Raw genomic sequence first — 72,089 nt, forward strand, 5'->3', positions numbered from 1 at the left:
AGGCAGAAGTTATCTAGAGTCAACAAAGCGGCAGCAGAGCCTCTCCTGTCTAACGTTTCCAAATCCTAAATACCCCAGTGACATTTCCTCAAATTTTTTATTAATCATTTCAATAACAGGGCATCTTAAAAATCCTGTATTGTTATTTATCGTCACTACCTCCCCGAGTTGGGAGTGGGTTATTGCCGCATGCCCCCTCCTTTCTTTTGATTCTTCAGTTTTAATAGCTTTCTCCCACATTTCCGCTCGATCACAATTAAATTTCATCCTTTGATCTCTCTTGGATGTGGTCTCTCTTTCTGACGCTCCCTCTCCGACGTGGAACCATGATTCTCTGCTAACCGTGATCAACATGGTAGGCGCAGAAAAGAACATCGAAAGTTGATAGAGCAGATATCCAATTGGATTGTGAACATCACGGTGATGTGTGACATGGTGGGGCAGTATGTGTGCACACGCCTACACAAACTTCAACTTCTGGGTCTCCAAATTGGACACATGGCCTGAGCTTGCCCTTTACACCTTGGAGGTGCTGGCCTGCCCTGCAGCCAGTGTATTGTCTGAACGTGTGTTTAGCACGACTGGCGGGGGTTATCACATGTTATATTTCCCAATGTTTTGGAATGTACCCTAAAAAAAATAAAAAAATTTAAAACCAAAAACCACTGTAGGCTACCTCCTCCACCGCCACTTCCACCTACACCGCCACATCCACTGCCTCCTCAACCTCCTACTACATATGGACCTCGTCCTCCTAGATCAAGATTATTATTTTTTATTTTTACGTATTTTATGTTATTTAAATCATTTCCCTATCCACATTTGTTTGCAGAGTACTTGCCATGCCCTTAACCACATTTTGCTGGTATTTGCAGTCCTTTAGCTCTTTCCATAACCTATTATTAGAGCTATTTCAATGCACAAAAGTTCGGTTCCCCGTTGACTTCAATGGGGTTCGGGGTCAAGTTTGAGTCCCGAACTCGAACTTTATTGTGAAGTTCGGTCGAACCCGAACATCCAGGTGTCCGCTCAACTCTAGTAATGGCCTCAATCGATTTGAGGGATGCTCATTACCATATCCCGATACACCAAACATCGAGAAAATTCCTAAGATTTTCAGTCCAGTCGAGGGGTCACATTCAACATTATCAATTTGTATGTCTCCCTTTCGGATTTTCGTCAGTGCCAAGAGTCTTCACCAAGATCATGGCGGAGGTGGTAGATGCTCTAAGACAAAAATCAATCAGCATCATCCCCTATCTGGATGATCTAGTGATAGCGGACAACAAAGGTCTACTACAAATTAACTTACAGAAAGTTGTTAACCACCTCCAATTGTTAGGGTGAATCATCAATTGGGAGAAATCAGATCTTTCCCCAAGCAGCCAGAAAACGTTTCTAGGGATGTCTTTGGATTCGGTTTCTCAGAGATCATTCCTGCCTTTTCCTAAAATAGAGAAATTGAAAAAACTGATAAAAGAATTCAAAAAGAGCAGAACCTCCTCTTTCAGGGTGGCAATGAAGATTCTAGGCAGTCTCTCATCATGTATCCCAGCAGTCGCTTGGGCTCAATTCCATTTAAGACCCCTTCAGAAACTCATTCTATCCAGGTGGAACCGGTCACCAGTCAACCTAGACAAACAAATATTTCTAGAGGGAAACGTAAAAAACTCCCTATGGTGGTGGCTCATAGACAACAACTTAGAAAAGGGAATATACAGGAAACCTACTAGGGCAAACGGCCACTCCTCATAAGACAACAATCCTTTTTAGAGAATTACAAGCAATTTTGGAAGCTCTGAAGAAAACATTGCATTTATCAAAAAACTGTCATGTTTTAATTTATTTGGACAATTCAACGGCAGTATCCTTCATTCAGCATCAGGGAGGGACAAGACTTTGAACTAAGTATCATGCCATTTACAGCGGCGCCCAGGGATCTCACTGCACTTACTATTATCCCTGGGCGCTGCTCCGTTCTCCCGTATGTCCTCCAGTATGTTCGGGGACTTGGTTATATTAGGAGGAGACTGCCCTTGTTCTGCTGGGCGTCTCCTCCTAGGCTGTAGCGCTTAGTTCAGTTCACAATGTTTGGACCGATGAAAGGTCCTCTTTAAATACAAAGGCAGATTATCTGAGCAGTCATGTTCTGGACCCGGGGGAATGGACATTATGCTCAGAAGTATTTTAACTGATAATAAGAAAGTGGGGCAAACCATCAATAGATCTTGTCGCCTCCCGGAAAAATCGCCAAATAGATAAAAAAATTTCCCTCAACCCGAGAGATCTCCTGACTGCGGTGGATACCTTCAATCAGGACTGGACATCTCGCCTAGTATACGCATTCCCGCCCATTCCTTTTATTCCCAGGGTCCTACAGAAATTTCAAAGAGAAAAATGTACCTTGATATTGGTAGCTCCCTTTTGGCCCAAGAGGAGCTGGTTTGCACTTCTAAAGTCACTCAGCATAGAAGCCCCCCTTCTGCTACCCCTGAGATCAGACCTGTTGTCCCATTCTCCACCAAAATTTAAAAATTCTAAAGTTGTCGGCCTGGATTCTGAAGACTCCATCCTCTTAAAATTGGGGTTACCATTTCAGGTGACTACCTCTTGAAGCCCATCAAGAGAATGCCAAGAGTGTGCAAAGCAGTAATCAAAGCAAAAGGTGGCTACTTTGAAGAACCTAGAATATGACATATTTTCAGTTGTTTCACACTTTTTTGTTATGTATATAATTCCACATGTGTTAATTCATAGTTTTGATGCCTTCAGTGTGAATCTACAATTTTCATAGTCATAAAAATAAAGAAAACTCCTCGAATGAGAAGGTGTGTCCAAACTTTTGGTCTGTACTGTGTGTGTGTGTGTATGTATGTGTATATATATATATATATATATATATATATATATATATATATATATATATATATATATATATATATATATATATATATATATATATACTTGATGTCATGTATATCCCACTAAAAGAAAATGTATTCTTAGGATATATGGAAAGCATTTACGTTGGTTTTCTGCTAATGGGATTTACTCAGAGGAGCTAATGTTATTCTAACCATAATGAATCAGTCGTTTGGACAGTTAGAATATTCAAGAGTGTGGGAAACTCATGATGGTCCCACTAAGTCTGGGAAAATAGTTTCAGGGTGTCAAAGAAGTATTCCTCCTCATTTATATAGGTTGCAAAGGTCAAAGGTATAATGTGTAGCATAATTCTGATGTTAATGTTACACAACAGTGCAATGACACCATTCACAACAATATTGCATTCTGGGTAAATATGATCTCATAGGATTATTACCATATGAGCACACCCATCCAATGTGATTGGAAAACTCTAATCTGGGTCTATCAAGATGAAAGCCATGGTGAGATGCGCTATGATGGACCAACCAGCTTTCCTTTGAGCAGAAGTGAGATTCCTACTAGGACTTGGTAAGAGACACAAAGAATGATATTTCATTTTATTAAGGCCAATTGGATAATGTAAGAGAAATTTTACCATCTAGATTGGCAAATAAATAAATAAATAATCTTTATATTGAGATGTAGTCTTAGGATATTGTGAGGCTTCATTCTACCTGCAGAACAATCAAGACTCATAATTTATCAGATCATTAAATAATTGCCTATATATATTGATAGTAATATTCTTCGCCAAGCTAAGTGATGGATTCCCACAGGAAAGACTTGTTTCAAGTCCTTACCATTTAAGATATGGTCTAGCAAAGATCCTAGATCCCTGTCATTTGTCTTAATGGTCTTACCAAAGTTATATGTGTGAAAATAGTCCAGGATGGGGCGGAAGGATACAGTTATCTCTTCTAAGTTATATCCTTGATTGGATTTGCCCATCTTGAAGTCACGTGATGTGGAGTTGGTTAGAAGGGGGTGGAATGTATTTAGCATTCTATATTGATGTCTAGGATTAGACATGCCCATCCTGATATCATGAGGTTTCCTCTGAACAGAAGTGATGCATATAAACTTATATTTATTTTGATATCCTAACCTAGTAATAGCTGGGTTATAATGTGACACGTTATTTCCACTCACATGTATTGTTAAGCTTGTAATGCTTTATATCAATGCTATACAGTGGCGTAGGGATCGCCATAGCAGCGGCTATGGGGCCCTACGCCACTGGGGGCCCGCCGCCGACTGAGGTTTAAAAAAATAAATACAATTTATTGCCGGGCGTGGCGCTGTGATAGGGGGCAGTCGGAGGCAGTCTGGGCGGCGGTTCATCTAACTAGTCCTAGCCGGAAGTGGAGGAGGCGGAGTCGTGGACTCGGAGCGGGAAGTACAATGAAGGCAAAGCTGCGAGGCGAGCTGCTGGAGTCGGTCAGTTCAAGTGGCTGAGGACTGAGGTGAGGGCTCAGGGCTGGCTCTGGTCTGGCTGGGGAGTGGGACTGACTGAGTCTGTCACTGTAGTCTGTATCGGTGTGTGTCCGACCGAAGCAGCAGCGTCAGTCAGTGGAGTACTGGAGACTAGTGTAGTGGACAAGTGGAGACTGGAGTAAAAGTTATTTCATCTGTGTGTGTGAGGTACAGCCGGATCAAAGCATCTTCCCTAATCCCTATTCACACATATACCTGCTGAAGCCTGGCAGACGCAGCTGCATTATTTAATAGTGTGGTGTGGTAATGGTTAATGGCATTTTGGCGAAGACACAGCCACCTAATCCTATCTGAGGGGTCCAGACCCCTCAGATAGGATTAGGTGGCTGTGTCTTTGCCAAAATGCCATTAACCATTACCACACCACACTATTAAATAATGCAGCTGCGCCTGCTGACTTCAGCAGGTATATGTGTGAATAGGGAAGATGCTGAGATCCGGCTGTACCTTACAGTGAGGTACAGCCGGATCTCAGCATCTTCCCTAATCCCTATTACACAGCCACCTAATTCTATCTGAGGGGTCTGTAGCACAAGAAGGTGAAAGTACATATCGTGGGGTGTGTATGTGTATTAGACAGAAAGTAGGGATATGTATCTTGTGTTGTTTGGGTATTAGGGAGAGTAAGGGGTATATATCTAGTGCTGATACAGAGCCGCTCTTCACCTACACGTGTATCAGCACTAGATATATACACCTTACTCTCCCTAATACCCAAACTACACAAGATACATATCCCTGCCTTCTGTCTAATACACATACACACCCCACGATATGTACTTTCACCTTCTTGTGTTACAGACCCCTGTACAACTTAACAATCTTCTTTAATACACAGATATTTATTCATACATTCCTACACTGGCACAAATGCGTTGCAAGTGACCAACACGTAACCGTTGCAAGTGCATGAGGAGCTGCGGATGTGGCGGCGAGGTCCGAGGGGTATGTGAGGGTGGGAGATAATTTTTTTTTTGCTATGGGGCCCAGTCATTTCTAGCTACGCCCCTGATGCTATATATTCATTTGCATGTATCATTGTGTTTATTTACTTATATATGTTTATAACCTTGTAACTAATAAATCTGCATATTTTTATAATACCTGTGTATTATTGTATAATGCAGAACTACATGTTTTATCATTAATGTCATCTCACGTCAAAAGAACTTATCTGAGGAAATAGTCGGACTCAGATGTGAATTGTATCAATTAGGTTGTCCACAATTCACCGGTCATGAGTTTAAGAATTTATGACAAATTTTATAAATTTTATTTTTTCATGGTTAATTATTTTATGACCATAATTAAATATTCTTAATTGAATTATTACCTCCCGATAATCAGGAGTCTGTAACGCGGGAACAGGACAAACAAACATACAGAGGTGCTGCACTTTACTGATAATGAGCGTGCAGCGATGCGTAGCCTCCGGCACTAAGACAGACGTAGCGCGGCCGCCGCTTGCCACTAGTTAAATAAAGATGGCTACATGTCCCCATGGGTGTTGACAGTCCGTCCTCTTCAATATTTATCAGCTCATTATGTGGCACTGTATCAAAGGCTTTTCTAAAATCCAGGTGGGCAATATCCACAGCACCTTCTTCATCCAACACTTTTGGGACCTAGTCAAGAACAGGATTGGTCCCTCAGTAAAGCCATGCTGTTTGGGGTTCAATAAGTTATTGGTTTTTAGGTGGGCAATCATCTTTTTTTGAGGAGGTTTCTATTATTTTTACTACTACATATGTAAAGCTCACTGTGGTGACCTCAAGGATCCGTCCTGGGTCCTGTTCTTTTTTAATATTTTAGTAGGTGACATAGGAGTAGGATCGGTAGGTAAGGTTTGCAGTGTGTAATAGGGTTGATATTCCAGCTTCTCTGGATAAATGGTCCAAACAATGGAAACTGCAGTTCAATGTGTATATGTTATATTATTGCATTGTACTCATTCTAAGCTAAAAATAATTTTTTAAATTGGTCTTTATTAAAAATATGGGGTACCAGTCACACAGCTAGAAAAGCAGTTAAACCTTTGTGACAGAAAAGCTCAATATTTTTAATAAAGGCCAATTGAAAATATGATTGTTAGCTAAAAATGAGCAAAATGCAGTCGTAAACAAAAAATTGACTCCAAAGATGTATATAGTCTTTAAGGATGAACTGAACAGTAAATTTGCCATTTCTAGGATAAACATACAGGGGTCATTTATTAAGAAATATATGCCACTTTTTGGCGTATTTAAGGCGCAGATTTTGACTCAAAGGGGTTTGCGGCTTTTGGCCACTCAAGCCACTTTTCCAAGGTCAATATCAGATCAAGCACGCACAGCTTTCATCAGCTGACGAAGAGAGCAATGATGTCCCCTTCATCGCTCCCATGGTGTAGGTGAGTGAAAGGGGCTGTAATGCCAAGCATGGCTGCTATCCAATGGACGGTGCTGTGTTTGGTAAGCGAGGAGGAGACCTGGTGAGTGCCGCAGCCTCCTCAAACAGGTGTTGGACCCTGCCGATCTGATATTGATGACCGATTCTAAGGATCAGAATATCGGAAAACCCCTTTAAACTGATGGTATTGTATTGGCTGTCCTTGATTGCCCGATTGGGGGCATTATTGCTTCTAGTTATTTACATCATATATTGAGTTATCATATATTTTTTTTTTGGTTTTTTTTCAACATTGCTGTATGATGCTTTTTTTTTTGTGTGGCATGCGTTACAGTTGATTTTTCTATAATTTGGGATACATACAACTTGTTGATTGCTTTTTTGGGGGGGAAATCGAAATGACAAAAAAAATAATCTGAAATTTTTCATTTTCTTTTGCAGATTTCCTTGTGTGCAACTGCAGTTGGTCCCGGAGCTAAACACCTTCTTCTGTTACCGACGTACATCCATGTCATTTCCATCATCCACCACTAGTGGGAGAGCAGTGCAAGAAGATTTTACAGTTTCTGTTGATTTCTATGGTAGCAGTATAAATTCCTCTGCACTGTGCTCTCCCTAGTGGTGGCTGCAGGCACACAGTTTTATCATGTACTATAGGGAAGCAGGAGAAATAGAGATGTATGATGGAGATTTGTCAGTGTATTCATGCCAATTGCCTGGGGTAAATACATTGAGAAATGTGGTGTTTAAAACAAGCTCCATATTTACTATGCACCACTCCACTTTTTCCAACTTTTGTTAAAATTTCCACCACCTCCAAATCTCGCTGGGGGAGACCCATGCTAAGTTTTACTATAGGGCCCTATGAGTTCTTTGTATGGCGTGACAGAGGCAGCCAAAAAGAAAAACAAAGTGAAAAATATATAAAGTATATCTTCTTGCTATCCTTATTTCCAGAGGCTGAAAATCGGCCTGACCTGGTCCTGCTCACACAGCTGATCTGCTTGTTACTTAGGCTTCGTTCACATCTCCGTTTTCACAGACTGCACACTCACACACACACAGGTAGGTCAGTGAAAAAACACGGAGGCAAGCACTACTTTGGTCTGTAATGCAGACTGAACACGCCCATTGAAGTCTATGGGTCTGTGAAAATCACTGACCCAACACGGGTGGCATCCTTTTTTTAACTGACCGCTGATAGGACGTACTCTTGAAATGAATTTTCGGCTGACCAGCGTCTGTAGAATATGGATGACAGATAGAGGGTAAAAAACGGACACACTGATGCTTCATGGATGTAACACGGACTGATTTTTTTCACGGATGAGAAACAGGCATGGAAATGTGAACGAGGCCTTAGTAGGATGAGAATTCAACCTATGGATGTAAATAATGATTTTTTTTTTACATTGCCTGACAGCAATCGGAGATCTAGAAAATGTTGAGGAATAGGGTGAACTAGCTTGTTTTATTGAACACAATTAACATCTTAAAGGTTTTGTCTATGTGATACATTTTCTTTAAAGAGCACTTGTCTGTTTTACGTATTCATATGGCCGGTCTGAATATCTCAGTGCAGGTCCTATTCTTTTTCATATTTTCATTAATCTGATGCACCCATAAATTCACATATATTCACATGCTCCTCTGGACATCTGGTGGCATTAGAGGCGGAGCTTGATAAGAGTTCATTTGCATCCCTTTTTTCCCAGAATTCCAGAGTAGCCTGTATGGCCTATAAGTCTCCTCACGCCCATTAAGGCGCTCTCTCCCCAAGGAGAGATAGTACCCCCAAATCCTGACTTGGCCTCTCACACAGTTAAGCCAGTATTCTCTGCTCCGCACTGATGAGGGGCAATCACCCCGAAATAGCTGTCTGCAGATGGGATGCTGGCTTATTTAATATCCAAGTCATGTCTCAAGGCTTATTTAATGGGTTGAACATTGACTTAAAGGATAGCTGCCTTGCATCTGGTGGCATTATCGCTTGTTACAGGCGGTGGGAACATAACCCTCAGAATCCATACCAGAAATCCACCACAAAGTACAATATAAAGTGAGCAAAGGAGGATTTATATCATTAGAAGATGCAGCAATACCACAAGACATAATAGTGCACATCATCATCTTATTATTACAGGAAGATGGCGGAGAGCCGCAGCAGATCCCGAACCTCATCCACACTGGATTCACCCTAGAAGGCATAAGCTCCTAAGATATTCTGACACATGACGGCTGAGCCGTCGCCATCACTTTACGTTAATACTTGGAAATTTTTTCAAGTTTTTTTTCTAGTGTCTTTTTTCGTCATATTTTCTGGATTTTATTTCTCATTCTCTTCCATGGTCTGCGGCTGAACAGCGGGCTATCAGTTGCACGCATGACGATACTCAGCGCATATCTCGGCTTCTCTCATGTAGTAATACTTGCGTTGATTTAGATATTTCCAGTCCCGTCGTGGTTCCCCTGGGGGCATTTTGAAGGTGAAGTTCTGGACCATAGCAGCAAAGACGATGAAGAGTTGCATGCGGGCCAGCCACTGTCCAGGACACCCACGCTTCCCTAGAGGGAGAACACAACTGTGTGTAATAAGCAGGACACTATTACTTTTTTGTTTCACCTTTTCACCGTTTTAAGACCTCTGCTGGTTTTCAGTGAATTTAAATAGCCCCTCTCAACGCTCCTGACGTGTGTTTTAATAGCTCTATGCATTCCCCATGTAATAACAATTTTGAAGCATCTATTCTTATGACTCCATGTTGTGCCATTGCTTTATTATTTCTACTAGAATGTATGACTGAATTGCTAGCAGTCTGCAGTAAGGGTACAGAGGGGTGTTAATAAGTTGGGGGGGGGGGGGTACCTGCACAGTCTGAAAATGGCAACACTGATTAGATAGAGTGAGACTGTGCAGGTACACCCCCCCCAACTGGTTACCACCCTTCTGACCTAGCCAGATCCAGCTTGATCCCTATTCCCAGGATCTGGGAGGCTTCCATCCTAAATGCTAGAACTCTGCCAGATACCGCTGCATGCAGTAGATGAGGATTTGTCAATGTCTAGCTATGCCAGATACAGTAACTTTAGCTGTGTTCTCCTCTGCTGGAACAGACTCCAGGAGTTTCATGCAGCAGATGAGAACCTACCAGCCAATACAATAGTATAAAGTTAGACAAAAGGCCTTGCACCTCATTTCTCATCAAGCCTGAACCACTGTGATAAATCTGTTGCAGGTCTAGACCACCGGTCTGAAGTTTACGCCGTCTCTAGGATTATCTGCCTCTTTGTCCGTTCTGCTATAAAACATCCCAGATACTTCTCCATCTTTTCTTTGCCTCTGCTTTGCATCTCCAGTTCTTACCTGCGGAGAAAGGTAGGAATGCCGGCCTGGGGCGGAACTGTCCGTCCTCTGTCAAGAAATGCCCGGGATTGAACTCTTCCGGAGTCTCCCACTGAGTTGGGTCTCTGAGAACGGATGTGAGGAAGGGGATCAAGGTAGACCCCTGACAAAGAGAAAGGACATGCGTTATATAAATGTGTCTTGTTCATGAGTATTGCAGTATGCTAATGACTCCATTAGGTGTTATACATGAGTTATATAACTTTATGGAGCTCAAGTACAGGTCAGCTTATGGGCTCCCAGAGTTTTTATGATTTTACAAAGATGTGCATGCGGGCACAGGTATAAGTAGAACGTTTACTTCTTGGGAGGTGTTGTGCGTCTCAGGCTCTGCTCAGATATTTAATCACAAACAATCAATTCCTTATAAATATTTCCAAAATGTTTATCTTTGCTCCAATGTTGCCTGAAGGCGTCTACCAGTATAAAGGTGCTTGGTGGCATTCTCACATTGTGCCTAATGTCCACCTTCAGAAGATATACAGTGGGATGCGAAAGTTTGGCCAACCTTGTTAATCGTCATGATTTTCCTGTATAAATCATTGGTTGTTACGATAAAAAATGTCAGTTAAATATATCATATAGGAGACACACAGTGATATTTGAGAAGGGAAATGAAGTTTATTGATTCCAAAACCTTTAAAACTAATTATTGGAACTCAAATTGGCTTGGTAAGCTCAGTGACCCCTGACCTACATACACAGGTGAATCCAATTATGAGAAAGAGTATTTAAGGGGGTCAATTGTAAGTTTCCCTCTTCCTTAAATTTTCTCTGTAGAGTAGCAACATGGGGGTCTCAAAACAACTCTGAAATGACCTGAAGACACAGATTGTTCCCCATCATGGTTTAGGGGAAGGATACAGAAAGCTGTCTCAGAGATTTCCGCCGTCTGTTTCCACAGTTAGGAACATATTGAGGAAATGGACGACCACAGGCTCAGCTCAAGTTAAGGCTCGAAGTGGCAGACCAAGAAAAATCTCGGATAGACAGAAGCGACGAATGGTGATAACAGTCAGTCAACCCACAGACCAGCACCAAAGACCTACAACATCATCTTGCTGCAGATGGAGTCACTGTGCATCGTTCAACCATTCGGCGCACTTTACACAAGGAGATGCTGTATGCGAGAGGGATGCAGAGGAAGCCTTTTCTCTGCCCACAGCACAAAAAGTGCCGCTTGAGGTGGGCTAAAGCACATTTGGACAAGCCAGCTTCATTTTGGAAAAAGGTGCTGTGGACTGATGAAACTAAAATTGAGTTATTTGGCCATAACAAGGGGCGTTATGCATGGAGGAAAAAGAACACAGCATTCCAAGAAAAACACCTGCTACCTACAGTAAAATATGGTGGTGGTTCCATCATGGTGTGGGGCTCTGTGGCCAGTGCAGGGATTGGGAATCTTGTCAAAGTTGAGGGACGCATGTATTCCACTCAGTATCAGCAGATTCTGGAGACCAATGTCCAGGAATCAGTGACAAAGCTGAAGCTGCGCCGGGACTGGATCTTTCAACAAGACAACGACCCTAAACACTGCTCAAAATCCACTAAGGCATTTATGCAGAGGAACAAGTACAACGTTCTGGAATGGCCATCTCAGTCCCCAGACCTGAATATAATGGAAAATCTGTGGTGTGACTTAAAGAGAGCTGTCCATGCTAGGAAGCCATCAAACCTGAATGAACTAAAGATGTTTTGTAAAGAGGAATGGTCCAAAATACCTTCAACCAGAATCGAGACTCTCATTGGAACCTACAGGAAGCGTTTAGAGGCTGTAATTTCTGCAAAAGGAGGATCTATTAAATATTGATTTCATTTCTTTGTGGTGCCCAAATTTATGCACCTGCCTAATTCTGTCTAAACAATTATAGCACTTTCTGTAAATCCAATAAACTTCATTTCACTTCTCAAATATCACTGTGTGCGTCTCCTATATGATATATTTAACTGACATTTTTTTATTGTAACAACCAACGATTTATACCGGAAAATCATGACGATTAACAAGGTTGCCCAAACTTTTGCATCCCACTGTATGGGAATGGTCCTCTAGCCAGCTTTGCCTCCTCCAGCCGACAGAGAGATAAGCTGTCAACAGGAGGCAGACCTCCCTGCTAATGCAGGACTTTCTATGCCTTTTTATTTTATTATTTTTATCACCTTTTCAGGAGGGAATCAGGGATAACTGTGTCTCTCTGTTGGGCAAACTATGTAAGCTTCCACACCATTCCACCCTTTTACCCCAAGAAAGCAAAGTGGAACAGAGCAACCATGGGATCCACAGCTGGATGCCAGTCACCGAATGGGTGACCCTGCTGTTGGTTCCCATGGGGGAGAAGAAATGAAAAGGATGAAGATGGGGTGAGCATTTTGGGATTAGGTATTCTCACCTACCCGACTATACAGATTCAACTTACCAGCTTCATGGCAATAATGCAGTTTCCTCAAAGCTTGCATAGTAGACATCCTAGTGCTATGACGGCTAACCTCCGGCACTCCTGCTATGATAAAACTACAACTCCCAAGATGCTTGGCTGTTCTCAGAACTACATATAAATGAATGGAGCTTGCTGGGAGTCATAGTTTCACCACAGCTGGAGTGCTGGAGGTTAGTCATCGCTGTCCTCGTGTCTCTATGGAACCAGTTTGCATCTTCTGTACATATTTCTCAAACTCCCTCTCCTTCCTAAGATCCTCCAGAGGAGAAAGCCAAAGGGCATTCCATCAATACTAATTGCTTTAGAATGACTCTGCCGATTGTGGTGCTCCAACAGTATTCCACCCCTGGCTGATGTTCCCTGATGTGTTCCGCTCAGAGATTACCTTCTCTCTCATGGGCCAGTCATCCATCATCATTTAGAGTCAGTATGTTTCATGGTTGTTGAATTCTCAGTTGTAAAATTCCATGGTGTGCCTAACAGCAAGGGCGGGCTGGGAACTTAAAGTTGCCATGGAAAAAACCCTAAAGGTGGTACCATGTTGTAGGTGGGTCCAAATTGACAGAAGGCAGAGCAACACAAGTAGATGGGGTCAGCAATACCTCTTTATATTTACGTCCCTGATGTCTTCCTTTTACTCTTCTGATGTGTTGTTTTTTCTTATTTTTTTTTAAAAATCCCAGATGATGGCATCCAAGGCTACAGCCAACCAATGGATCAGATTGGCAATTGGTAAGTCGAACTGTACCAAGAGCAGGACATCTCTTTTTTGGATCACAGCTCATTCTACAAGGATGATAGGCGTTCCTTTGGGTATTTGCTCTTCAGATGTGCAATGTCACTAAATGGTCTTTGGTCCACATTTTCACCAAATTTTACAGGGTGATACCATCAACAACCAAGGAATCAAAAGTACTGCAGACAGCAGTCCTTTTAGGTGATCAGTTGGACTTATTTCTTTGTTTTCTGGGACTGCTTTTGGACAGTTCTGTGGCCCCAAAGGACGAGAGCGAGAAGATAATTTGTTTGTTACTATCTGGGAAAATCTTTTGCTGCGTTCATTGGGGGATGGAGTTTCCACCTAGGTCTAGTTTACCTGTATTTTTTCTAGGTTGCATAATTTGTTCTCTTCATGGGCTCCTCTAATCCTAGGTTCTCACGTGCCTTAAAGTGGCCATACACATTATTCTAAAGTTTATCACAAAGGAGGATTTCAAGCAAAATAAACGTTTATCGGGTAAAATTTAACAACAAATGATCATTTTAGCCAACAGATTGGTATCATCTGAAAAAAAGTTGTCCATGGTTAATATTTTTGGTCCAGTGGTAGCACCAAAGATTTTTCAATCAAGGAAAGATGGTTCATGGATAAAAGATCTTTCTTTTAAAGAACATTCCCAATTTGAACAACTGTAATGGTCAACAAAGACTAAAGCGTGCATGGCTGTGTCTAGGGGCTCATGCACACGACTGCGCCGTGTTTTGCAGTCCGCAAATTGTGGATACGCAAAACACGGATGCCGCCCGTATGTATTCCACAATTTGCAGAACGGCCGCCCATAATATAAATGCCTGTTCTTGTCGGCAAAACGGACAAGAATAGTACATGTTCTATTTTTTTTTGCGGGGCTACGGAACGGAGCAACACGGAGTGCTGTCCGCATCTTTTGCAGCCCAATTTACGTGAATTGGTCCACAAAAAATGTGGTTCGGATGCGGACCCAAACAACGGTTGTGTGCATGAGCCCTAAGAAACAAACCTTCATCAGATATTTGTTTGTTCAACTGCTGGTCAACCATCAACCTACTTCTCTCTAATGTTTACGGCCCGCTTTAGTTAATGTTGGCTTCTGCTTCTATACAAACTCATCAAAGGCGATGTATCTGGTAGGCGATGCTGTTTAGTGTCGCCTCCTACTGGCAGCAGCTATAACCACAGCTCTGTGTACTCCAATGAACTCAGCAAGAATGAGATTTTGCCGGTGGGTAGCACAAAAAATATAGTTTAATAAAATCTGTCAATGAAGAGAATTACTAGGTGCCTGGAGTCCAGGGGCAGAGAGGAATTTGTGCTGCTTTTGTGTTTATCTCACAGAGGAGAAGCTACACTGGTACATTGTAACAAGACTGTCAGCTGTGTGAGCAGGACTAGAGCCGCCCATTCACATAACTGTCAGATATGTACTCATTCCGCATACAGCCATTGCTCCCCATTTCCCATGTACATTTATTCCTGGCTTGCCCCAGCATGCATGTGTTGTGAATGGGAGAGAAGAGAAAGCTGCTGTCAGATACCTTTGTCGGGCGGCTTATCTCCCTAACAAAAGTACTGGGCATGTTAAAACCCAGCTTTCCTGACCCTACCTTCCCCTAACATCTGCCGTCAGGGGAGACTCAGGAGGCCCAGCCCCAAAACACATTAGACTGTTGATCAATCCAGACAAAATTGGTGGGTTTGGATGGCATGCATCCAATGTATATGGCCAGGTTAGAACAGGTTTTCAGAGAAGAACTAGGTCAAATTCTTGTAGTCAGATCTACAATATATATGTTTTGTGTAATGTGAAAGACGTACCTTTGGGATGGTATAATCCTTGATTTTAATCTCTTCAACATTGGTATGGAAAAGTGCAGTTGGTGCTACATCAAGAATTCTCTGGCATTCGTGAAGGACAGCATTTGTATATGGTAAGTGGGGTCTGTCCTCGATCTCCAACTGACGCGAGTTCTTGGCGTACTCGTCTACCTCCTGCTGAGCTTTAGCTGTGAGACAAAAATCATTTCAACTGAGTGAGTGGTAAGAACAGATTATAATACTGATGGTTTGGGTGTATTTCTGGGGCCAAGTTCCCATAAATTTATTGGACAAAGTGGTAGTGTCATGGTTTTTGCCGTGCTATGTGAAATGGTCCCTGAAGGCACAAATGCGTGTATGGGTCTTGTTACTGCAGAAGGACCTGCACAGATAAGGTCACATGTCCAAACGTTTGCAGGTCTTGTTACTGCTGAAGAACCTGCACAGATAAGGTCACATGTCCACATGTTTGCAGGCCTTGTTACTGCAGAAGGACCGACACAGATAAGGTCACATGTCCACACGTTTGTAGATCTTGTTACTGCAGAAGGACCTGCACAGGTAAGGTCACATGTCCACATGTTTGCAGGTCTTGTTACTGCAGAAGGAACGGCACAGAAAAGGGTCACATGTCCACACGTTTGCAGGTCTTATTACTGCAGATCTTGTAGTTGACAGAAATCGGCGCTGGAGCTACACAGCACCGTTGACATTGTAGCAGTAGTAGCTCTCTACTATAGCTCTGCTTCTATTAATTTCGATGTAAGCAGCGCTGAAGTAGCAAGCTCCCGCCGCAGCTCCAATGCTGACTTTCATTGACAGAGCTACACAGACCAGCTGATTGTACCCCCACTGATCAGCTAGTGAATGGCTATCCTGGGGATAGGCCATCACTTAAAAAACCCTGGACAACCCATTTCACAACATTGCAGTTAGTAAATTCGGGGCATGTAAGCCCTGCCCTAGGAATGCCACAAACCTTACTGAGACTGCCCACTTATTTGCCTGCACTGTCTGAATTTGCCTGGACTGTCTCATGAAAATAATCAACTGCAAATTCGGGCCTGTTGTCAGCTATACACTTGTTCTCAGCCTAGATGTCTTTCCAGTGAAAGTTCCTTTCTTCCATCCTTTGGAAATTATTTCTAAATTGACTAAATGTCCATTATTTTTGTATAAGTCAGCTGAATCCTTGCCTTGTGTTTCGAGCATGTATGCTGGTTTTGTTACTGGTTTGTAGCTCGAGATATTATCGTAAGGTGGGGATCAGGCAGGGGCGTGGCTATAGGGGTGCAGAGGTAGAAGTCGCTACCGGCCCAGGAGCCTGAGGGGCCCAAAGACCCTTGTGCCTCATAAGAAGACTCGGGTATTATAGAAAGTGCATGCTGGGAGGGCTCTTCAAGTTACACCTCTGGGATCATGTTTTGTTGGTCACCTTATTCTCTATTATTGATTATTGGGAGCCCCTTATTCTTCACTTCTGCTGCTGTTATCTTGCATTTATTCACTTAGTTCATACCCTAAGAAGTCCTACTACAGGGTCAATGATGTTCATACCTTGTATTTCTGGATAATTGGCCAATAACACCAGGGCGAATTTTAGGCTAGTAGATGTTGTCTCAGTTCCACCTGCTAAAAGTGCTACAGTCACCATGAGGAGACTGGTGTCACAGAAAGCTGTGTCCTTCTCATGTTCCACCTGAGGAAGCAAAGAACATCTGGTTAGATATGTGATTATTATATTGGACATGTCTTCATTATGGTATAAGTGATTAGATTCACTCTTCTTCAGGACTAGTGTTAGCACCAGGCAAACCTGAGCAGATACCAAGGTCTGCTGGGCTGATAGAACCCATGGTGATCTGGTAAACATTTCCATTTCTATGGTTGTCCAACAGAGAGTGAGGGGAGACAGTGGGCTTGTAGTTCATAATTATTCTTACCTAGTAAGGTTGTAAAATGACAAAGGTCCAACATGTAATTCTACCGTGTTGATCCAGAAGAAGTCGAGCCTCCCCCCATAAATCATATGTCTAATAGACATGATTTGTCTATGTGTGACTTCATGTCTGACTCCTGTATAGACAGAGCTCACACCAGCTCCTTCCCATCACTCCTAAATGCGAAGTTGCTGTGTAGAGACAATTCATTAGCTATTAATTGATTTAAGTTAATATCCCAGAGGTCTATAGCAGAGAAGGGGTTAATGTGTGGCACTGGTAATGATTGTATCTAAAGCAGAGAATGGGTTAAGACCCTTAGGGGTTTAGTGCAGAGAAGATTAATACCTTCTTGGCACAAAGGAACTAAGGAACCCAGGAACTGGGAGCAGGTAAATATTCTTCCCTCTACAGGTCCAGCCCTGAAGGGGAGTCTTCTTTAATTAAACAGTCTTTAGAGGTCTAGGACAGTGAATGGGTCAATGTCTGCATCTCTGATAGACTAGAGCAGGGAACTGGTTCAGGTCAGTATTCTTAGTTGTTTAAGACTTAGAAGGGGTTAATGCCACCTTGGTCGCCTAGGGCAGTGATGCAGTGGACAGGTTAGTGTCAGAATCCCTGTTACTGTGCTGCTGCAGCGCCAAACTGGATGTTGACAGCAGGGGACTGCAGCCTGGCGGTGGTGGTAGGGAAACTAAGAAGCCCAGTGGCTGGGAACAGGTAAGTATGCTTACCTCTGAAGGTAAAGCCTCAAAGGATAGCCCTCTAAATACAATCCTTAGAGGTCTAGGGCGGTGAAGGGGTCAATGTCTGCATCTCTGATAGGACAGAGCAGTGAACTGGTTCAGGCTAATATATTTGGTTGTCTAGGTCACAGAATGGGTTAATACCACCTTCGAGGCCTAGAGCAGTGAAAGTCTTAGTGTCAGAATCCCTGGTGGTCTAGGGGAGTGTGCTGCACAGTGGTATTTGGGTTCCCTGGGGCGGTATTTTGTGTTGTACTACAATATTGCTGGCCTTACCTACTTCTCTTGCCCCTACTTACTTGTGTTGGCCAGTCTACAGTCAATTTGGATCTCGTACAACATGGGGCCACTTCCCAGTCTTCCCATCTCTGAAGTATGATACAGGATGTAATTTTGAATTCCAGTGAAATGGATTAAGCAACAATTTGAGGTCATGTATGCTACTTCTCAGCAGACCCCCATCTGTTCCATTACCTCCTTAATCTTCACCATGAAATGGTCTATGAAATCCCGCGGTGGCACAGACATCGAGAAAGTCTCTATGTTAGGCTTTATACATTCTGCCACAAACTCCTGGACATATTGACTGTCTTTAATGACTTTATGCCTGATTTGAGGGATGTACAGAAGAGCTGGGACAAAATTGCAGAGCTGTAAATAGGAACCAAGAAGAAAAGATAAACATTAGGATTAAACATAAGAATAAGACTTCCAAGAACAATGATCCCTCTAAGTTTTTGTTGGTGGTGATCGGGGAAGTGAGGTCACCGGACACTTCCCTCTAAGTCTTTGTAGGTGGTGATCGGGGCAGTGAGGTCACCGGACACTGTTCCCTTAAGTCTTTATAGGTGGTGATCGGGGCTGTGAGGTTACTGGACACTGATCCCTTAAGTCTTTGTAGGTGGTGATTGGGGTAGTGAGGTCACTGGACACTATTCCCTTAATTCTTTGTAGGTAGTGATCGGGGCAGTGAGGTCACTGGACACTGTTCCCTCTAAGTCTTTGTAGGTGGTGATCGGGGCAGTGAGGTTACTGGACACTGTTCCCTCTAAGTCTTTGTAGGTGGTGATCGGGGCAGTGAGGTCACCAGACACTGTTCCCTCTAAGTCTATGTAGGTGGTGATCGGGGCAGTGAGGTCACTGGACACTGTTCCCTTAATTCTTTGTAGGTAGTGATCGGGGCAGTGAGGTCACTGGACACTGATCCCTTAAGTCTTTGTAGGTGGTGATCGGGGCAGTGAGGTCACTGGACACTGTTCAGTCTAAACCGGGCAACCCAAAACAGTGGCAACTATAAATTGTTGTGTAGTACCAAATAGTTAGCAATAATTAGCTAAGGTAGTTAATGGGTTTATGTTAATATCCCTGAAGTCTATGGAAGAGAAGTGGTTAATGTCCAGGGACTGTTAATGATTGTATCTAAAAAAGAGAATGGGTTAAACCCCTGAGTGTTTAGTGCAGAGAAGATTACCTTCACTGGTAGTCTAGGTCATAGAAGGGGTTATTATTTGCATCCCTTTTTTTAGGACTGTGATGTAGTTAAAGGGATTGTTCATCTAGTGGGGGTCTTTCAGCAGACCCTCCTATGGCCTAGACCTGCAGAGGGAAGTATGCTTTACTGCTGCCTACCGCTGGGTCCTGGATCCTTCTTGGCACAAAGGAACTAAGGAACCCAGGAACTGGGAGCAGGTAAATATGCTTCCCTCCTACAGGTCCAGCCCTGAAGGGGAGTCTTTAATTAAACAGTCCTTAGAGGTCTAGGACAGTGAATGGGTCAATGTCTGCATCTCTGATAGACTAGAGCAGGGAACTGGTTCAGGTCAGTATTCTTGGTTGTTTAAGACTTAGAAGGGGTTAATACCACCTTGGTTGTCTAGGGCAGTGAAGCAGTGGACAGGTTAGTGTCAGGAATCCCTGGTGGTCTAGGGCAGTGTAGAGGTTAATCTTTAATGCCTAGTGTCCAGTTCTCACTTGCCCCTTCAGGTTTCTGCTGTAACAGGAGGCTGAACACTGACCATTTGGTATCCTGTCCTGTCTACTCATCCTAGTGATGAGCGCAGGGAGGGGATAGAGAGGACCGTTGTGCTGCTCTCACTCTTCTGACATCCCTATTGTTACTTCTGCTTGGCTCTTCACTGGACGTTACATGATCAGGACATTAAGTTATCACTGGTGCCCTGCAGACATTAAGGATCACCCCCCATTTAGAATCCTCCGCTATAAGGTAGACCCATTATATACAGTGAGTAGTCAAAAATAGAAGAAACTAAAAACTCTATTTTCCCATTGATACATCTTTCCAGCTTATTCCTGATCCTTTTTCAAGATTGTGGTGGAGGGTTTGTTAATTCGGAGTGCTGCCGTCCTTCTGTTTGTGGTTACTGCTTGATTAAGGTAATGTGGGGCCGCAAAAGATGCGGACAGCACATATCCATAGTTCCATTCCGAGGCCCCGCAAAGAGATAGAACATATGCATTTCTATCATAGTGCCGGCCATGTGAGGTCCACAAAATGTGGAATGCACACGGCCGGTATCCGTGTTTGCAATTTGCGGACTGCAAAGCACTACGGCCGTCTGAATGAGCCCTTAGGCTAATTGACATGCAGCACAAGTGTAATAACATCTAACTATATGATGACATTATAAAAACGTGGAAAGCTACATGTCCCCCTTAACTATGGGGTATCCTAATGGAGAAAATGGCAACAAAAGTCCCATAATATAATAATAGACAACCGTGCTTAGCGGAGATGTAACCCCGTTGATATGTCTGGCCATAGTCACGATAAGTTCTGGAAGCCGCTCGTCCAAGTAATCAAAACGACTTCGAAACAGAATAGTAGCCATGATGTTTATCACATTACTGGCGAGGTACATTGATGCGTTGAAGGGTTTCCCTGCGGAGAGAGAATGAACATCATAAGGTGACCTCCAGTCAGGTCATCATCAGTCTGCTGCAGATCATACTGTATATACTCACATATTATTATAGGAGTGCTATATAGAGTGAAATACTATGTATATGTGGGGTGCACCCTGACTGCTGGAATCATGTTTAAGGGTAGACGTACCCTTGATCTTTTCACAGGTTCCTCTCCCACTCCATTAATGATTTGCGGTCCTCCTACACTAGATAGGGCTTTGTTTTGAAGGCTTGAAAATCTATGTGTATCTGGATCACCCCTGCCTTACCAGCATCGGACGTCCTCTTCTCTGGGTACCTCTGTGATGCTTCTCCTCTACATTCTTATTGATACCTAATGTTCTTTTCTTCTAATTGCAGTTCCATTTTTGATTTTGTTCTAAGATGTTAACCCCTTCCAACTAGTATTCTTTATTCATCCCCATAACCTTTTTCATTCTTCTGTCTACATAACTAGTAATTGGCTTTGTGGCGAATTACTTTGTCATGAAGTGCATTTCTTTGTAAGTAGTGGGTGCAATGGCAGGGAACGACGATGGCGCATGCAATGGATTCTCAGACATCGAGAAACAAGATTCTCTGGTCCGATGAAACCAACATGAGTGGAAAGTCCTGAAAATGACTATCCAGTGACAGCCTTCATCTAACCTAAAACAGCTTAAAAAGATCTGCAAAGAAGAACGGCAGAAAATTCCCAAATCCAGGTGTGCAAACATTGTAGCATCATTCCCAAGAAGATTGGAGGCTGTAATCGCTGTCAAAGGAGCTTCAAGTCCAGACTTAAGCGGCTGAAGACTTATGTCCCGAGTAAAGAGGCTGAAGACTTATTTCCCGAGTAAAGAGGCTGAAGACTTATTTCCCGAGTAAAGGGGCTGAAGACTTATTTTCCGAGTAAAGGGGCTAAAGACTTATTTTCCGAGTAAAGGGGCTGAAGACTTATTTCCAGAGTAAAGGGGCTGAAGACTTATTTCCAGAGTAAAGAGGCTGAAGACTTATTTCCAGAGTAAAGGGGCTGAAGACTTATTTCCAGAGTAAAGCGGCTGAAGACTTATTTCCCGAGTAAAGGGGGTGAAGACTTATTTCCAGAGTAAAGGGGCTGAAGACTTATTTCCAGAGTAAAGGGGCTGAAGACTTATTTCCAGAGTAAAGGGGCTGAAGACTTATTTCGAGAGTAAAGGGGCTGAAGACTTATTTCCCGAGTAAAGGGGCTGAAGAGTTATGTCAATGTGAGATTTTAGTTTTTTCTTTTAAATAAATTAGTAACTATTTCTAACCTTCTGTTCTCACTTTCCCATTGGGATTGAGGGCAGAATGATGGGGGAACTTATAGCACAAGGAGTAAGATAAGAAATGTGAAAAGAAGTGGAAGGGTCTACAGACTTTACCAATGCCTGTATATTATTTCATGATTATATTGTATGTGGATTTGCCAAAAATACTCTTTAAATAATTAAGCAAGTAAGACTGGTGTGGTTATTTGGTAGACCCTAGTGAGAGGGTTAGAATTATGAGGGGTGTTCAAAATTTTCTGAAAATTGAACTTACTTTGTACTTTTCAATGTACTTTAAAACACTTTTTACACTTAGCCTCCAGTAATCAGATGCCCTAAGAATAGAAGGAGATGTCTTGCTGCTGCATGAACCCTATTACCACCTCTTTTATCATCAATAAATTGTTGCCCACGCAGAAATTCCTTCAGGTTCCCAAGTAGAAAGTAATCACTGGGATCCAAGTCTGGACTGTAGGATGGATAGTTAGACTCCATGAAGCTGCATTCCCTGATAGCAGCTTGTGATTTGCAAGACTTGTGAGCTGGCGCATTGTCGTAAGCAGCAACAGACCTGCTGACAACTTTCAAAGGAGTTTCTCTTTGATTGCCTCACGTAATGCCTTCTTTGTTGAGGCAGAGGTGTCTCCAGTGATTGTTGTCTTGTGTGGCATGAATTCTAGTAATAAAACACCTTCTGTATCCCCAAAAAACTGTTGCCGTCATCTTTCCAGTGCTGAACACGAAATTTCTTCGGAGTTGGCAAACCTTTGTGCTTCTGTTGCATGGACTCTACAACGGAATCAACATTCATGCCACCCACCGAAAACTGTACCTTTGACATAATCAAGACATCATGAATGATACTGGAAACTGTGCCAACTGAAATGCCCAATTCATGAGCTATAACACTGACCTTGACCCTGACGATCTTCCAAAATCATGGCCTCCACCTTATGGCATATTTCTCTGAAGATACTTCAACAGGTTGAGAGGTTGAACAGGGATCATCCTCAATTGATTCCCTACCTCATTTAAACTCCTTGGCTCAAAACTTTACTTGGTAGTAGGAAGGTGCATCATCATTATATACAACAATCATCTGTCACCGCCGGCCCTGGGAGAGATCTTAGAAGTTCAGATAGACGGAAGACTCAGGAGTCTATCTGACAGATCTCTCTTGTTTTCTTTGTTGCTGAAAGGTTTCCACACCTTTGCAGATGCTGCTGATTATCAGTCAGGTGGCTTTTTATATGTTCCACCTCTCACTTGTTTCCCTGCGGCTGATAGCTCTTCTGAGGAGTGCTCTGCTTGTGTGGTGATTCTCCTGTTCCAGTTGCTTCTCTAGCTAAGTCATTTTCCATTTCTTTGTGTGTTTGTTCTGACTAGGCCTCAGGGAGACACTAGCTCCTTCAGTTTGGAAGGAGCCGGTTGCCTCTTTCCCTGTTCCCTAAGCTGAGGGTTTTGTGCAGTGTTTCGGCAGCCTCAGATTCCTGAGATTTGCACATGTTGTTAGCAGCTTAGGGAGAGAATCATGGATTGCTAGGAGGTAACCTCTTTGCTCCCCAGGTTTGGGGCCTAGTCTGTTGTTGTTTTGTTGTGGTCCCCTTTGGTTGTCTTTCCTTCCACGTACTACCTCTGACATCATCCTTTTATGGATTTCATTTGTTCATTCTTAAGGAATTTAATCACAGAACAAAGCTCCAAATGCCTCACTTTATTTGTAGACCTACACTTGCCATCGTGTCACTTTCATCAGACTAAACTGTTACTGTGTGGGAGGCATGTCCAGACATGTCTCAACCTGCACAGACAAGCTCAGCGCTCTAACACTAGACAGAACATGCTGGGGTAGATAACTTATTGAACACCCTTCATAATCTCTGTTCCTGCCCCTACAGAGCTCAAGGGTTAACCTTCAGGCGGTGCCATCATTGAGGATTCATAGAAATAATTAATTCATAGAAGATTAATTATTATCTTTGATCAATTTTTTTTTAGTACATACAATGTTTCCATAAGGTGATCAAAAACAGCAATTCTGGCATTGTGACTTTTCTATATTTTTTTTACAGCATTCACCATGTAGTGTAAAAGATGTGATATTGTAATATCTTTTTCAGATGCTACAATATCAATTATCTGAATTTCGTAATCATTCTTTTTTAGTATTTTATGTGCTGGATGGGAAAATGTGTTTTTTTAACAATATTTGTGACTTGTTTTATATTTTTAAAAATGTATCAAACAATTTTTCTTATTAAACCAAATTTTATTTTAAACCAGTAATCACTAGCATCATTTATATGAATCTGGACCATGGTTGCCTGCTGTCCAGACTTCTGCAGCTCCCACTCTCCTATATCTGTGTCCTCAGGATGAGGATGCAGTTGACTACAATGGTAAAGCAGGAAGCCATCAGAGCGATAGGTACTGTGACCTCACAGATCATCCTTGCTGTCAGGGAAGCCACTAAAGGGACATCATACTATCTGAGGGGCACTAAGGATGATCATTATTGTGAGGTGGCACTAAGGGGACATTCTTGTTGCATTGGGGCACTAAAGTGATTGGGTGGGAGAACCATAGCTTATCGTTACTTGTCGCAGAGCATTATGTGCCACTGGTGTTGTCCCTTCTTCCATTTCCATTGCTGCTTGGACTTTCACCCTATGGTAGACCCAGGCATGTTGACCTTTACAATAAGTACTTCAGTACCTCTGGTTTATGGAGTGCAATACTTCTGTGGTGCACTGTACTGAGCCAGTGACATTATACTATTGCACTTTGCCAGGTTTTTATGGGAATATTAACATTGCAGACCTGGGGGCTTTCACTAGCCCTCTGGCTGCCGTGATACCACCTTGGTCCCCTGAGATTATGGAACAGAGAGAGCCCCCTAGCCCTGTCAAACTGCTCAGATGCTTCATCATGATTGGCCATAATATTAGAAGAGTTAAACAGTTTCGATTGGCGTTACCGCAGATTCTAGCCATCGCTGGCGGATGTCAGCTAAATAACATAGTTGCCTCCTGACTAGTATGGAAAGCTCTCATCTTTGGAGGACACTCCATACACTTAAAGGAAATGTGTTATCAGAAAATGACCTATTGTTTAAGCCCTTCCCGACATCCTCCAGAGCAAGAGCCATAGCTAGCTGGTGCCTTCATGTTTCATACAGAAGACACCCGTGGCTATTGTCCACGTTGGGCAGTAATGCTGATCGTGGACATTTAACTCCTCAGATGCCATGGTCAAATGTGAGGCCGGAAATCCAGAAGTGTGCACTTCAAGGGCAGGAACTCTTTCCTCGGGCGGAGATCAGGGAAGGTGTTCTTGTAAATATTGAGCCTTAGCCTTCACTAGGCTTCCAGGCTCATTCTGTGTACTTTACAATTCAGGCCAGCAGGTGGCAGCACTGAGATGTAATATAGTGATCTATGTATAGGGTATATACAAATTGCAATCTGATGAAAGTAGGAAATAAAAAAAATATATATAAAAATATAAAAATTCAAACCCCTCTTCTCCAAAATCAAAATACTTATACAATAAAAAAAATCAACATCATGGGCATTGCCGCTAAAGATGAGCGAATCGACTTTTGTTTTTAAGGCGTTCACTATGCAGTAAAACTGACTTGTGCTCTTCATTCTCCAGATCAGTACAATTACGGCGATACCACATATGTATCGTTTTTCGTGCGTTAAATTTAAAAAAAAAAAAATTGCCATTTTCTAACCCCCATTTTATAGTTATGTCTACAATGCTGTGTTAAGGCTCATTGTTTGCAGGATGATCCCTGTAGTTTTAGTTAATATCTTAGGGTGTGTATGACTTTGATCACTTTTTATAAAAAAAAAATTAGGAGGTAAAGTGATGAAAAAACAGAATACATTTTTTAATACTTTGAAAGTACAGGCGTTTTTGCATGCGGCGATTAGGGATGAGCGAATCGACTTCGGATGAAACATCTGAAAGTCGATTCACATAAAGCTTCGTTCTAATACTGTACGGAGCAGGAGCAGGAGCTCCGTAGTTATTGCTTTGCGCAATAGCTTTATAAATTAATTTGTACTGTAAAAAAACATTTCCCGAACTCGGGTTCGGTTCCAAGCTACCTCTCGTGAGACTTATCAAAGCAATAACTTTGGCTCATCAGAGCCAATACATTCTAATACTGTACGGAGCTCCTGCTCCTGCTCCGTACAGTATTAGAACGAAGCTTTATGTGAATCGACTTTCAGATGTTTCATCCGAAGTCGATTCGCTCATCCCTAATCGCCGCATGCAGAAACGCCTGTACTTTTAAAGTATTAAAAAATGTATTCTGTTTTTCCATCACTTTACCTCCTAATTTTTTTTAATAAAAAGTGATCAAAGTCATACACACCCTAAGATATTAACTAAAACTACAGATCATCCTGCAAACAACGAGCCTTAACACAGCTCTGTAGACATAACTATAAAATGGGGGTTAGAAAATGGCAATGGAAATATTATTATTTTTTTTTTAAACACACGAAAAACTATACATATGTGGTATCGCCGTAATTGTACTGATCTGGAGAATAAAGAGCACAAGTCAGTTTTACTGCATCGTGAACGCCTTAAAAGCAAAACCCATTAAACTGTGGCAGAATTGCGTTTATTTCCCAATTCCACCCCATTTGGAATTTTTTCCCAGCTTCCCACTACATTCTATGCAATATTAAATGGTGCCATTAGAAAGTACAATTTGTTCTGCAAAAAACAAGCCCTCATATGGCTGTGTGAATGGAAAGGAATGGGGTTAAATCATGTTTTTATTTTTATTTTTTTTTAAAAAAATTGGTGATTATATTTTTAATTTTCCGTGTCAATATCTATATTTAAGCAACAGGTATAAAATCCTGCAGTTTTCACACTGGCCACTAATAATAATAATAATAATAATTGGCGCTACTTCTTGGTCTACACAGATCACTTTGCTGCAGTTACCTGCTTATCTGTTAATCTAATCCTGCCTGTAATGATATCACCTCTGTGTACAGATAAGACATGATCCTCCATTCACTACAGGTGATTGTCAGAGCTTATCTATTATTCCCTTGTAGAATGATCTCTGCACAGGTCACAGAGCCTAGAAGACTCTCCCATAGAAGTCACTGAGGTTCTGACCATTGTGTTGTCACGCTCGTGTGTGGGAGGAAAACCCCCACCGAGCATAGGAGGGAAAGGGGATACCAGAATAAGGCCTGGAAACTAGGGATGGAAAATGGACACCAGTATGAACAGGCCCCAAAGGTAGGCAAGTTCATACACTGGATACTTAGAATCCTATCTCACCCTATAGGACCCTGGAACTAACGTCAGGCCTGAATCTACCTGTTCCTCCAAAGGAAAGGACGAACAGGAGTCTCCCTCAGGCCTAATGACAAACAACAGGGAAAGGCAACACACACATATAGATAAACAAAAATACAAAAGGTAAAGGAAACAATTATCTTGAATGAAGCTTTGGTAGCACCAGGAACTTAGCCAAGAACCAAACACAAGCTAACCACAAGTCCAACAGAAGCTGTAAACCGCATAGCATAGTGGGAGAAACAACAATAGGACTGGAAAGCACCAGAAACAACACAGACATCATTTGATCCAAAAGGAAAACATGTCTCCGAGATCTCCTGCCACTTGTCGCGGGAACATCCGTATGTCTCGGTACGTCCGTGACATGTGTCTATGGACCATGGGGCTGCCGTAAAGCAATTTTCTCAAAGCATTGTTAATGCTGTTAAGAACAGATGGCCGCCCCATAATCATGTTCAGAAAATAGAATAAAAGAATCTGCAATCAGAAAAAAACTTTAAAAAAAGGATATGTTTTACTATCTGGTTTTAAGTGGCAGATAACATTTTTGGTAACACATTTCCTTTAAAGACTATGAATACCTTCAGAAAAAAAAAAAAATCTGATTATATTTTGGGCTAAAAATAATCTTTTCAATTGGTCCTTTTTTTTAAATGTTCAGCCATTTTTGAGATACCAAGGTTGAAAATCAGTATGTCTGCAAGCGGTCACACTGTTTTCTTTGAATCCTGTCAACTGAGGGCTCGTGTGTAGCTCTTATTTCTGATCTCCTGACCTCATTCCGACTTCTTCTGTACATGGACAGTAAATGTTGGGAAGGGTTTGTCTTGGCTCTGATAAGGTTTTGTTTCTGTAGTCTCTGTTCACGGGGACATGAACGGTAAGGGAAAGTACATGCTACAAATTATGGTTGACTTCTGCTCTGAGCAGCCATAGGAACAAGATATTCCCTTCCCATGTCATGGCGCATTCCTCACACTGAATGATGTCAGTTTAGATATTTATTTCGGGAGCACGTCTATCCAACACATAAAAAGGAACTGCGCCCTGCACTTAAAGGGGTATTCTGACAGTTGATATTGATGGGATCGTCTGTTAGGGTGGGTTCACACTAGCGTTAGGTATTCCGTTATGGCTTTCCATTATAACATGGTTATAACGGAAAATAACGGAATGCTCAGACAGAATGCATATCGGAAGCCTTTAAAAGGCATTCCGTTTGCTTTCCGTCCTAATAGAAGTCTATAGGAAAGCATAACAGATCCATCTGGGTCCCGTTATGCAAGATGGAAAACAAAGCCTGTCGACAGGACTTTTTTCCGTTCTGCATAACAGGAACCAGACGGATCCGTTATGATTCCCATAGACTTCTATTAGGACGGAAAGCCTTTTAAAGGCTTCCGTTTTGCATTCCGTCATAATACAAGTCTATGGGCAGAAGAACGGATCCGTCCTTCCGTCTTATGGATTCTGTTATTTTCCATTATAACCATGTTATAATGGAAAGCCATAACGGAATCCCTAACGCTAGTGTGAGCCCACCCTTAGGGTGCATTCACATCACTGTTTAGCTTTCCGCTCTTCTGATCCATCAGAAGAAGAGAGAGAGAGAAAGAAAAACAGGATCCTGAAAAAAACATCATGTTGCATCAGTTGTCATACGCTTGAGCCATTTCCGTCTGAGATCTGTTTTTTATAGACTGAAACAAAAGTACTGCATGCAGGACTTTTTTTCTCAGACGGAAATGGCTCAAACAAATGACAACTGATACAACATGATCCGTTTTTTTCAGGATCCTGTTTTTTTCTCTCTCTCTCTTCTTCTGATGGATCAGAAGAACAGAAATCTAAACGGTGATGTGAATGCGCCCTTAGGCTACTTTCACACCAGCGTTTTTGCTGGATCCGTCATGGATCAGCAAAAACGCTTCTGTTCTGATAATACAACCATCTGAAACCGTTATGAACGGATCCGATTGTATTATCTTTAAATAGCCAAGAAGGATCCATCATGAACACCATTGAAAGTCGATGGGGGACGGATCCGTTTTCTATTGTGTCCGAGAAAACAATTCCATCCCCATTGACTTACATTGTGTCACAGAACGAATCCATCTTGCTCCGCCAACATCGCTGACAGAAAAAGCGTTACTCTGTACGTGATGGGGACGCAACCAAACGGAACGCATTCTGGTGCCTTCCGTTTCGTTTAGTTCAGTTTTGTCCCCATTGACAATGAATGGGGACAAAATGGAAGCGTTTTCCCCCGCTTTTGACATCCTATGAGGGATCTCAATACCGGAAAGGGAAAGCGCAGATGTGAAAGTAGCCTTTACCTGTGTTGTGAGAATGGGGGAGGGGGTTGGTCAGATGATAGTCCTCCATACTATGTAAAATGTTCACTTTGACTGCCATACTAAGGACTAACAGGACATAGCTGGCCATTCACATGCACAGCCCTCGTCCCCTCTTCATTAAAGTCTATAAGTACTGCTTTGGAAGGTTCTCCTGCATGAACTCCACATTTCAGGTCCAACCACTGCATCTCTGTTGGCTTCAGTTTCGGACCATAACTTGCATATAATACAGAACCCATATGTTGTTCTCCCATTTACATGGTGACATCTTCCAGTTTTGGATTATTTTCTTGACTTCAGCTACGGTTTAAGGAACGATGACTAGACGTTTTCCTTGTCCTGTGCGCAGTTCTTGGTATAACATCCATTTGTCTACGTGGTCATCAGTTATGATGTTATATTCTAGTCTTACTGGGGAATGCTTGATATAGAACTTGTGTAATGGGACCTGTGTTGTCCACAGAGCTCCACATGTGACCCATGTTTCCTATGGTGAAGTGCGGGCACTGTCCTCACCGAGGCTGCAGGTCTTTGGATCTTCTTTTGGTATGCTCTGTGATTTTCTGGATCAATTATTTCTACATCCAATGTTTTTGGAATCAGATTGATTGCAAGAAAATTCACAAGTAGCACAATTCTCCTCTGAAGTTGGAAACTATGAATCTCATCCCCCATTTGGAATAGAATTTTGCCTGTAGGCTGATTTACTTTTACTTATAGGTGTTATGTGTGCTGTGACACTGGTCTTTAAATAAAGGAGCTAGTTACATCCAACGATGGTCAGCAGGAGAAAGCATTTCCAAGAAGAAACCAGAGATCAAGAAAAGATCACACCAAAGAACCAATATGCTCACCCACCTGCTGTCTCTGCCATAGCCTTGACCAGTCGTTTGCATTCTGCCAGCATTTTCACCTCCACAGCTCTCTTCCCCATCCCCAAGTTTCTAAGGGTTAGTAGGGCGAAGCGGCGAAGAGGGCGCCATCGTACTCCATTAATAGCTAAGGACAAAGAAGACCAAGTTATTAACGCCCGGTACATTACCATACTTGTATTCTTATGCTTCACCTTTCCCCTGGATGAATTGAGGATTACTCCTCCGACAGCTAAGGGTCAGATGTAACGTGTTTTACTTTCTTCTTTTGGGGTCTTCCAGTAAACTGGCATTTGATGGACCTTGTTCAGACCCCTCTGTGTTGCATTAGGGATAGGACAGCAGGGCATGTCGGACTGTAGTATCTTGAGCACCACCAGCCAAACCGTGGTTATAAGGGGGTGTTCACACACAAGCTCATAAGAGTGTTGACCTGCACCCCTTAAAAAATACATGATACTAGATTGAACTGACTCCGCTGTGCACCTCAACTGTGGCACCAGAGCTGGCCATTCGTGATTTGCTTATACATTTTGTGCCAATGTATGTTAACATCTTTTATTTTGCTTGTGCTGTACCTTTAAAAAGTTGTTTTTACTGTTTTGCACGGTACATTGGTGGCCATGGTGGGCAAATGAGGTTTCTGGTCATGTGTGCAGATGCAGTGGTGTGGCTCTGTGCAGGCTGCATACTAAGCCCCTCTAGGAGATTGTGTGTATGAAGAGTGTAAAGAGAACCTGTCAGGTCCGAGTCAAGTATTCCTCTGGACTGACATTGCAGCACAGATCTGTGGGTAGGACTTGTACCAAGATGATGTTTATTGCTGAAATAGCGTTGACCCTGAGGATCCTGCATTGCGGTTGCATTTCCAGCGCCTTGATCCTGGAAAGGACTGTGGCGAAACAAACCTCGCCACTGTGTTTTGGAGGGGGCTGTTTGCCAGCCTCCTGCCCCAGGATTACGGCCCTTTGAGATACTTTTGCTAACTTTTAAACCCCTGAACCTATTCAAGTGAATTTTGGATAGGTTTGTCCCCAAGTTATACTGTTTAAATTTATGTAAGTTATATGTATGGACAATGTAACCTCACAAAGTTGTAACAATTTATAATAAGTGTAACTTGTCAGCTTGGGAGGAATATGCTGGGTGTGGTTCTATTGTCCCATTGTCCCATTGTGTGTTTAAATGGTGATGTCTGTCCTGTTGTCTCCACATGTGTATTGGCGATCTCCCCTTTGTCCTGAGAGATAATTGGATTGCCCTAGGTTGTCTCGGGGACAGAGAGGAGGAAACCATGATGCATTGTGGGGATGTGTTGTATCTGTTCTGTGTCGCAGTCTCCCTTCTGGTCCTCTAGGGGGCGTGAACGATTGGTTGCTGTACTTGCATTGTGTGTGTTGTAAGATATTGATTGGTTGGATTTCAAAACCCTGTGGGCAGTACTATGTTTGTTTTTTATGAATAAAAGAGGCTGTATCTGAAGTACAGTCAGACCACTGCTAGACCCTCAAGACGGAGCCTTGTCTCGTTATTGGGGGGATTCCCTGTATGCTGTTAGAGACTGATTGCCAGGAGTGTAAGCTGACTGTACGCTTTTCCTGTTCGTCTGCTAGGCAGCTATTCGCGAGGTTCCAGTTTGGAGTGCTATTTTGTATCCAGTTCGGGAGTTTGGTGTTCTGCAGTAGCTGTGCCTGTCTCTCAGAAAGGGGCATATCGCCTAAACGGATTTTAACCCCTTGTCTGCTGAAACGGTCCGTTACAATTGGTGGCAAGCAGCGGGATCGTTCCTACAGCCAGAAGGACAGCTACAGGAGACACCATTTCTGTGGATTCTACAATTTAAGGGCAACGCATGTCCCAGTACAGCGACCCAGACAGCTGCAGGATGGAACCAGCAGTGTTATACGAGGAGGAGGACCTGGATGGCCGGGATGCATTAAGGAAAGGCATCTGGTACCAGGCCCTGGATAATGTACAATACCAGCGGGGTGAGAGTCTCCCCAGTGAAGAGCAGCGGTTGCAGAAGCAAGTGGCCCTGCGGATGCCCTTCCTGGGAGAGCAGCCCCTGGAGGAATGGGTGAAGGAACTAGAGCACCGGGTATGGCAGGAGCTATGGCTGGAGGATGCCTACCAGGCGCTCTGGTGGTATATGGCACAGTACATACCCTGGACAGCTAAGCATGACAAGCCAGAGGGAGAGGAGTTTGATGGTCCTGGCTTGTTATGGGAGTGCTTTGCAGAGCCTGACTTCGGGAGCCCTGCACAGTCCAGACTTCAGGATATTTTCTATGAGAGGGAGGCTAGGCATGAGTGGGATGACCCCCATGAGGTAGAGCAAGACCTGGCTCACCTAGCAACCCTGGAGTGGGAACTGGAGCAGGACTACCGAGATCTCTTCCACTCCATTGGGAAGGCTCAGCAGGACAGTAAGGTGACAGACCCAGATCCAGACCTATTCAGCTGGGCAGATATTGTAGAGCGTTACTGGGAAGGACCCCAGGTGGCCGGTAGAGATGGGACCGAGGTCTCTCCACCGGTCCTGCAGGGAATTGGGAGCCCAGTCTCCATTCCCCAGCGGCAGTGTGAAATGCAGGGAGAGGAGAGCAGCGTCCTCCCTCCCCAGCGGCAGACTGAGTTACAGGGGGCAGAGACAGTCGGTCCTGTCCCCCAGCAGCAGATTGAGTTGTTGGGAATTGGGAGTCCAGTCTCCATCCCACAGCAACAGAAGGATTTGTTGGGAACTGGGAGCCTAGTCTCCATTCCCCAGCGGCAGCTTAACACACCAGGGGAAGACAGTAAGCCCCACAACTGTGCAGATGGGACCGTGGTCTCTGCACTCACAGCACAGGGGGTAGGGACAGTCGGTCCTGTCCCCCAGCAACAGGGCTGTGTAGCCAAAGAGGAGACAGTCGGTCTCCCCCTCAAACAACCAGATCTCCAGCCATCTCCGCAGGGATACCAGGAGGAGGAGGTAAGCGAGCCCTCCCCTTCCCAGCTACTTCCCAACCGAGTTCTGGGGGCAGGGGATGAGCCTGCAATACCCACTGATCCCTTCCCAGCGGAAGAGCTGGCATCAGGGCAGAGAGCCGCTAGCCTCTGCTCCACCGACCCCCTTGTTACAGGACTGGCTTGTACCCCCCTCACCCCAGCGGAAGAGCTGGCATCTGGGCAGAGCGCAGTCGGCCTCTGCCCACCAAGTACCTACAGCTCCAAGATGGAGAACCACAAAGCAAGGAGTAGCAGATGCACACTCAACAGCTGGGGACCTACAGAACAGAGCCAGGCCCCAAGATTCAACAGGTCCAGTATTGGGTTGTGGTTGGACTGCCAGACTAACTCAGGTACTACCTGGTAGGTATCTGTACTTCCCTGGGGGGGGGAGAATGTGTGGCGAAACCAACCTCGCCACGGTGTTTTGGAGGGGGCTGTTTGCCAGCCTCCTGCCCCAGGATTACAGGCCCTTTGAGATACTTTTGCTAACTTTTAAACCCCTGAACCTATTCAAGTGAATTTTGGATAGGTTTGTCCCCAAGTTATACTGTTTAAATTGATGTAAGTTATATGTATGGACAATGTAACCTCACAAAGTTGTAACAATTTATAATAAGTGTAACTTGTCAGCTTGGGAGGAATATGCTGGGTGTGGTTCTATTGTCCCATTGTCCCATTGTGTGTTTAAATGGTGATGTCTGTCCTGTTGTCTCCACATGTGTATTGGCGATCTCCCCTTTGTCCTGAGAGATAATTGGATTGCCCTCGGTTGTCTCGGGGACAGAGAGGAGGAAACCATGATGCATTGTGGGGATGTGTTGTATCTGTTCTATGTCGCAGTCTCCCTTCTGGTCCTCTAGGGGGCGTGAACGATTGGTTGCTGTACTTGCATTGTGTGTGTTGTAAGATATTGATTGGTTGGATTTCAAAACCCGGTGGGCAGTACTATGTTTGTTTTTTATGAATAAAAGAGGCTGTATCTAAAGTACAGTCAGACCACTGCTAGACCCTCAAGACGGAGCCTTGTCTCGTTATTGGGGGGATTCCCTGTATGCTGTTAGAGACTGATTGCCAGGAGTGTAAGCTGACTGTACGCTTTTCCTGTTCGTCTGCTGGCAGCTATTCGCGAGGTTCCAGTTTGGAGTGCTATTTTGTATCCAGTTCGGGAGTTTGGTGTTCTGCAGTAGCTGTGCCTGTCTCTCAGAAAGGGGCATATCGCCTGAACGAATTTTAACCCCTTGTCTGCTGAAACGGTCCGTTACAAGGACTACTGGCTCACATTGGTCTGCCATGGAGGGGGATTCATGACTGGAAAAGGCCCACTGTATCCTGAAGGTGGGTTCGAACCACTATTAGTATGTTCCTGTATTAGTGTTTGGGTGGAAATTAAGCTGCCTTTGTCTGTGACCAGAGGCCTAGATCATCGAGCCCACAGCGGCCCTGCATTTACTAAACAATGAGAGTTGTCCTGTGTGCCTTTAGAAACTAAAACCTCCAAGCTGTGTGTCCACCTGAGACTGTAACCACCAAGCTACGTGCCATTTACTTGTAACCACTAAGCTATGTTCCATTTACTTGTAACCACTAAGCTGTCTACCCACTTCAGACTGTAACCGACAAGCCAAGTGCCATTGTCTGTAACAAACACAATACCCTAGATTAACGTTCTTTTGCTTTAAGCTATCCTGTGTCCTCCTCCAGTGCTGCTCTATCTTTGAATGGGGTCATGGGCCACATACTAAAACTCACCCTCTAATGTAGTGACACCAGTCAACATTTATGCCAAAAGAGGGACACGTAGATGCAAATAGTGTTCTGCAGCAAATGAAGTCCTCCAGGGTCCTTGTAACAATATAAATCACGATGTCCCACAAAAACTGTTGTTTCCCAGTCAATGCAGTGCCCCAGCGCTAGACAGTACCCCCAATATCAGCTACAATGCCCTTAGTGTTTGTGCAGCGTCCCACTTATGTGTGTACAAGTGGCCCCCTTAAATTTCAGTATAATTATTTGTATTTAATGTATTGTATTTCCTAATATCAGGCTGGCATTGTCATTACATCTCTTCGCCCCTAGGTGGTGCTGGCACCACACACTATATATAGCCAGGGGTTTGTTAAAAAAGTTAGTTGAGTGTGTACAAAGAAGCAGAGAGGAGAAGGAAGTGTATGGAGGAGCAAAGCAGGCTCAGTCCAGAATGTAGCTGCCTTTCTTTCCTCTGGGGCCTGATCAAGCCTGGAGAGGACAAACCAAGTGTTTACTGCAGCCCAGCACAAGACAGTAAGTCTAAGTATGAATATAAAGCAAGTCTAGTGAAGATTAGAGCTGAGTCTAGCCAAGGGACTTCACCAGCACCAGTGACCAGGAGGAACTTAAAGGTACCTGGACACAACTGGATAATTAGTGCGCAGAATTATCATTTTCCACTAAACACCTTCTGGGACATAGTGGACCTGAATATTTCAGGAGAGCATTCTGCATCAAATAATGTAGCAGAGAGTTTGCCTGCCATGAAGGAGAACGCCCTTATTGGATTGCTCAAGATAAATAGTAAATCGTTATATTCAGTACCGGAGTGCTAGAAAGTGGACTTAGTGCAAATTCACCCATTCTTTGCCTGTAAAGTAACAGCATTAAGAGAACTCCTCAACTGACAATTGCCAGACCTGTTATAAGGAATTCCAGTTAAACCAACATCTAGATTATTGCGTTTGCTGTATTGTTGAACTGTAACAACTGCCCTGAGACGATTGAGTCAGTAAATGTTCAACTGTTTTACTACAGCTGACTCTTCATCCTTTCTACTACTCTCAACATTTGCACCTTACGGTTCTGGTGTCACGAATACAGGGGCCCAGCCACCAAAGCACCCTAAACACCTATACCATCAAGGGCACCTCAACTTCCATCTGGCTGGTGTTCCCTGCAATATAGAGTGCCCCGGAGGATTTAGTGCTGTCTTCCCCATCACTGCACGCCAGCCCAGGGAGGGTCTGCTAACTGTGAGTAAATGTACTACTACCCCCATCAGTCCACCGTAGCCTCACGTGTTGCCCCTGTGGTCCGGTACATTGTATTTGCACCTCCTGCAAACTCCAGCACTCTTTGTCAGAGAGCTTGTGCAGACAGAATCATTATGTCCTGGGACAGTACAAATCTCCTATTTAATCTGGGAGGTGCCACGCGTTGTCGAGTACTGTGGAGTGAAGGGAGAAGACCGTGTGGTGTGGAGAAATTATTGGCCATAGCTGCATCACATCAACTACATCACTAGGAGCCTGGATAAATACTGAAGGAGAACCTTCATTCAGCTTATTGTCGGAGGTCCCAGGACCCCTCACTGATCACTTAACCTTGGGGCAGACATTAGTTTACCACTGATGTAAGGAAGCACCTAATGTTACAGAAGATAATGCTGCCGTTCCACTGCTGTAGATGTAGAGCAGGCAAAATATTGTGTCTAACCTTAAAAGCTGGGATCTTCCTGGTGGAGGCAGAGCCGTGCTGTACACTCTGACCATTCAGATGTCTCCTCTGCTGCTTCCCCTCCTCTTCTCCCAGCTAGAGATAACCTGCAGCTCCATCCCCCTCCTCCCTCTCTAGTGCACACTGTATTACTGTAGGAGACTGAGGAGGTTCGTGCACAATTACACAGATTCTCCATGATGTAAATTTTAGAAACAGAATTGGTCTAAATCGTATAACGTGATCCTCTCACCGTATCCCTTGGTGGCGACTTCAAATACTGGAAGGAATGGTCGTTCGCACACCTCCTCGGGGTAATCCATCAGACCTGCTTTCAGCATTTCATACCCGCACAGAACGATCACCGGTTCTGACAATTTCCAGATGGTGAATATTCTGCCATATTGCTTGCTGAGCTGATGGAGGAAACACAAATGTGTGGACAGTAAGAGGTTAATGGTTTTACCCTAAAAATTGAATCTTCTAAACTTTTAGTAACATAAGAAAAAAATGTCAAAGTGTCACTGAATAACTGGCTAGACACATCACACATCTATACTTACATGCACAGAGTGACACACAGAGACAGGCACACAGACACAGGCACACAGTGACACACAGATACAGGCACACAGACACAGGCACACAGCGACACACAGACACAGGCACACAGCGACACGCAGACACAGGCACACAGCGACACGCAGACACAGGCACACAGACACATGCACGCAGTTACACACAGACACAGGCACACAGCGACACGCAGACACAGGCACACAGCGACACGCAGACACAGGCACACAGCGACACACAGACACAGGCGCACAGCGACACACAGACACAGGCGCACAGCGACACACAGACGCAGGCGCACAGCGACACACAGACGCAGGCGCACAGCGACACACAGACGCAGGCGCACAGCGACACACAGGCGCAGGCACACAGCGACACACAGACGCAGGCGCACAGCGACACACAGACGCAGGCGCACAGCGACACACAGACGCAGGCGCACAGCGACACACAGACACAGTGACACACAGGCACATGCACACAGTTACACACAGATACAGGCACACAGACGCAGGCGCACAGCGACACACAGACGCAGGCGCACAGCGACACACAGACGCAGGCGCACAGCGACACACAGACGCAGGCGCACAGCGACACACATACGCAGGCACACAGCGACACACAGACACAGTGACACACAGGCACATGCACACAGTGACACACAGGCGCACAGCGACACACAGACGCAGGCACACAGCGACACACAGACACAGGCACACAGCAACACACAGTCACAGAGTGACACACAGACACAGTGACACACAGGCACACAGTGACACATAGACACATGCACGCAGTTACACACAGATACAGGCACACAGACACAGGCACACAGTGACACACAGACACATGCACACAGTGACACACAGGCACAGGCACACAGTGACACACAGGCACATGCACACAGTGACACACAGGCACATGCACACAGTGACACACAGACACAGGCACACAGTGTCACACAGGCACAGGACACACAGAGACAGGCACACAGCGACACACAGACACAGTGACACACAGACACAGGCACACAGTGTCACACAGACACAGTGACACACAGAGACAGGCACACAGCGACACACAGACGCAGGCGCACAGCGACACACAGACGCAGGCGCACAGCGACACACAGACGCAGGCGCACAGCGACACACAGACACAGTGACACACAGGCACATGCACACAGTGACACACAGGCACAGGCACACAGTGACACACAGGCACATGCACACAGTGACACACAGGCACATGCACACAGTGACACACAGACACAGGCACACAGTGTCACACAGGCACAGGACACACAGACACATGCACGCAGTTACACACAGATACAGACACACAGACACAGCGACACATAGACACATGCACGCAGATACACACAGATACAGGCACACAGTGACATAGACACAGGCACACAGTGACACACAGTCACAGGCACAGAGTGACACACAGACACAGTGACACAAAGGCACACAGTGACACACAGTGACACACAGGCACATGCACACAGTGACACATAGACACAGGCACACAGCGACACACAGGCACACAGCGACACACAGACAGGCACACAGTGACACACAGTCACAGGCACAGAGTGACACACAGACACAGTGACACACAGACACAGGCACACAATGACACACAGGCACACAGTGACACACAGGCACACAGTGACACACAGTCACAGGCACAGAGTGACACACAGACACAGTGACACACAGACACAGGCACACAATGACACACAGGCACAGGACACACAGACACAGCGACACACAGACACATGCACGCAGTTACATACAGATACAGTATCACTATCAGGGTATAACTACACTTTAGGGGGAATTAAGGGGGCATTCTACTGTGTGGGGGCACAAAGTTGACTGGGCAGGATTGGGGCATGTATAGATAGATATTAGGGGAAGTTAGTGTAAACAAAAAGTTGCCACAGTTCATTACGTGCCCAGCTGAATTATGTTCCTCTGTGGGCTTTTTAAAAGTTGGGAGGTAAGCACTCACACCCAAAGAAGTTGAAGCATGGAAGAGGAAGACTCCAGACATACTCCTCTTAGTGTCCACCATGATTTTTCAATAGTCTTCATATAGGCTTCAGAGCTGAAATCTCCCTGCATCCCCTGCTTTTTCAGTGTCTGCACAGAACGTGCTCTGATGATTTCTGTAGGCTCTGTATAGCCCTCTGTTATCAGCTATAGAAGCTCAGCTAAGATCTTAGGTGTCTGTCCACAAGTTACAAATCTTATATCATTCTAGTTTGTGAATTGATCCCGAATACTGTGAACGATGCGAGGCACCTGCTCTAATGGCAGCTTTTGGTATTCCCCCAGTTATAGTCTAATGGCCTCACATCTGTTCTCTGATTGTCCGCTGGGGAGACCAAACCTCAGGACTGGACGAGGACTGCTACTTAAAAGGACCACAATCAGATTGAGGAGCTGGCCATTGACGCTTCTTGCATGTCACCCTGCTCCACAACACAGAGCCTCCTGATGAGCCAGGAAGACTGGTGAAACACGTAGGAGCCGCTCAGCAGTACTGAGGACTGACGAAACAGAGACTACCGGCTGGTCAGGGGAAGGAATCCAGCGCTAAATGGGTTGTTCTTTGCAGACTAGATGCTGCGCTATTGACCAGCTGATAGGGACTGTAGTCCGTACCATGCACTGAGCTGCATTCGGGCTATACTTTACCTGAATTTTGATTACCCCCTATGTACGGTACATTGATGATTAGCTTCAAAATTTCAATCCTAGTCCCACAAAAAGTGGTTAACGCTCTGCTGGTCCTGGTTTATTCATATATTAACTGCTCAGATATTCATTTAGAATGCTATATGTCCCCTGTAGCTGTCTCTCCAGTGTTCTCTGCTTGTTCAGTCTCTGCACACAGTTTGCATTTTAGGGGCCCAATCTGATCATGGACCCTCTTCGTTTTTTATATACCTCGGTATGTAGGACTCTGCCCACTGCTTGGTTGGTGCCAAATTCTTGTCTATTCACTACAACCTGCCAATGTCACTGAGCTCGAATAAAAGGCATGTTAAATATTCTACGCTCACAGTGTATCAACAGCAGTATACATGATACAGTGGCTGCCCGACATAGTCCTGATGGAGTCTGCACTTATCCTGCAGCTGTGCCACCAGCACACCACACGACTGGCTGGAAGATCCTGCTAATCAGCATGTGCCTTTCATCATGCATGCCATTGGCTGATATCAATCACATGCATCCCTCTGGGGACAAATAAGGCCAATCAGAAGGCTCTACACCAGCAATGAGCCTGCTGATTGGCTGTGTGTTACAGCACTCTCCAGCTTATTGACAGCGCTATGCGGATTATCCTCCTTTTTTTTTATCCTGTGACATTTTTGATTCTTTGGAACAAGTTTACCATAGAGTTAAGGTTTCAACAATATTTTCAGCATAGGATCGTCATCTTGACACAAATGAAAATTGTATCTGCATTACCGTGCATGATCCGCACAACGTCTCCTTGTGGACACTTACCATGCTATAGTTGGCGATGGCATCTCTCAACCGTAGGTACTGGGGGGTCCCCACCACAGGAATTGGGGTAGGTCCAGGAGGCAGTGACTTGTATTTATTCTGTTGGGACCATGACTGGTAAATGATGTGAGCGATGAGGAGGATGAAAAGAACTGCGAGGATGATGGACAGCGCCATGGCTCCTGCGATTAAGAAGAATACATCAGTAATTCCATCTTTGTGCTCAATGATCTCTGAAATCCATTATCTCACCAAAGTAGACCAACCAGGTTTAACCCTATACTGACCAAAGACGGGAGGACTATTGTGCTGGATTATAAGAGTGGAATCATTTCTCACCGTGCTGGTGAGATATAGAGCAACGTGGCATCTCTTCACTGTTCACCTTCTAGCTGTCGCACTTGGATCTCAGCCATCCCGTGAATGGGACGGCTCTTTCCTGTTCAAATGAATAGGACGGAGCCGTTCCATTGAAGTGAACGGAGACGGAGCAGTTGTAATTATTACCCTGCTACAATGCTGCAGTGTTGACGGCGAACAGGTAAGTACGGGTCAGCATTGGCGCTAGGGAATTCCGTTCTAGGATCCATTATAACAGAGTAATAATACAATATAATGGAAATTTAGGACGGAACTCAAAACAGAAGCCTTTAAGAGGCATTCCGTTTTGCTCCGTCCTAATACATGTCTACGGTTCAGTTTGGTTCCGTTATACATGACGGAAAAAATAGTCCTGTCGCCAGGACACGCGGGATCCTTAAGAAAGTCAATTTTGTTTTTCAAACTATAGCTCTTTATTTTTTAACTGGGTTCTATGGGCATTATCAAAAATCCAAGCATTGCTCGGGCCTGTCGTAGATCGTTTCGTTAATACTTACCCGTCCTTTGCTCTGACAGTGCCACCGTCCCCGCTGCACTCGCACAGGATGCAAGCTCTTCTGCGCAGGTCTTGACCGGATGTGAGCTCTTCTTTTCTTGCATAGTAGTAAATGCACACATCAGGTCATGAGCCGAGTGGAAGCGCTCGCATACTTGGCAAGTATTAATGAAACAATCTTTCTTCACCAGGCCCAAGGAATGCTTGTATTTTCGATAATGCATAAAGAATACAGAGCTATTGTCTGAAAAACACTTAACTTTCTTAAAAGTTTTGCAGTTTTCCCCAAGTAAAACTACAAAAAGAAATGCTAACAAATCTATTAAATTAAAAACTAAATTACAGAGAAAAGAGGTCTTTTATTGTTGTTTTAACTCCACTTTTACCGTATTTTTGTTACAGATTTTGGCGCAAAAGGGTTTTGCGGCAAAATCTCAGACTTTTCCCTGTAGGCGGGGAACAGGGTGGACCAGCCGTCCCATCTCATTCATCACTTGAGTGGAAAATAGTCTTTAACTATGCCATCAAGGGCGCTGACGTAGATGTCGTATGGCTGGTGGCGCCAAAGTTATGTGCAGGCCTACAACTCTACAAAACTTTGGCGCATCTGCTACCAGTGCAGGGGGATTAAGAAGGGCGTCTAATTCGCTGCTCTTAATAAATAACCCCCAAAGTGCTTACTGGCGCCAGTCACACAGATATAACCTATACCTGGAGGACAAGAGGTAGTAATAATTTGTGAGCACCGTCCTCTGGAGTGAAGGAAGGAGATGTCGTCATGATATTCGGCCAATTATGCGGAACGAACATTTATACAGACGCTAATAATCCACCCGTATAATCATTCCAACAATCAGGTAGTAAACACGTAAATGCTCGTTTACTGGCTGATTTGCATGTTTGATCAGGGTGAAAGCTGTACAGTTAGCAGCAGCACATATCTGTCTGTAATCAGGGATCTGCTGCCGATAGAGCTAAGTGAGGGAGGAACGGCTGCATGTGATACGATCATTCTTCCCTCATCCACTTTTCATTGGCCTGTGTAATTGACAGATGCAAAAAAGCCCTTAATAAAAGAACGCTGTGATATCATATGAGCACCAGACCCAAAAATGGCTGTGCACTCCTCTTCTAGATCGATGGTCCTTGATGTCCAGCTGTGGTGAAGTCTTCTAGAGATCTGGCATAACACCTGACTGTTGCAACACATAAAAAATGTGTAAAACCAAAAAGGTTCATCAGCTCACCGTGTTCTGTGTCTGGGTCTCTGGGGCAGAATCCAGATCCAAATATGCAGAAAGAGATATGGTGCCTGGCACTCCACAGTAATACGAATCTTCAGTTTATTGTAAATCCATTGAAAAGACAAGGAGCTTATTACTGCACCCTAAAAGTGTTCCAGGTCTCAGTTCTTATAGGATATGGCCAACATAAAGGAACACCTCCTCTCATCCAGTGTGACTATCATCATAGGTAGAGGAACAGTAAGACACAAAGCAAACATCACACCATTATCACCTGCACTATAAGTATACAGACTGAGGGCACGCAAACAGCAGAAGTATATGAGATCAGCTTTATGGAAGACTTATTAACTCTTTGAATAACAAATAATTTATCGTCCCTTTGTTCTCTAGAGCGGTTCCTAACATCAAGATCGCTTAGACTTTGCAGTCTTATCCCTTAAAGGGGTTGTCCAGGTTCAGAGCTGAACACGGACATATCCCCGTTTTCACCCAGGCAGGCCCTCTGATATGAGCATCGGGGCATTTCAAGGGCTTCCACCTAGCAGTGTTCCTGGGGATGTCACTGGCACTGATGGGCGGGCTTTAGTGCTACCCTAGCCATTTTCCAGGCTAGGGCAGCGCTAAAGCCCGCTAATTAGAGCCGGTGACGTCACCGGGCTTGCTCTTAGGCGGGAACCTCAGCTTAGCTTTGCGAGCCCATCACCGGATCTCCAGAAGAAGCCTTTGTCCTGCACGATTCAGGGCGATAAAGGGCCTCATTTATCATAGCCTGTCCACTTATTTTTGTCTAAACAAAGTGGTACGCTTCATGTTTTTGAGACTGTTAGAAGCCAAAAAGTTGCCAAACTGTGAGTTTTCTTCTTTTTACACCACATGTACAAGTTTTTAACTAGGAGTTGGGGCAGAAGGTTTCCGGGCCATGGCAGAAAACTAAAGTAAGTTATAGCTGATAATTAGGGATGAGCGAACCCGAACTGTATAGTTGGGGTTTCTTACCGAATTTTGGGGTGTCCGTGACACGGACCCGAACCCGAACATTTTCGTAAAAGTCTGGGTTCGGGTTCGGTGTTCGGCGCTTTCTTGGCGCTTTTTGAAAGGCTGCAAAGCAGCCAATCAACAAGCGTCATATTACTTGCCCCAAGAGGCCGTCACAGCCATGCCTACTATTGGCATGGCTGTGATTGGCCAGTGCAGCATGTGACCCAGCCTCTATTTAAGCTGGAGTCACATAGCGCCGCCCGTCACTCTGCTCTAATCAGTGTAGGGAGAGGTTGCAGCTGCTGCTGTTAGGGCGAGATTAGGCAGGGATTTACTCAGCAAAAACACTTAATGAAGTGATCGATCTACAGCTGCGGATCATTCAACTGCTGCTATTTAATTGCTCACTGTTTTTAGGTTGCCCAGAGCGTTTTTCTGTCACTTTTTTCTGGGGTGATCGACGGCCATTTTGTGTCTTGTGGTGCGCCAGCACAAGCTGCCACCAAATACCTTTAACCATCAATAGTGTGTTTTTTTTTTTTTGCTATATCCTACATCAGGGGCTTGCTATTTTATTGAGGAGAGAAATACAATTGCCAAAATAGCAGTACCCTAAATCTGGTGTTTCAGCTGTGGCCAGCCAATTGTAATACTGTCTGCTGTCTGGCAAAGGATATATTTTTGTTCTGGGTTGAAATACAATTCCCAACTTAGCAATTCCCTAAATCAGTGGTTTCTGCTGTATGAGGCCAACTTTAAATCTATCCATAAAAGTGTATATTAGATTAAAGGTGCTGATAGGGTCATTCTCAATAACTTCACACGCTACTGTGCAATTCCAAGTCTAATTCTGTCCGTAAACGTATACCTGTCACCCAGCGCCTAAATAATAGGCCTCAAATTTATATTCAGCTAAATCTGTGGTTACTGCTGTGCCTGTATTAGTGTAATACGGTACCTAAATAGATGCCAGATAGTGTTAGGTGTCTGTAAAAAAAGGCCTGAATTTGAATTCAATTCATTGGGCCAAATAATTTTTTTCTTATTGTGGTGAACGGTAACAATGAGGAAAACATCTAGTAAGGGACGCGGACGCGGACATGGTCGTGGTGGTGTTAGTGGACCCTCTAGTGCTGGGAGAGGACGTGGCCGTTCTGCCACAGCCACACGTCCTAGTGTACCAACTACCTCAGGCCCCAGTAGCCGCCAGAATTTACAGCGATATTTGGTGGGGCCCAATGCCGTTCTAAAGATGGTAGGGCCTGAGCAGGTACAGGCATTAGTCAATTGGGTGGCCGACAGTGGATCCAGCACGTTCACATTATCTCCCACCCAGTCTTCTGCAGAAAGCGCACAGATGGCGCCTGAAAACCAAGCCCATCAGTCTGTCACATCACCCCCATGCATACCAGGGAAACTGTCTGAGCCTGCTGAACTGCAGTGGAGTAAACACCTTAAAAACAAGGAACTCACTCAGGCTCCCCCTGCTACCTCTTCTGCTGCTGCCGCCTCGGCCTCTTCTGCTGCTGCCGCCTCGGCCTCTTCCTCCGCCTCTGGAGGAACGTTGGCACCTGCCGCCCAGCAAACAGAGGATGTACCACCAACACCACCACCTCCGTCACCAAGCATCTCAACCATGTCACACAGCAGCGTTCAGCTCTCCATCTCACAAACATTTGAGAGAAAGCGTAAATTCCCACCTAGCCACCCTGGATCCCTGGCCCTGAATGCCAGCATTTCTAAACTACTGGCCTATGAAATGCTGTCATTCAGGCTGGTGGACACAGACAGCTTCAAACAGCTCATGTCGCTTGCTGTCCCACAGTATGTTGTTCCCAGCCGCCACTACTTCTCCAAGAGAGCCGTGCCTTCCCTGCACAACCAAGTATCCGATAAAATCAAGTGTTCACTGCGCAACGCCATCTGTGGCAAGGTCCACCTAACCACAGATACGTGGACAAGTAAGCACGGCCAGGGACGCTATATCTCCCTAACTGCACACTGGGTAAATGTAGTGGCAGCTGGGCCCCAGGCGGAGAGCTGCTTTGCGCACGTCCTTCCGCCGCCAAGGATCGCAGGGAAACATTCTTTGCCTCCTGTTGCCTCCTCCTCCTACTCGGCTTCCTCCTTCTCTTCTTCCACCTGCTCATCCAGTCAGCCACACACCTTCACCACCAACTTCAGCACAGCCCGGGGTAAACGTCAGCAGGCCATTCTGAAACTCATATGTTTGGGGGACAGGCCCCACACCGCACAGGAGTTGTGGCGGGGTATAGAACAACAGACCGACGAGTGGTTGCTGCCGGTGAGCCTCAAGCCCTGGTGGTGTGCGATAATGGGCGAAATCTCGTTGCAGCTCTGGGACTAGCCGGTTTGACGCACATCCCTTGCCTGGCGCATGTGCTGAATTTGGTGGTGCAGAAGTTCATTCACAACTACCCCGACATGTCAGAGCGGCTGCATAAAGTGCGGGCCGTCTGTTCGCGCCTCCGGCGGTCACATCCTGCCGCTGCTCGCCTGTCTGCGCTACAGCGTAACTTCGGCCTTCCCGCTCACCGCCTCATATGCGACGTGCCCACCAGGTGGAACTCCACCTTGCACATGCTGGACAGACTGTGCGAGCAGCAGCAGGCCATAGTGGAGTTTCAGCTGCAGCACGCACGGGTCAGTCGCACTGCGGAACAGCACCACTTCACCACCAATGACTGGGCCTCCATGCGAGACCTGTGTGCCCTGCTGCGCTGTTTAGAGTACTCCACCAACATGGCCAGTGGCGATGACGCCATTATCAGCATTACAATACCACTTCTATGTCTCCTTGAGAAAACACTTAGGGCGATGATGGAAGAGGAGGTGGCCCAGGAGGAGTAGGAAGAGGGGTCATTTTTAGCACTTTCAGGCCAGTCTCTTCGAAGTGACTCAGAGGGAGGTTTTTTGCAACAGCAGAGGCCAGGTACAAATGTGGCCAGCCAGGGCCCACTACTGGAGGACGAGGAGGACGAGGATGAGGTGGAGGAGGAGGAGGATGAAGCATGTTCACAGCGGGGTGGCACCCAACGCAGCTCGAGCCCATCACTGGTGCGTGGCTGGGGGGAAACGCAGGACGATGACGATACGCCTCCCACAGAGGACAGCTTAACCTTACCTCTGGGCAGCCTGGCACACATGAGCGACTACATGCTGCAGTGCCTGCGCAACGACAGCAGAGTTGCCCACATTTTAACGTGTGCGGACTACTGGGTTGCCACCCTGCGGGATCCACGGTACAAAGACAATGTGCCCACCTTACTTCCTGCACTGGAGCGTGATAGGAAGATGCGCGAGTACAAGCGCACATTGGTAGACGCGCTACTTGAGAGCATTCCCAAATGTCACAGGGGAACAAGTAGAAGCCCAAGGCGAAGGCAGAGGAGGAGCAAGAGGTCGCCAACGCAGCTGTGTCACGGCCAGCTCCTCTGAGGGCAGGGTTAGCATGGCAGAGATGTGGAAAAGTTTTGTCAACACGCCACAGCTAACTGCACCACCACCTGATACGCAACGTGTTAGCAGGAGGCAACATTTCACTAACATGGTGGAACAGTACGTGTGCCCACCCCTCCACGTACTGACTGATGGTTCGGCCCCATTCAACTTCTGGGTCTCCAAATTGTCCACGTGGCCAGAGCTAGCCTTTCATGCCTTGGAGGTGCTGGCCTGCCCGGCGGCCAGCGTTTTGTCTGAACGTGTATTCAGCACGGCAGGGTCGTTATTACAGACAAACGCAGCCGCCTGTCTACAGCCAATGTGGACAAGCTGACGTTCATAAAAATGAACCAGGCATGGATCCCACAGGACCTGTCCATCCCTTGTGCAGATTAGACATTTATATTTACCTCCCCTTAACCATATATTATTGTACTCCAGGGCACTTCCTCATTCAATCCTCTTTTTATTTTCATTTTACCATTATATTGCGAGGCTACCCAAAGTTGAATGAACCTCTCCTCTGTCTGGGTGCCGGGGCCTAAAAATATCTGACAGTGGCCTGTTCCAGTGTTGGGTGACATGAAGCATGATTCTCTGCTTTGACATGAAGCCTGAATCTCTGCTATGGGACCTCTCTCCTCTGTCTGGGTGCCGGGGCCTAAAAATATCTGACAGTGGCCTGTTCCAGTGTTGGGTGACATGAAGCATGATTCTCTGCTATGACATGAAGCCTGAATCTCTGCTATGGGACCTCTCTCCTCTGTCTGGGTGCCGGGGCCTAAAAATATCTGACAGTGGTCTGTTCCAGTGTTGGGTGACATGAAGCCTGATTCTCTGCTATGACATGAAGCCTGAATCTCTGCTATGGGACATCTCTCCTCTGTCTGGGTGGCGTTTAAATATCTGACAATGGCCTGTTCCAGTGGTGGGTGACGTGAAGCCTGATTCTCTGCAATTACATGAAGCCTGATTCTCTGCTATGGGACCTCTCTCCTCTGTCTGGGTGCCGGGGCCTAAATATCTGACAATGGCCTGTTCCAGTGGTGGGTGACGTGTAGCCTGATTCTCTGCTATGACATGAAGCCTGATTCTCTGCTATGACATGAAGCCTGATTCTCTGCTATGGGACCTCTCTCCTCTGTCTGGGTGCCAGGGCCTAAAAATATCTGACAGTGGCCTGTTCCAGTGTTGGGTGACATGAAGCCTGATTCTCTGCTATGACATGAAGCCTGAATCTCTGCTATGGAACCTCTCTCCTCTGTCTGGGTGCCGGGGCCTAAAAATATCTGAGAGTGGCCTGTTTCAGTGTTGGGTGACATGAAACCTGATTCTCTGCTATGACATGAAGCCTGAATCTCTGCTATGGGACCTCTCTCCTCTGTCTGGGTGCCGGGGCCTAAATAGCTAACAATGGCCTGTTCCAGTGGTGGGTGATGTGAAGCCTGATTCTCTGCTATGACATGAAGCCTGATTCTCTGCCATGACATAAAGCCTGTTTCTCTGCTATGGGACCTCTCTCCTCTGTCTGGGTGTCGGGGCCGTAATATCTGACAATGGCCTGTTCCAGTGGTGGGTGACGTGAAGCTTGATTCTCTGCTATGACATGAAGCCTTATTTTCTGCTATGGGACCTCTCTCCTCTGTCTGGGTGCCGGGGCCTAAAAATATCTGACAGTGGCCTGTTCCAGTGTTGGGTGACATAAAGCATGATTCTCTGCTATGACATGAAGCCTGAATCTCTGCTATGGGACCTCTCTCCTCTGTCTGGGTGCCGGGGCCTAAAAATATCTGACAGTGGCCTGTTCCAGTGTTGGGTGACATGAAGCATGATTATCTGCTATGACATGAAGCCTGAATCTCTGCTATGGGACCTCTCTCCTCTGTCTGGGTGCCGGGGCCTAAAAATATCTGACAGTGGCCTGTTCCAGTGTTGGGTGACATGAAGCCTGATTCTCTGCTATGACATGAAGCCTGAATCTCTGCTATGTGACCTCTCTCCTCTGTCTGGGTGCCGGGGCCTAAAAATATCTGACAGTGGCCTGTTCCAGTGTTGGGTGACATGAAGCATGATTATCTGCTATGACATGAAGCCTGAATCTCTGCTATGGGACCTCTCTCCTCTGTCTGGGTGCCGGGGCCTAAAAATATCTGACAGTGGCCTGTTCCAGTGTTGGGTGACATGAAGCCTGATTCTCTGCTATGACATGAAGCCTGAATCTCTGCTATGGGACCTCTCTCCTCTGTCTGGGTGCCGGGGCCTAAATATCTGACAGTGGCCTGTTCCAGTGGTGGGTGACGTGAAGCCTGATTCTCTGCTATAACATGAAGCCTGATTCTCTGCTATGACATGAAGCCTGATTCTCTGCTATGGGACCTCTCTCCTCTCTCTGGGTGCCGGGGCCTAAATATCTGACAATGGCCTGTTCCAGTGGTGGGTGACGTGAAGCCTGATTCTTTGCTATGACATGAAGCCTGATTCTCTGCTATGACATGAAGCCTGAATCTCTGCTATGGGACCTCTCTCCTCTGTCTGGGTGCCGGGGCCTAAAAATATCTGACAGTGGCCTGTTCCAGTGTTGGGTGACATGAAGCCTGATTCTCTGCTATGACATGAAGCTTGATTCTCTGCTATGACATGAAGCCTGATTCTCTGCTATGGGACCTCTCTCCTCTGTCTGGGTGCCGGGGCCTAAATATCTGACAATGGCCTGTTCCAGTGGTGGGTGACGTGAAGCCTGATTCTCTGCTATGACATGAAGTCTGCTTCTCTGCTATGACATGAAGCCTGATTCTCTGCTATGGGACCTCTCTCCTCTGTCTGGGTGCCGGGGCCTAAATATCTGACAATGGCCTGTTCCAGTGGTGGGTGACATGAAGCCTGATTCTCTGCTATGACATGAATCCTGAATCTCTGCTATGAGACCTCTCTCCTCTGTCGGGGTGCCGGGGCCTAAATATCTGACAATGGCCTGTTTCAATGGTGGGTGACGTGAAGCCTGATTCTCTGCTATGACATGAAGTCTGCTTCTCTGCTATGACATGAAGCCTGATTCTCTGCTATGGGACCTGTCTCCTCTGTCTGGGTGCCGGGGCCTAAATATCTGACAATGGCCTGTTCCAGTGGGGGGTGACGTGAAGCCTGATTCTCTGCTATGACATGAAGCCTGAATCTTTGCTATGGGACCTCTCTCCTCTGTCTGGGTGCCGGGGCCTAAAAATATCTGAGAGTGGCCTGTTCCAGTGTTGGGTGACATGAAGCATGATTCTCTGCTATGACATGAAGCCTGAATCTCTGCTATGGGACCTCTCTCCTCTGTCTGGGTGCCTGGGCCTAAATATCTGACAATGGCCTGTTCCAGTGTTGGGTGACGTGAAGCCTGATTCTCTGCTATGACATGAAGCCTGATTCTCTGCTATGACATGAAGCCTAATTCTCTGCTATGGGACCTCTCTCCTCTGTCTGGGTGCCGGGGCCTAAATATCTGACAATGGCCTGTTCCAGTGGTGGGTGACGTGAAGCCTGATTCTCTGCTATGACATGAAGCCTGATTCTCTGCTATGACATGAAGCCTGATTCTCTGCTATGGGACCTCTCTCCTCTGTCTGGGTGCCGGGGCCTAAATATCTGACAATGGCCTGTTCCAGTGGTGGGTGACGTGAAGCCTGATTCTCTGTTATGACATGAAGCCTGATTCTCTGCCATGACATAAAGCCTGATTCTCTGCTATTGGACCTCTCTCCTCTGTCTGGGTGCCGGGGCCTAAATATCTGACAATGGCCTGTTCCAGTGGTGGGTGACGTGAAGCCTGATTCACTGCTATGACATGAAGCCTGATTCTCTGCTATGACATGAAGCCTAATTCTCTGCTATGGGACTTCTCTCCTCTGTCTGTGTGCCGGGGCCTAAATATCTGACAATGGCCTGTTCCAAGTGGTGGGTGACGTGAAGCCTAATTCTCTGCTATGACATGAAGCCTGAATCTCTGCTATGGGACCTCTCTCCTCTGTCTGGGTGCCGGGGCCTAAAAATATCTGACAGTGGCCTGTTCCAGTGTTGGGTGACATGAAGCATGATTCTCTGCTATGACATGAAGCCTGAATCTCTGCTATGGGACCTCTCTCCTCTGTCTGGGTGCCGGGGCCTAAAAATATCTGACAGTGGCCTGTTCCAGTGTTGGGTGACATGAAGCCTGATTCTCTGCTATGACATGAAGCCTGAATCTCTGCTATGAGACCTCTCTCCTCTGTCGGGGCACCGGGGCCTAAATATCTGACAATGGCCTGTTTCAGTGGTGGGTGACGTGAAGCCTGATTCTCTGCTATGACATGAAGCCTGATTCTCTGCTATGGGACCTGTCTCCTCTGTCTGGGTGCCGGGGCCTAAATATCTGACAATGGCCTGTTCCAGTGGGGGGTGACGTGAAGCCTGATTCTCTGCTATGACATGAAGCCTGATTCTCTGCTATGGGACCTCTCTCCTTTGTCTGGGTGCCGGGGCCTAAATATCTGACAGTGGCCTGTTCCAGTGGTGGGTGACATGAAGCCTGATTCTCTGCCATGAGACCTCTCTCCAATTGATATTGGTTAATTTTAATTTATTTTATTTTTATTTTTATTAATTTCCCTATCCACATTTGTTTTCAGGGGATTTACCTACATTTTGCTGCCTTTTGCAGCCCTCTAGCCCTTTCCTGGGCTATTTTACAGCCTTTTTAGTGCCGAAAAGTTCGGGTCCCCATTGACTTCAATGGGGTTCGGGTTGAGTTCGGATCCCGAACCCGAACATTTCCGGGAAGTTCGGCCGAACTTCTCGAAGCCGAACATCCAGGTGTTCGCTCAACTCTACTCATAGTAGCTCTGAGGTGGTGTAGGGCCACTGTGGGCTTGGAACTATCATGGTCTCTTGTCACACTTACAGGCAAGGAGGACTCAGCTTCCACTAGTACAGAAAGTATACATACTGGAAGTGGTCCAAAACCACTTGCAGCATTCATAGGGCCTTTTCTGTTCACGGAGCTCTGTCCTTGGCAGACTGAAGTCCGGATTAGGATCAAGGCACTGGGAGTAGTCCATAGCCACTCGATACGGTTCTCAGAGGTGCTGATTTTCATCTGGCAAGACCCATCTCCTCTCCACAGACCTCCTTCAGATCTCCACTGCAATGCCAACCCTGTGCACTACTTATCCTGCATCCGAATAGTTCTCTAGGCACTCTCTATACACACACTGATGACTGAACCACATTTACTTGTGCTTGAACCTACAATGTGGAGGATAATGTCCCTATTTGTCCATTAAGATGGGAGGTGGGGCCTTCATGGATCAGACAAACATTCTTGGGTGCTCACAAGGGTGAAACTCTTGCCTATTTTTCTGCCTTCCAGGGCATCAACTTCAAGAACTGACTGGTCAATTGCTGCATCATAATGAGATAATGATAAATTTTCACTTGCTTTAGGAAGGCGCATGGACATGGGACAAACTTTATGAGGTATTCTGACTATTCGTCATGTGCCCTTTAGGTATGAGGTCACATTGGATCCTGTGGTCAAGGCACACATATATCCTTACACTTATACCACAAGGAAACAAAATTGGGGAGGTGAACTAATTTCTTGAAATTAGTTTTGAGTTAAGAAAATTTGATTTGGGTCTGAATCAATTCGACCTGAATGGAAAGCTCCAATTGGCCTGAAAATTGGTATGTGACATCCTGAGGTCTCCTGGGACTCATATTTTTCTCTTTATTTTTTATTTTTGTTTTCAAATTTGTTTCCCTAACTCCTCTTTTCAAAATCTATAACCAAAGATAGCAATAGTAATGTCAGAGTGACATTGACATGTATAACTATGGGTAAACACATGGTTGATGGTGTTAACAAACAGCCTGTTTAAAGATACACTTCGCCGTCTGATTTTTCATGCTTTTTAAAATTAAAAAATGTTTCAAAAACTGTGCCTTAAAAAAAAAAAAACGTTCCAAAAATTGTCCCCTATTGGGGACAGATGCCTGGTGTTTAAATACACATGGTAGTATCGGAAGAGGCAGTGGCTTATTCTAAACAAGTGTCCAAAAATTCTCAATTTTTGGGGGAACAGCAGCAGTACAGTGTGGATGTCGATCCTCACAGACAAGGCAGGAGATGTGAAGATATGTAGCGTTAGTAGTAGTGGCAGTAGAGGGAGTAGCAGGAGTGACCACAGTATCATAATCAGCAATACAGTATTTACCAAATGGATAGGCAGACAGCGGCAGTGGCATGACCGACTGTCGTTAAATAACCACTGTCAGCAATGGCAGATCTATTCATTGGCCTTAGCCGGAGTGGTGTGAAGATCCTCACGGGACAAATGTAATGTTTTAAACACTTGCGGATGACAATTTTGTCCGCTTGGGTGTGATGCCACCTGTCGTGCCCGATACACTGTCTGACAGTACACTGAGGCTCGGCGAGACAGTACAGCAATAACAAACTGGGTCAGTTCTGGCAACTGTTCTGTCTGTCCAGAAGTCCATGGGGTCAGGAAAAAAGGGTACATACCGGAGAAAAGGCACAGTCCAAGCAGGACTGAACTTGGTTGTTCAGGCAGTGCGTATCTATTTGCTGACGTACAGTCGTGGCCAAAAGTTTTGAGAATTACATAAATATTGGAAATTGGAAAAGTTGCTGCTTAAGTTTTTATAATAGCAATTTGCATATACTCCAGAATGTTATGAAGAGTGATCAGATGAATTGCATAGTCCTTCTTTGCCATGAAAATTTACTTAATCCCCAAAAAACCTTTCCACTGCATTTCATTGCTGTCATTAAAGGACCTGCTGAGATCATTTCAGTAATCGTCTTGTTAACTCAGGTGAGAATGTTGACGAGCACAAGGCTGGAGATCATTATGTCAGGCTGATTGGGTTAAAATGGCAGACTTGACCTGTTAAAAGGAGGGTGATGCTTGAAATCATTGTTCTTCCATTGTTAACCATGATAACCTGCAAAGAAACGTGTTGCATAAAAATGGCTTCACAGGCAAGGATATTGTGGCTACTAAGATTGCACCTCAATCAACAGTTTATAGGATCATCAAGAACTCCAAGGAAAGAGGTTCAATTCTTGTTAAGAAGGCTTCAGGGCGTCCAAGAAAGTCCAGCAAGCGCCAGGATCGTCTCCTAAAGAGGATTCAGCTGCGAGATCGGAGTGCCACCAGTGCAGCGCTTGCTCAGGAATGGCAGCAGGCAGGTGTGAGTGCATCTGCACGCACAGTGAGGCCAAGACTTTTGGAAGATGGCCTGGTGTCAAGAAGGGCAGCAAAGAAGCCACTTCTCTCCAAAAAAACCATCAGGGACAGATTGATCTTCTGCAGAAAATATGGTGAATGGACTGCTGAGGACTGGGGCAAAGTCATATTCTCTGATGAAGCCTCTTTCCGATTGTTTGGGGCATCAGGAAAAAGGCTTGTCCGGAGAAGAAAAGGTGAGCTCTACCATCAGTCCTGTGTCATGCCAACAGTAAAGCATCCTGAGACCATTCATGTGTGGGGTTGCTTCTCATCCAAGGGAGTGGGCTCACTCACAATTTTGCCCAAAAACACAGCCATGAATAAAGAATGGTACCAAAACACCCTCCAACAGCAACTTCTTCCAACAATCCAACAACAGTTTGGTGAAGAACAATGCATTTTCCAGCACGATGGAGCACCGTGCCATAAGCAAAGTGAAGACTAAGTGGCTCGGGGACCAAAACGTTGACATTTTGGGTCCATGGCCTGGAAACTCCCCAGATCTTAATCCAATTGAGAACTTGTAGTCAATCCTCAAGAGGCGGGTGGACAAACAAAAACCCACTAATTCTGACAAACTCCAAGAAGTGATTATGAAAGAATGGGTTGCTATCAGTCAGGAATTGGCCCAGAAGTTGATTGAGAGCATGCCCAGTCGAATTGCAGAAGTCCTGAAAAAGAAGGGCCAACACTGTAAATACTGACTCTTTGCATAAATGTCATGTAATTGTCGATAAAAGCCTTTGAAACGTATGAAGTGCGAGTAATTATATTTCACTGCATCACAGAAACAACTGAGACAAAGATCTAAAAGCAGTTTAGCAGCAAACTTTGTGAAAACTAATATTTGTGTCATTCTCAAAACTTTTGGCCACGACTGTACATCAGCTTGGAAATGGCACTGGAAAAAACTGCTCCATCATGTTCATCAAACTGAATTGGCTGCCGCTTCGGCTTCTGATATTTGTCATAGCAAAGATGGCAGGAGTTCAGTGACTTAGAAGGAGGTCGAGAGGGGCCTCTTGGTCAGACACTTGGACGTCGGGCGTCTGCTCAGTGAAAGCTGCAGCAAGATGTGTACAGAGCGTATCCTGGTAAAACTAAAATTTTGCCTTCCTGTCAGCATCAGGAAAACACCAACCAACATAGCTATGCCTCTGAGCCATCAGTTCCTCTGCCTGAACCTGCTCCTCATGGTAGTCTAAGGCTACCAAACGCAGATGACTGGTGCCCGAGTGACTGACCAGAGGGCCCCTCTCGACCTTCTACTAAGTCACTGAACTACAGCACCAAAACGCAACAAAAGGGAACGGATGCATACTTATGCATTCTTATCCATTTTGTCCCTATTGACAAAACTGAACCGTTTAATTCCATTTTTTATGTCCTCTGCTGGATCTCAAAAACAGAATTGAAAACACAGATGTGTAAGTAGCTTAAACCCTGACTGTTCTCACACAACTCAGTAGCAAGAAGACTATCTTGTGTATCTTCCATAGCACATGGGATGTTGCTCCCTCGGGTCCCACTAGGAGGGGGCAGTGAAGACAGAGATGATGCAGGTGAGAGGCTTCTCTGGGGCAGTAAGGAGAAGGAGCAGAAGGAATTTGCTGACCCCTTGCTCAAAGGCACTGTGACATCCTCATCATCCTGTTGTGACTGAGTGGAGGAGTGAGACATCCAGTCCACAATCTCATCCTCATATTCTGTTTCTTACTGGAAGTGAAGAAAAACTACTACTGGTCAGACAGCTGCTATCGACTGTGCTGCTACTGATGTTTGCACTACTATACTAACCACATTTTCACTTGCAGATGATCAAGCTCTGATCTTTCTGAGTCTTTTTGAACAATAAGACATTGCAGTGATTAGTAAATGTGAAAACTTTGCACCAGATTTTTTATTTAAAAGCACAATTAGGCAAACCCTGTGACCAAAATATATGCTGCCATTTTTGACACACTAAAATATGCTTATTTACACACATACAGTCAGGTCCATAAATATTGGGACATGGACACAATTGTAACATTTTTGGCTCTATACACCACCACAATGGATTTGAAATGAAACGAACATGATGTGCTTTACCTGCAGACTGTCAGCTGTAATCTGAGGGGATTTACATCCAAATCAGGTGAACGGTGCAGGAATTACAGCAGTTTGCATCTGTGCCTCCCACTTGTTAGGGGACCAAAAGTAATGGGACAGAATAATAATCATAAATCAAACTTTCACTTTTTAATACTTAGTTGCAAATCCTTTGCAGTCAATTACAGCCTGAAGTCTGGAGCGCATAGACATCACCAGACGCTGGGTTTCATCCCTGGTGATGCTCTGCCAGGCCTCTACTGCAACTGTCTTCAGTTCCTGCTTGTTCTTGGGGCATTTTCCCTTCAGTTTTGTCTTCAGCAAGTGAAATGCATGCTCAATCGGATTCAGGTCAGGTGATTGACTCGGCCATTGCATAACATTCCACTTCTTTCCCTTAAAAAACTCTTTGGTTGCTTTTGCAGTATGCTTTGGGTCATTGTCCATCTGCACTGTGAAGCGCCGTCCAATGAGTTCTGAAGCATTTGGCTGAATATGAGTAGATAATATTGCCCGAAACACTTTTGTCAGCAGTCACATCATGAATAAATACAAGAGAACCAGTTCCATTGGCAGCCATACATGCCTACACCATGACACTACCACCCCCATGCTTCACTGATGAGGTGGTATGCTTAGGATCATGAGCAGTTCCTTTCCTTCTCCACACTCTTCTCTTCCCATCACTCTGGTACAAGTTGATCTTGGTCTCATCTGTCCATAGGATGTTGTTCCAGAACTGTGAAGGCTTTTTTAGATGTCGTTTGGCAAACTCTAATCTGGCCTTCCTGTTTTTGACGCTCACCAATGGTTTACATCTTGTGGTGAACCCTCTGTGTTCACTCTGGTGAAGTTTTCTCTTGATTGTTGACTTTGACACACATACATCTACCTCCTGAAGAGTGTTCTTGATCTGGCCAACTGTTGTGAAGGGTGTTTTCTTCACCAGGGAAAGAATTATTCGGTCATCCACCACAGTTGTTCTCCATGGTCTTCCGGGTCTTTTGGTGTTGCTGAGCTCACTGGTGCGTTCCTTCTTTTTAAGAATGTTCCAAACAGTTGTTTTGGCCATGCCGAATGTTTTTGCTATCTCTCTGATGGGTTTGTTGTGTTTTTTTCAGCCTAATGATGGCTTTCTTCACTGATAGTGAAAGCTCTTTGGATCTCGTCTTAAGAGTTGACAGCAACAGATTCCAAATGGAAATAGCAGACTGGAAATGAACTCTGGACCTTTTATCTGCTCAGTGTAATTGGGATAATGAGGGAATAACACACACCTGACCATGGAACAGCTGAGAAGACAATTGTGGGAGGCACATATGAAAACTGTTGTAATTCCTACACCATTCACCTGATTTGGATGTAAATACCCTCAAATTAAAGCTGACAGTCTGCAGGTAAAGCACATTTTGTTCATTTCATTTCAAATCCATTGTGGTTGTGTATAGAGCCAAAAATGCTAGGATTGTGACAATGTCCCAATATTTATGGACCTGATTGTAAATGTGTGATGTGTGTGCTAGAGCATAGGTACCCAGGAGACATCCTGTGGGTTTACTTTGTCCCTTGCCCATTCCAGAGTGACTTTGGACCCACATCTCTATGGACTTCATTACAGACCTTTCGTCCTCCCGGGTAGGTCGGTCATCTGGGTGGTCATAGATAGATTCTCTAAGATGTGTCATCTGGTGCCATTAAAGAAGCTTCCAAACACGAAGAGTCCATTATCTCAGACAGAGGTGTCCAATTTGTCTCGAGATTCTGGAGAGAGTTTAGCAACAAACTAGGGGTTAAATTCTCCTCTTCATCTGCGTTCCATCCTGAGACAAATGGACAAACTGAAAGGGTCAACCAGGTCTTGGAGTAGTTTTTAAAGTGTTTTGTTTCTGACTGCAAAAATTAGTGGAAAAGGTTTTTGCCCCTAGCGGAGATCGCAATTAACAACCATGTCAGCTCCTCTAGTGGTATTTCACCTTTTTTTGTAATTATGGTTTTAATCCATGGTGTATCTGGGTCCAGCTCTGTGAATCATGCGGTGGATGCTATCATTGACGATCTGTGCTCAGTTTCGGCTCAGGCTCGCAAGACCGTGAAAAAGGCTCAAAGCATCTAATGTAAACAAGCTAATAGGAAACTGTCTTTGTGTTCAAACTTTGTGTTGGGTGAGCTTGTCTGGCCTTCTACTAAAAATTTGCGTCTCATAGTCCCTCTCAGGATACATGATGTAATTGCTAAAAAAAATACATTACTCCTGTGATTTCTCCAGGTAAACCTCCTGATCCAATGGTTATTTGGGGGCGAGATGGAGTATGAGGTGGAGAAGATTCTTAATACTCTGAAGGTTCAGGGTTCGTTGCAGTACTTAATCCATTGGATGGAGTATGGTCCTGAGGAGAGAACATTGGTGCCGGCTGAGTTTCCCTTCTGGTTCTGATCTCGGCTTGGCTATTTGACTACTCTCTGTCTCTCGATTTGGTACGTTGTTGTCCCCCTGATTCTTACCCTTTTCAGTACAACTCTGTCTTTGTGTCTTATTTTTGTCCCTTGGGGTTGTTTGTCCTGCACCTTAGCAGAGTAGGGAACATCAAGCAGTTGCAGACTTGCTACTTAGAGCTTGAACTGCAAGTAGGCACGGAAAGCGGTCGGAGTTCTAGTTAGGACTCACTGTCCATGTCCATCCATACTTATTGACATTGTATTTCATTTTTCAAATGAGCTCTAAAAGATGTAAGGTGGAATCTGACTGGTTGCTACTATGAATTAAGCCAATTTTCCTTTGCAACAGCTTTTATAAATTTACCCAAAAACTGTAGCAAAATTTCAACAGTTTTTTTGCAATAAAATGTGGGCCCAACTGGAGACCCCCTGAGTACGACAAAAATATATACTATTAGACTGCTCTTTTGACACACTAAAATACGCTTAGTGCAATGCATACTTGCAACAGGGTTTTGGAAAAAGAAAAAGGAGCAATTGGACTCCCCCTAGCTGCAACCATAACACACCCTGCTGTTTATTCACTAAAACACTCTTATTTGCCCAATTATAAATGGTAGAAAAATTGCAAAAGGTTTTTGGGAAACAAGGGCGCAATTTGATGTCCCATGAGTGTGACCAAAACGATGCACTACTATTGACGTACTAAAATATACTTATTTGCACACTTATAGTGGAAGAAAAAGTGGAAGAAGTGGAAGAAAAATTGCATCAGGTTTTTTAGGAAAAATAAGGTGCAATTAGATGTCCCCTGGGTGCAACAAAATATATTCTATTATGCTGCTGTTGATGCATTAAAATAAGCCTATTGTACAGCTTTGTAACAGGTTTCTGAGAAGAAAAAGGTGCAATTGTGCAGCATATGCAGTGAAATATATGCAGCTGGTGATGCTTGGATATCTGCCTATTGCATACTTATTAACTGTAGAAGCTTTGCAGCAAATTTTGGACAAAATTGACTGCCTCCTGCACATAAACAAAAATTACTATCTTTTTAAAACCTCATGTCTTGTGCAGTGCAACACACAAAGTTATGATAGGTCCAGTTCCGGCTACAGACACAGTACTCTAAGGCTGCTTTCAGACCTGAAGCACTATTATCCGGCTACATGATTCTGCATGCTGCGGATTGTGTCTGGCCGATTCTCTGCATTTTGCTGTTCTCTGCTGGAACAGTCTGCCGGTAATTCACGATGCAGGTGTGAAAGTCACCTAACCCTCCCTATCCTGTCCTTAATGATTAAACCTCGCTATCTAGTAATTCAATCAACATAACTAAATAAATATTCTTCACAATCCTTACACCATCTGTGCAAGACCCTACAATGACTTTCTGGTGTTAGGCTACTTTCACAATAGCGGCAGCATGGATCCGGCATACTGTTCACCCGCCGAAACAGCCTGCCGAATCCGTGCTGCCGCTAGTGCACACGTGCCCCATTGACTATAATGGGGGTGGGCCAGTGGTCCGGCAGCAGCGAGGCAAACATGCCGAGAGGCGGCCGGAATAAAACTACGACATGTAGCAGTTTTATTCCGGTCGCCTCTCGGCATTTTTGCCGAGCTGCCGCCGGACCTCTGGCCCACCCCCATCATAGTCAATGGGGCCGGAGTGGACCTCCAGCAGCACGTGTACGCTAGCAGTACCGGACGGATCCGGCAGGCTGTTCATCCACCGGAACAGCCTGCCGGAGAAGTCTGCCGCTAATGTGAAAGTAGCCTTAGCTGTTTTGGTCAGTCAATCAGTGGCTGAGCTCACAATGACATCTGTACTTCAAAGCCAACATAGGGCCCGATATAGCAGATGATATTGTCTCTTCTGTCAGTCTGGCTGTAAAGTATTATAGAGTAACAATCATCTAATGTCTATGGTCACATTCCACCCTATAAATATTCCCTGTACCTGTATATGGCTGTCAACAGCCTGCCAAGACAGCTACAATTGTCAAGTTGTCTGTTTTCATGAAAAACATAAGATGCTCTTACTTTTAAAGGTGTGGAATCCCTGTATGTTATAGGTTGTTACTTTTTAGACGAGCGAACCTTTTGACAGTTGGTTTGATTTAGGTTTGCCGAATTTTTCAGAAGCTTCAGTTCGGACCAAATCAATTCTACCAAAATCAAAGTGGCTTCAAGTGCCCTGGAAATTGCTATATAACACCCTCTAGTCTCACGTGGTGTGCTGAACCAGTACGCGGCGTCCCACGTGACCTGGTTGTTCTGGAGACCAAATAAAGCTACAGTGACGTCTCTGGTAAGGGACGGCTTTCCTCGGATCCGAATGTCCCCGATTCTTTCTTTCTTTATGCGATAACATTGTCTCTGCTAGATAGATGAGACGTACGCTCACTCCTTACGCCAGACGCGTTTCGAGGTGCTGTACCTCTTACTCAGTGGCCACCGAGGAAAACCGTCCCTTACCAGTGACGTCACTGTAGCTTCATTTGGTCTACAGAACAACCAGGTCACATGGGACGCCACGTACTGGTTCAGCACACCACGTAGGACGCCACTGGTGTGAGGCCGCCTGGAATCAGCGCTGCAACAACGCAGTGAAGAAGGGTAAGACCCGTCTCCTGTTAGAAGTTTGCCCGACAGTTGTGCATTCACCAGGCACTGCTGCTGTGGCCATTCTGAAGTTGTTATAAGTGACTGCTCAATAATATAATAGAAGTACTTACCAGACTGTGCCTGGGGTTTGCACCTAAGCAGCGGGGCAGCTATTGATGACACGGTCCTCTACAGCGTAACAGCTACCTGCACACAGTGCATTGGCAGGTTGAAATTATTATTGGGCTGATCTCTATTTATGCAGGACGATTTGAGGAGCAGCTTTATACTGGGCAAAGAGACGGAACATTTGCTTTATAGTGATATACAGCTAGCATATTATATAGTGGTCTTGTTTGGTAGGGCACCTATGGTATATATATTGTTGTCATTCTACAGTTTTTTAATTGTGTCTGTTTTAATAAATCACATCCACTTGGTGGATTTAGTACTCCCATTTGACTGTGCCCCTATATATTTACTTTAGTTCACTTTATTACACACGTAATAAGTGAACATGACAGTACTGAAAAGCAGGTAAGGCAATTGTGGCGAAACCAACCTCGCCACGGTGTTTTGGAGGCGGCTGTTTACCAGCCTCCTGCCCTGGGATTATGGCCCCATAAGTAATTGGGTCTTAAGGCACTTGGGACGGAGCCCTCTGTCCCTGGATTGCATCCTCTGCCTTACTTGCTTGGATGAAGCACATGGTGAGAACAATAGATAGCGGCCATTTTAGCTCACAGACACTGTTCTGACTTTTCCACACGGTGCTATCTTGCCTGTATTTGGTGCACAGAGACATCATTCAGTAGTTTGAAACTACCAAACAGGGGACACATTTATTAGTGACTATTTTTGGTATAACTTGTATATTTTCAGTGTAACTGTATCTTCCAAACTACTGAACGGATGTGGGTGAATTTTGGATATGTGGTTCACCAAGATCCCCCGGTTCCGAGGATATATTGGTTATGGGGTTATTGCATGTTTTGGGGTTCCTGTGATATGTTTTATAAAATTGTATGTTCTGTGAGGGCACCCAGATAGCTAATATTATTGTATTCGTGTATTCTGAGTGCCATTCACCTAATGATATGCACTCAGACTTGAGCTATCTGGGGATATGTTAAACGTCTGTGTTTGCTGTGGGGGTGTGCCATTGTGTGTTTAAATGGTGATGTCTGTGCTGTTGTCTCCACATGTGTATTGGTGATCTCCCCTTTGTCCTGAGAGATAATTGGATTGTCTTCGGTCGTCTCCGGGACAGAGAGGAAACCATGATGCATTGTGGGGATATGTTGTATCTGTTCTGTATTTGCAAAACTGTAATAAAAACCAGGCTGGGTGTGCCAGCACATCAGATCACTGCTTGACCCTCAAGACGGAGCCTTGTCTCGTTATTGGGGGGGATTCCCTGTATGCTGTTGGAGACTGATTGCCAGGAGTGTAAGCTGATTGGATCCTTTTCCTGTTCGTCTGCCGGCAGCTACTCGCGAGGTTCCAGTTTGGAGTGCTATTTTGTATCCAGTTCGGGAGGTTGGTGTTCTGCAGTAGCTGTGCCTGCATCTCGGAAAGGGGCATATCGCCTAAACGGATCTTAACCCCTTGTCTGCTGAAACGGTGCCGTTACATTGGTGGCAAGCAGCGGGATCGTTCCTACAGCCAGAAGGACAGCTACAGGAGACACCATTTCTTTGGATTCTACAATTTAAGGGCAACGCATGTCCCAGTACAGCGACCCTAAAAGCACCAGGATGGAACCAGCAGTGTTATACGAGGAGGAGGACCTGGATGGCCGGGGTGCATTAAGGAAAGGCATCTGGTACCAGGCCCTGGATAATGTACAATACCAGCGAGGTGAGAGTCTCCCCAGTGAAGAGCAGCAGTTGCAGAAGCAAGTGGCCCTGCGGATGCCCTTCCTGGGAGAGCAGCCCCTGGAGGAATGGGTGATAGAACTACAGCACCGGGTATGGCAGGAGCTAGGGCTGGAGGATGCATACCAGGCGCTTTGGTGGTATGTGGCACAGTTTATACCCTGGACAGCTGAGCATGACAAGCCAGAGGGAGAGGAGTTTGATGGTCCTGGCTTGTTATGGGAGTCCTTTGCAGAGCCTGACTTCGGGAGCCCTGCACAGTCCAGACTTCAGGACATTTTTTATGAGAGGGAGGCTAGGCATGAGTGGGATGACCCCCATGAAGTAGAGAAAGACCTGGCTCACCTAGCAACCCTGGAGTGGGAACTGGAGCAGGACTACCGAGATCTCTTCCACTCCATTGAGAAGGCTCAGCAGGACGGTAAGGTGACAGACCCAGATCCAGACCCATTCAGCTGGGCAGATATTGTAGAGTGTTACTGGGAAGGACCCCAGGTGGCCGGTAGAGATGGGACCGGGGTCTCTCCGCCGGTCCTGCAGGGAATTGGGAGCCTAGTCTTCATCCCCCAGCAGCAGAGTGATATGCCGGGAAGGCAGTGTGAAGTGCAGGGAGAGGAGAGCAACGTCCTCCCTCCCCAGCAGCAGGCTGAGTTACAGGGGGCAGAGGTAGTTGTTCCTTCCCCCCAGCAGCAGCATGATTTTTTGGGAATTGGGAGCCGAGTCTCCATTCCCCAGCGGCAGACGGAGTTACAGGGGGCAGAGGTAGTTGTTCCTGCCCCCCAGCAGCAGAGTGATATGCCGGGAAGGCAGTGTAAAGTGCAGGGAGAGGAGAGCAGCGGCCTCCCTCCCCAGCGGCAGGCTGAGTTACAGGGGGCAGGGGTAGTTGTTCCTGCCCCCCAGCAGCAGCATGATTTTTTGGGAATTGGGAGCCGAGTGTCCATTCCCCAGCGGCAGGCGGAGTTACAGGGGGCAGAGACAGTCGGTCCTGTCCCCCAGCAGCAGAGTGTCCTACAGGGGATAGAGAGCCCAGTCTCCTTTCCCCAGCAGCAGGACACTGTATTGGGAGCGGAGGCGGTCGGTCACCCTCCCCAGCGGCTGGAAGTATGTATGGGAGAGGAGCACGTTACCCCCTCTCCCCAGCGGCAGCTTAACGCACCAGGGGGAGACAGTAAGCCCCACAACTGTGCAGATGGGACCGTGGTCTCTGCACTTACAGCACAGGGGGTAGGGACAGTTGTTCCTGTCCCCCAGCAACAGGGCAGTTTAGCCAAAGGGGAGACAGTCGGTTTCCCCCTCCAACAACCAGACTCCAACCAGGCTTCTTCCATGGTAGCGCTGGCACCAGGGCAGAGTACCGCTGATCCCTTCCCACAAAGCAACCTCCACTCCAATCCAGGGAGCAACTCAGAGATCGGGAGTACCAGCTACCAATATAATCTTGGTGGATTCACTGGACAGAGACAGGCTACTAAATTCAGCAGGTCCAGTATTGGGTTGTGGGTGGGCTGCCAGACTAACTCAGGTACCGACCGGCGTGAGGTCAGGTATCTGGTTAGTCTTCCCTGGGGGGGGGAGATGTGTGGCGAAACCAACCTCGCCACGGTGTTTTGGAGGGGGCTGTTTACCAGCCTCCTGCCCTGGGATTATGGCCCCATAAGTAATTGGGTCTTAAGGCACTTGGGACAGAGCCCTCTGTCCCTGGATTGCATCATTTGCCTTACTTGCTTGGATGAAGCACATGGTGAGAACAATAGATAGCGGCCATTTTACCTCACAGACACTGTTCTGACTTTTCCACACGGTGCTATCTTGCCTGTATTTGGTGCACAGAGACATCATTCAGTAGTTTGAAACTACCAAACAGGGGACACATTTATTAGTGACTATTTTTGGTATAACTTGTATATTTTCAGTGTAACTGTATCTTCCAAACTACTGAACGGATGTGGGTGAATTTTGGACATGTGGTTCACTCAGACTTGAGCTATCTGGGGATATGTTAAACGTCTGTGTTTGCTGTGGGGGTGTGCCATTGTGTGTTTAAATGGTGATGTCTGTGCTGTTGTCTCCACATGTGTATTGGTGATCTCCCCTTTGTCCTGAGAGATAATTGGATTGTCTTCGGTCGTCTCCGGGACAGAGGGGAGGAAACCATGATGCATTGTGGGGATATGTTGTATCTGTTCTGTATTTGCAAAACTGTAATAAAAACCAGGCTGGGTGTGCCAGCACATCGGACCACTGCTGACCCTCAAGACGGAGCCTTGTCTCGTTATTGGGGGGATTCCCTGTATGCTGTTGGAGACTGATTGCCAGGAGTGTAAGCTGATTGGATCCTTTTCCTGTTCGTCTGCCGGCAGCTACTCGCGAGGTTCCAGTTTGGAGTGCTATTTTGTATCCAGTTCGGGAGGTTGGTGTTCTGCAGTATCTGTGCCTGCATCTCGGAAAGGGGCATATCGCCTAAACGGATCTTAACCCCTTGTCTGCTGAAACGGTGCCGTTACAGCAATAGTGGTAGCTCTGCCACAAAACCAAGTGCACCAGCAGACCAGAGTTAAAACCCAGGATGGCAAAGAGCCAGTGAGCCCCGTTCTTCACAGAGCCCCTGGTGGTGGGGCTGAACTGGGCGCACTTCCAGGAAGGTCCCGGTACACTTGGCCACTACCTGCAGAGAACCACAGACAAGAGGACTGGAACCCAAACAAACACAGGACATGGATCAGACAAGAAACGGGAACCAGCACACATGCAGATGCTTGGACCCCATGCGGAACGGAAGCATGGCGGTCACAAGCAGAGCTGCACGCAGACTAGAGATCCTCCCTCTGGAGAACCAAGGAGACCTCTCACGAAGGCAGGATGTACACAGGACTGTATCAGAAGCAGTAGGCACTGCTAGGCTGGACATGGAACAGACTGGATCGGAAGCAGTAGGCACTGCTAGGCTGGACATGGAACAGACTGTATCGGAAGCAGTAGGCACTGCTAGGCTGGACATGGAACAGACTGTATCAGAAGCAGTAGGCACTGCTAGGCTGGACATGGAACAGACTGTATCAGAAGCAGTAGGCACTGCTAGGCTGGACATGGAACAGACTGGATCAGAAGCAGTAGGCACTGCTAGGCTGGACATGGAACAGACTGGATCGGAAGCAGTAGGCACTGCTAGGCTGGACATGGAACAGACTGTATCAGAAGCAGTAGGCATTGCTAGGCTGGACATGGAACAGACTGGATCGGAAGCAGTAGGCACTGCTTGGCTGGACATGGAACAGACTGGATCGGAAGCAGTAGGCACTGCTAGGCTGGACATGGAACAGACTGTATCAGAAGCAGTAGGCACTGCTAGGCTGGACATGGAACAGACTGTATCAGAAGCAGTAGGCACTGCTTGGCTGGACATGGAACAGACTGTATCAGAAGCAGTAGGCACTGCTAGGCTGGACATGGTAGAGACTGGATCGGAAGCAGTAGGCACTGCTAGGGTGGACATGGAACAGACTGTATCAGAAGCAGTAGGCACTGCTAGGCTGGACATGGAACAGACTGGATCGGAAGCAGTAGGCACTGCTAGGCTGGACATGGAACAGACTGGATCGGAAGCAGTAGGCAGTAGGCACTACTGCCAAGCTATCAGAGATATGGACGTGGGGAGACACAAACACAGGCAACAGCTCACACACCACCGCAGACAGCACACAGCCCCAAGCAACCAGCAGACACAGGTGTGAGCATGCAGCCAGCCTGCAGGGCCGCAACTGCCAAAGTGAACTGCACTGTGACACTCACACAACAGAGAGACTCTATGTGGCCTGAGTTGCTACTTTCTGGCACAGGCAGTTGTCATCAGGTCATCAAGCTGCCTGAGACCAGGTGCAGGATGTTGGGATAATGTTATCACAACATCCCTACGTGCCACTTATCCTGCCACTGAAAGATTCTTTGGGCGCACGCTGACCCAGATTTCCTTATATGTTTGAAACTGGAATGTGGAGGATAATGTGCCTATTTGTCCATTGAGGTATGAGGTGGGGCCTCCATTGATCAGACATACATGCTTGGATGTCCATGACCCAAACCCCTATTCAACAGTTGCTCTTATTTGGACCACTTTTGGAAGATACTTGCCACTGCATACTGGGAAGACCTCACAAGATGCGCGATTTTGGAGATGCTCTGACCTAGTTATCTAGCTAACAAACTTTGGCCTTTGTCAAAGTCGCTAAGATCTATACTCTTGCACAGTTTTTCTGCCTTCCAGCATATCAGCTTCAAGAACTGACAAGAGCTGCATCATGGGATAATGACTAATTTACACTTGTTTTAGGAAGGCACATGGACATGGGACAAACTTTTTGAGCTAATCTGACTATTCATGATTAGAGTTGAGCGAACACCTGGATGTTCGGGTTCGAGAAGTTCGGCCGAACTTCAAGGAAATGTTCGGGTTCGGGATCCGAACTCAACCCGAACTTCGCCCCGAACCCGAACCCCATTGAAGTCAATGGGGACCCGGCTGTAAAATAGCCCAGGAAAGGGCAAGAGGGCTGCAAAAGGCAGCAAAATATAGGTAAATCCCCTGCAAACAAATGTGGATAGGGAAATGAAATAAAATAAATTAAAATTAACCAATATCAATTGGAGAGAGGTCTCATGGTAGAGAATCAGGCTTCATGTCACCCACCACCTGAACAGGCCACTGTCAGATATTTAAACCCCGGCACCCAGACAGAGGAGAGAGGTCCCATGGCAGAGAATCAGGCTTCATGTCATAGCAGAGAATCAGGCTTCATGTCATAGCAGAGAATCAGGCTTCATGTCATAGCAGAGAATCAGGCTTCATGTCATAGCAGAGAATCAGGCTTCACGTCACCCACCACTGGAACAGGCCATTGTCAGATATTTAGGCCCCGGCACCCAGACAGAGGAGAGAGGTCCCATAGCAGAGAATCAGGCTTCATGTCATAGCAGAGAATCAGGCTTCACGTCACCCACCACTGGGACAGGCCATTGTCAGATATTTAGGCCCCGGCACCCAGACAGAGGAGAGAGGTCCCATAGCAGAGAATCAGGCTTCATGTCATAGCAGAGAATCAGGCTTCATGTCATAGCAGAGAATCAGGCTTCACGTCACCCACCACTGGAACAGGCCATTGTCAGATATTTAGGCCCCGGCACCCAGACAGAGGAGAGAGGTCCCATAGCAGAGAATCAGGCTTCATGTCATAGCAGAGAATCAGGCTTCATGTCACCCACCACTGGGACAGGCCATTGTCAGATATTTAGGCCCCGGCACCCAGACAGAGGAGAGAGGTCCCATAGCAGAGAATCAGGCTTCATGTCATAGCAGAGAATCAGGCTTCATGTCATAGCAGAGAATCAGGCTTCACGTCACCCACCACTGGAACAGGCCATTGTCAGATATGTAGGCCCCGGCACCCAGACAGAGGAGAGAGGTCCCATAGCAGAGAATCAGGCTTCATGTCATAGCAGAAAATCAGGCTTCACGTCACCCACCACTGGAACAGGCCATTGTCAGATATTTAGGCCCCCGGCACCCAGACAGAGGAGAGAGGTCCCATAGCAGAGAATCAGGCTTCATGTCATAGCAGAGAATCAGGCTTCACGTCACCCACCACTGGAACAGGCCATTGTCAGATATTTAGGCCCCGGCACCCAGACAGAGGAGAGAGGTCCCATAGCAGAGAATCAGGCTTCATGTCATAGCAGAGAATCAGGCTTCACGTCACCCACCACTGGAACAGGCCATTGTCAGATATGTAGGCCCCGGCACCACTGGGTGCCGGGGCCTACATATCTGACAATGGCCTGTTCCAGTGGTGGGTGACGTGAAGCCTGATTCTCTGCTATGGGACTGATTCTCCCATAGCAGAGAATCAGGCTTCATGTCATAGCAGAGAATCAGGCTTCACGTCACCCACCACTGGGACAGGCCATTGTCAGATATTTAGGCCCCGGCACCCAGACAGAGGAGAGAGGTCCCATAGCAGAGAATCAGGCTTCATGTCATAGCAGAGAATCAGGCTTCACGTCACCCACCACTGGAACAGGCCATTGTCAGATATTTAGGCCCCGGCACCCAGACAGAGGAGATAGGTCCCATAGCAGAGAATCAGGCTTCATGTCATAGCAGAGAATCAGGCTTCATGTCATAGCAGAGAATCAGGCTTCACGTCACCCACCACTGGAACAGGCCATTGTCAGATATTTAGGCCCCGGTACACCCAGACAGAGGAGAGAGGTCCCATAGCAGAGAATCAGGCTTCATGTCATAGCAGAGAATCAGGCTTCATGTCACCCACCACTGGAACAGGCCATTGTCAGATATTTAGGCCCCGGCACCCAGACAGAGGAGAGAGGTCCCATAGCAGAGAATCAGGCTTCATGTCATAGCAGAGAATCAGGCTTCATGTCATAGCAGAGAATCAGGCTTCACGTCACCCACCACTGGAACAGGCCATTGTCAGATATTTAGGCCCCGGCACCCAGACAGAGGAGAGAGGTCCCATAGCAGAGATTCAGGCTTCATGTCATAGCAGAGAATCAGGCTTCATGTCACCCACCACTGGAACAGGCCATTGTCAGATATTTAGGCCCCCGGCACCCAGACAGAGGAGAGAGGTCCCATAGCAGAGAATCAGGCTTCATGTCATAGCAGAGAATCAGGCTTCACGTCACCCACCACTGGAACAGGCCATTGTCAGATATTTAGGCCCCGGCACCCAGACAGAGGAGAGAGGTCCCATAGCAGAGAATCAGGCTTCATGTCATAGCAGAGAATCAGGCTTCACGTCACCCACCACTGGAACAGGCCATTGTCAGATATTTAGGCCCCGGCACCCAGACAGAGGAGAGAGGTCCCATAGCAGAGATTCAGGCTTCATGTCATAGCAGAGAATCAGGCTTCATGTCACCCAACACTGGAACAGGCTACTGTCAGATATTTTTAGGCCCCGGCACCCAGACAGAGGAGAGAGGTCCCATAACAGAGATTCAGGCTTCATGTCATAGCAGAGAATCAGGCTTCATGTCACCCAACACTGGAACAGGCCACTGTCAGATATTTTTAGGCCCCGGCACCCAGACAGAGGAGAGAGGTCCCATAGCAGAGATTCAGGCTTTATGTCATAGCAGAGAATCATGCTTCATGTCACCCAACACTGGAACAGGCCACTGTTAGATATTTTTAGGCCCCGGCACCCAGACAGAGGAGAGAGGTCCCATAGCAGAGATTCAGGCTTCATGTCATAGCAGAGAATCATGCTTCATGTCACCCAACACTGGAACAGGCCACTGTCAGATATTTTTAGGCCCCAGCACCCAGACAGAGGAGAGGTTCATTCAACTTTGGGTTGTCTAGCAATATAATGGTAAAATGAAAATAAAAAGAGGATTGAATGAGGAAGTGCCCTGGAGTACAATAATATATGGTTAAGGGGAGGTAGTTAATGTCTAATCTGCACAAGGGACGGACAGGTCCTGTGGGATCCATGCCTGGTTCATTTTTATGAACGTCAGCTTGTCCACATTGGCTGTAGACAGGCGGCTGCTTTGTCTGTAATGACGCCCCCTGCCGTGCTGAATACACGTTCAGACAAAACGCTGGCCGCCGGGCAGGCCAGCACCTCCAAGGCATAAAAGGCTAGCTCTGGCCACGTGGACAATTTGGAGACCCAGAAGTTGAATGGGGCCGAACCATCAGTCAGTACGTGGAGGGGTGTGCACACGTACTGTTCCACCATGTTAGTGAAATGTTGCCTCCTGCTAACACGTTCCGTATCAGGTGGTGGTGCAGTTAGCTGTGTCGTGTTGACAAAACTTTTGCACATCTCTGCCATGCTAACCCTGCCCTCAGAGGAGCTGGCCATAACACAGCTGCGTTGGCGACCTCTTGCTCCTCCTCTGCCTTCGCCTTGGGCTTCCATTTGTTCCCCTGTGACATTTGGGAATGCTCTCAGTAGCGCG

At 45.8% G+C, this 72,089-nt stretch overlaps 1 protein-coding gene across 1 annotated transcript; it reads right to left on the minus strand.

Moving 5' to 3' along the window:
* Window positions 1-8,527: 8,527 nt before the first annotated feature.
* LOC122937801 (cytochrome P450 2C29-like) lies at window positions 8,528-43,533 on the minus strand. Its single transcript, XM_044292851.1, has 10 exons — window positions 43,376-43,533; window positions 41,252-41,433; window positions 37,393-37,555; window positions 30,670-30,810; window positions 20,651-20,811; window positions 18,387-18,563; window positions 16,784-16,925; window positions 15,227-15,414; window positions 10,175-10,316; window positions 8,528-9,375 (listed from the first exon to the last, which is right to left on the minus strand). The coding sequence occupies exons 2-10, from the start codon at window positions 41,426-41,428 to the stop codon at window positions 9,182-9,184; spliced, it is 1,485 nt and encodes a 494-aa protein (XP_044148786.1). The 5' UTR covers window positions 41,429-41,433; window positions 43,376-43,533; the 3' UTR covers window positions 8,528-9,181.
* Window positions 43,534-72,089: the final 28,556 nt, after the last annotated feature.

This window comes from Bufo gargarizans, chromosome 5 (assembly GCF_014858855.1).
Source record: "Bufo gargarizans isolate SCDJY-AF-19 chromosome 5, ASM1485885v1, whole genome shotgun sequence".
In the NCBI taxonomy this organism is placed as follows: Eukaryota; Metazoa; Chordata; class Amphibia; order Anura; family Bufonidae; genus Bufo; species Bufo gargarizans.

Excerpts from the sequence above, each read along its gene's own strand:
- LOC122937801 (XM_044292851.1), bottom strand. The coding sequence starts at position 41,428 with ATGGCGCTGTCCATCATCCTCGCAGTTCTTTTCATCCTCCTCATCGCT. Across the intron at positions 30,811-37,392 it reads AGTCGCCACCAAGGGATACG|CTATTAATGGAGTACGATGG; the intron begins GTGAGAGGATCA and ends CTTTGTCCTTAG. Across the intron at positions 16,926-18,386 it reads TCATGGTGAAGATTAAGGAG|GTGGAACATGAGAAGGACAC; the intron begins GTAATGGAACAG and ends TTGCTTCCTCAG.